Genomic DNA, 70,224 nt, shown 5'->3' with positions numbered 1-70,224 from the left:
TGCTGCTCATTTGCATGCAGTCCAGTTCAAGTCAGATGTGCAGAAACCTAGGTCCACTTTTCTGACCTCTTGTTTCTTATAGCCCTGGCCCAGGGCAGGAGCTGGGATTTGCTGGGACCCTGGGCTGCATGAGGGCAGTAGTCCAGGGAAGCTGCTGCCCCACCTGTCCCATCTTCTCCAGACCCCCATCAAGAGCTTTCTGCCAGAGGCTCCTAAGAGGGGTGGTCCTGGGTCTGGGGGTACTCTCATACCAGGTGGGCATGGAGATAGGTGTGGGCCGAAGCTGTAACCAGCCCATGAAAGATGGACTTTAGTGGGCTCTAGTGTGTGGTCAGGAACAACTGATTGGCAGGGTCAGGGTGTCTCTGACATTGTGACAGTTTGGGTGGGGGTGTGATTTCAGGCAACAGTATGACAGGTAGGCAAGTATACACTGTGACCAGACCTGACAGCTGTAGGTCACTCTGATGGTAGCAGGTAGTGTAGGTGGCAGAAGGGCAGTAGGAGTGTGGGGGCTGGGTAGCTGCTGGGTAGTGTTTGGTTTGGGGAGACTAAGGTTGTTGGAGTTACTGCTCTCTTCCTGATCTCAACATCTGGCCACAGGGAGAAGGGCCCACTGGCTACGGAGCAGGCACATTCCATGGACCACTGACTAACATCCTCTACCCGAGAAATAAACAATCAGTATCCCGTGAGACTCTAATGCTGAAAAACACAGTATCTTTCTGTTATCCACATGCATCTCCAGCGTTGCAAACGGGCTTATGCCTCAGCATCGTTGTCTTGCCCCTGCAGCTTGATTCCCAGTGAGGGGTTAGAGGCAACCATGCAAAGAGTGCTGTGAACAGCATGGTTTTGCCTAGAAGTACCTGTGCCGGGCCTGGCAGAGTCCATCTGGGCTAGCAAGTGTGAGAATCCATCCATCTGGCCGGTCAGTATGTCAGTCCACCTTGTCCCTGGCACTGTGAACTAACCTCCCCTCCTGCTGGTAACAGGCTGAAGTGGGAGGGCCAGAGCATAACCTACCCAAGACTCTGACTTCTTTGCTAGACTCCTATAGGAGAGGCTTTGATCCTCATTTGGCACTTATAATGCAAGATTAGCAGACAGGACCCTAGCCTCTGCCGTGTGTCCTCAGTCACTCTATTAGAGTTAACCAGGCAACTGGAGTCAAAGCTGAACTAACCCCCTAGAGCTGTGTGTGTGTGGGGACCCAGTGAGCCCTTCCCCTCCTTCAGCAAACAGCTTGCTGCTGGGCAGTGATGCCCAACTCTACAGGATACTTGCTCAGCCTGCCTTTGAGATGTGCACAGGCTATAGACTAGCTGGTTAGGGCTGGCCGTGCCTCAGGGAAGTGGGCTGAGGACACAGCCCCTGAACACAGTTAAGTGAGTAGGTGGTGTTGGGTGCTGGCCACTGGCAGTGAGGGAGTGGGGGCTGAGCAGCCCCTGGGACCCCTGTCTCAGGCCTCGGAGGCTGCACTGTCAGCTGGGCCTCTGCCAGCAAAGCTCTTCCTGTAATGGAAGTTGAGGCCTCCTGGGATCAAGGGGAGTCGGTGAAGCCTCCGCTCTCCCTTGCTCTCCCCTCCCCTGCCCTGGGCTCTCTCTCGAGCATCTACCTACTGTGGGGTAAGGGTTAGCATAGTGGGGCTGAGCACACGGAGTAGGGTGAGATCTTCCCATGGCTCTTCTGTGTCCAGGTTCCTGAGATGCTAGCCAGGCCCAAGCTGTGTGGTTGGCTCTATCCATACGTGTACTGACCAATCTGAGGCCCTTCCTCCAATGTTTCCAGGCAGGTGTCCCTCCCCTTTCCTCAGTCTAGCAAAGGTACAGCTGTTCCCCGCATGGTCAGTGTCTGGGTGGACAAGATGGAATTTGGAGGCATGCCTGCCACTGTGTGACCTGAGTAAATCCTGTATTCTTGGGGTCTCAGATTCTCCATCTTGAATATACCGGCTCATCAAGGTGATCCAAAGGAATGCAGATCAGGGTCCCTCAGCTCCCACCCAGGTGGCCTGTGATGACCCTAGATGAATGAACAGCTGAGCAGAGGTTCTGAGTTGGGGGGCAGCTCAGGAGTTAAGCTTCACTTGTCTTTCCTTCAGGGAGGGAACTGGGGCCTCACTCTGCTCTGCCTGGGCTGTCACCACTGTAGCCTCAGTACTTGCCCAGTGCTGTTCCAAAGGAAGGTACCACTGAGCCCAGGGATCTTCCCCCACATTGGCAACAAGTTGCAGGGCACATGCCTCGCTAGGCTCTTGGGTGTGTGTTGCCATTGATGAGCTGAGATGGTATCTGATGGACAGTGGCCCTATTGTTAGTCTCTGGCACTTTCAGTCTGGTAGACGAGGGGACTAGGAAATGGCAAAGGGCTCTATACCTAGCTCCTTGGAAGAACCAGGATGCTCAGGGTCAGGGAGATCTCTGTTTCCTGTAACAGCTTATATTTGTCATAGGGGTGGCAGGGAACTGCCCAATGCAGGAAGCCATGGTCTTGTTTGTTATTTGGGATATTGGTGACTCTGGCAATGTCCCGAGTTGGGTGAAAACAAATTGTATTTTTTAAGTATTGGGAGACTGGCTTCCCTTACTTATGATGACATTGAACTCTTAACCTTGCTGCTTCCACCTTTCAAGTCCCAGGAATACAGATTTATATGGTACTGGAATACACAGGGAATACACAGTTGCTTGGCAAACACTCTACTAACTGAACTACATCCCCAGGCGTATATTCAATTTTAAGTGCACAAACTCACCCCACTGGGATAACCAACATCCTAGCCAAGATGGGGAAGGTTCCTGCCAACCTGGCTTCTTGACATACCCTTGGCTTATTCAGGGGCCCCAGCCCATCCACCTCCACCAAAGATGTGGCTAGCTGCCCGGCCATCTGCTACACTGAGCTAGCTGTGTATGGCTGGAGGGGTGGTGGGCAGAGGCCTGCTGGCACCCACCTCTGTGGACTTGGACAGGCACATTTGGTGGGCACCCAGTACCATATGGCTCTCAGCCTGAGGCTGATCCAAGGGGCTAGAGGCTAAGGCACCTGCTGTGCACAGATCTGGGTGGTGCCTGGGTAACAGCTCATTACACCTCTCAAGGACTGTTGTTGGGCATCACAACAGACTGCCTAGCAGGTGACCCCAGTAGGCTGTGCTTATGGCCAAGCATGCTGCATGAAGATCAGCCAGAAGGCTAGGATGGAGGACCACAGGGGCAGGAGGTCCTGCCCCTGAGTGATATTCCCAGCTACTATCACTCAGGACTCTGGCTTCTTTAAGGATTGCTGTGGGGAGTGGGCTCTGCCTCTGACCAGGGCTTCTGTCTAGCCTGGGAATACAGCTGCAGAGAGTGAGCCAGCAGTGGAAGACGGTCTGTCTCAGGAGATGGGGCTCAGGGTTCTGGGGGAACACTGTGGATTTGGTGTGGGGTCTTAGTTCCATTCCCACTTTTGACTGAGGAGAGATCTTGCTCCAGGCCACCGGGCTCAGCCCCGAGTCCTGCCTTTCTCATCTTCTGAATCTAATGGACCCATTTTCTCTTGAGCTTTGAAGCTGTAATTTTCCTGCCAAAATGTTTTTAAAAGCTGCATGCACTGAGACGTTTTCAACATTACAGGTACAGTACTCTTAGCACATGCAGTTTACATTACTGCGCCCATGCTTGTAGCATTTCTGAGAGGGCTGGCCCAGATACTGGATGGTGGGGTGGCTCTGGGTGTTCTACTCATTTGTGACAATGCACGTGACACCACTGGATGACAGTGGAGCATCTGGGCTGGTGTTCATCTCTGTCACAGTGAGGGTGACAGGTTACATGGCAGTGAGTGGATGACATTCATGCTGTCTCACCGTGTCAGTGTAGGAGACTGGTTCTCTTCTGGGTGTGGGGTACCTTCCTGCCAGTCCTGCCTTGGAGATTATACCTTCCTGGCCTCCTGGAATGGGGCATCTCCCGCCACCCCCCAGTGGTGCCAGCTGCTTTGCATAGCAGTGTCCTTTCTATGCCCTTCGGGGTCCCATGGGGGTGCTCCAGCAGCTTACTTTCCTGCTGACATGAGCCGTCTGCTGTCCTCGGAAGGCAGAGGCGGCTGGTGCAGACAGCTTGGGTCTTAGTGACATTTATCATTGCTGTATTAGCAACTCCCCCTCCCCCATTTTAGGACCTGCTATGATAAGCATGAGTGTTTAGCTTTGCTATGACCCTCGCAGATGTGACTCATTTGGGGGCCATGGCTCCTCTGCGGAGGTCAGCCCTGTGGGTGGGTGTCTCTTGAGGCTTCTTGCTGCTTTTGACACCCAGCTCTTCCAGAGGAGGCGTGGAGGGAGGGTGGGGAGTCCTCACTTCAGACATGGTTCTTCTGATCTAGTCCAAGGTAGCAAGCAGGATATTACTTCTGCCTAGCAGTGAGAGGGTCTCGAAGGTCCTTCCATAACCTGAGTTACCTTACTGGGTCCTAGAAAACCTCATGATGCTTGGGAATGGCTGGAGACCATGGGACTAGCACATGAAGATAGGTGAGGCCCTGCTTGCCATGGGAGAAGCCTCCCAGATCCAGCAGCCTTGAGTGTTTATAGAATGACTGTATGCCTTGTCATTGGGTGATTCTGTGAGCAACCTCAAGACCAAATCTCCATAGGGGGACTTCTCTCCACAGGCTGAATGGGGTTGCCCAGCCCATCCAACTGCCTTACTTGGTCAACCCCGTAGACAGCACTACCTCTCAGCCACTGCAGCGTTGTAAATGAGGCATCCCTTGTGGCTAAGTACAGCTCACCCAGGGCATATGAACCCTGGCAGGTTCCCTGAACCTTCTCCAGGATCCAGAGCTTCCTGAATGGGCAACATTTCCAGGTTCCTTGCTTCTTGATAACTCTACAGTAATGTCTCCAAGAGTTACCTAGAACTCAGAACCTTAGGTCAGAGCCTATATCATGGGCTGTCATGTCCTGTCCAACTCTCTGTTGGGCTGCCAGGCCTTTTCCTAGAGCCTAGGCATTGGTCCATCACTAGCTTCCTGGAATACATCTTTCCTTCCTCCTCATTTGACAGAGCCCAAGGCTTCATATGAGGGTGGGGCCATAGTTTTCCTCTCCCATGGCAGCCCTGGGACAGACCAGATGTCCCTGTCACCATGCTGTGATGGATCCTAAGTCAATCACTGCATGCCTTCCTTCCCTGCTTCCTCTTGATTTTTATAAAAAGGAGTGATGAGAGCCTGGGGTAGTGGCATGTACCTTTAATCCCAGCACTCAGGAGGCAGAAGCAATTGGATCTCTGAGTTAAAGGATCTCTGAGTTAAAAGTTCTACACAGCAAGTTCCAAGACAGTCAGGATTACACAGAGAAACCCTGTTTCAAAAAACTAAAAATGAAGGAAAAAAAAGTGATGAAACTCAGGGAGGCTCAGGAAGGTGGGGGGAGGCTGGGCGGTAGGTAGCAGGTGCGCGGTGAGATCCTTTGGTTGGTATCACAGAGCTACTGCAATGTGATTATGAGCAGCAGTGTGCCAAGCCAGGGCTTCTCTGCTCAGGGTTATGGGTAGCCCAGGACACCAGAAGCCAGGGGCAAGGGGGCCATACAGGTGGGTGGGCCACTCAGTTGCCATGGCCTACATAGGGTGTGGGGAAGGAAGGTGCAGGATCAGAGGGCCAAAGGAGAGTCAGATCTTCTGCTCAGGCACAGGGCTGGGAGATGCTTCCTGCAGGAGTCTGAAGGCATAGTCTCACTGGGACGTGTATAAGGAGATGGACTCTGCCACGGACCACTGTCAAAGGGGGCAGCGGGAAGGACTTGAGGAGTGGTGCCCTGCTGTAGGAATTAAGCTGTCTCTGGTAGTTCCCAGGCTTGACAGTGTTGGCCTGAGCTTGTGGTCAGAGCCTTGCCCTAGGGGTTAAGAGCCCTGCCAGTCAACCTCACCCTCTTTTTCTCTCTTTCCCCATTGCTGTGGTCCTAGCTGGGTGGCTGTGGTGTCCTGGGTGTTGGCATCTGGTTGGCTGCCACACAGGGAAACTTTGCCACCCTGTCATCCTCATTCCCATCCCTGTCTGCTGCCAATCTACTCATCGTCACCGGTACCTTCGTCATGGCCATCGGCTTCGTGGGCTGCATTGGGGCCCTCAAGGAGAACAAGTGCCTACTGCTCACCGTGAGTTTGCTGGGCCCCGTGGCTCTCTACCCCACCAGCTCTACCTCTGAGGCCGTCTCTGTGGGTCTTTCAGGCCAGGTGGGGCTGGAGGCGTTGCTGAGTGGGGAGGGCACTGGGGATACAGATCTACAAGAATGCTTGTACAATATGCACGAGGCTCTGGGTTTAAGTCTCAGCACCACACATACGAAAAAGCATACCAGAGCTTGGAGAGACTTTTGGCAGGACACAGACCCAAGAATGTAGGCATCCCACGGGTGGCCTTTACCAAACTGTTCGATACTCATCCCTGTGGTGGCTCTACCCCAGCTCCTTGTCCTGGGCCTGCCCCTGGCCCCACCCTCTGGAAATCCTGTAGCACCACTTGGCCTTGGGAATATTATTTATGGGAAGGAAGCTATTTCCTCCTCCACAGTTTATGGAGTTAATCACAGGTAATTAGGAAAGGTCCTGGAGGACCTTACAATTAGCAAGCCTGGCAGCAGCCTCAGGCTGCATGGCAGGTGGACTACTGGTCCACTTCAAGAGGTTTTAAATGGTCCCTTTCCTCTCCCTGGGACAGGAGTTTGCTCAGGGCTCAATCCCTTGTAGAGACACACTGACCCCTTCTCTTAGCACCTTTAGGGGTATGGCAGAATGTTTTTCGGCCTCTGATAGGTGATATTTGGTATCTTAAATTTCCAAATTGTGGCTGGGAACGGAGCTCAGCTGTAGAGTACTTGTCTAACATATATCCCAGTGAGTGCGTGTCTGTGTGTGTGTGTGTGTGTGTATAGAGTCTCAAATAGAAATGTCAGGCCAGGAGCCTGGGGAACAGGGACATACGGATACATTGGGATGCTTAAGTCAGGCATAGAGGTGGAATCCAGGCCAGCAGTCCATTTAGGCCTGGGCATGGTCTGGCCTGGCTCTTGAGTTCCATGGTGTGGAAGGAGTTCTGGGGCTCTCCAGGAGCAGGGCTGTGAGTAAGGGACATGTTCTCTACAGTTCTTTGTGCTGCTGCTGCTAGTGTTCCTGCTGGAAGCCACCATTGCTGTGCTCTTCTTTGCCTACAGTGACAAGGTATGTTGCTGCAAATGGAAAGTGCATGGGGTACTGGGAGCCCCAGGGCTCTGGTTGTATGGGTGGGACAACAGCACTCTTAATTCCTAGGATACGTGGCCAGGGCCCTCTACTGAATATAGGCTCCTAAGTGTGCACTGTCCCAACAACCTGATCCACACTGCTGCTATGTGACACGTGTCATTTCCCATCCTATCTGCCTGGTCACGTGGTTGGGTTTGCTGACATATTTTAGGGTCCTGACTTACAGCTGGTGCTATGTTCCAGCTCCAGTGTGCTCAGCTTCCCCATAGGACCTCCTCTCTGTAACGTACCCCTGGACCAGAGGAAGCTCCTTGTACAGGCTGGAGGTGCCCTTCAGTGCCCTAGTTCCTTTACTGAATTTCTAGGAATGGTGCCCATGCCCTCAGCTGTAGAGCAGATACATCTGCTTGTACTACCAAATACACTAAAGTCCTCCCCTAGCCTTCCAGGGGAAGCCTATAGAGATGAGACGGCAAAGGCTTGCACCAGGGTCCTTGAAGCTTCTGGGAATACATGTGCCTGGATTGTGTCCTGAGTGTGATAGGGTAGGGGGTAATCCCAGGAAACAAGCAAGAGGTTCAGGTAGAGGGGGAATGGGGTATTGATGAGGGATACTTCCTGTCTTGGACTGACGTGGAGGGTATTAACTGGTGGTCTGTTAACAGATTGACAGTTATGCCCAGCAAGACCTGAAGAAGGGCCTGCATCTGTATGGCACACAGGGCAATGTGGGCCTCACCAATGCCTGGAGCATCATTCAGACTGATGTGAGGCTTGGGCGGCCTTCTTGGTATGGTGGGACAGGCTGGCAGGGTGGGTATTGTGGCTACCTCTCCACCCAATCCTTTGCTTCCTTCCTGCTTCTAGTTCCGATGCTGTGGAGTTTCCAATTACACTGATTGGTTTGAGGTATACAATGCCACTCGTGTGCCTGACTCCTGCTGTCTGGAGTTCAGTGACAGCTGTGGGTTACACGAACCTGGTACCTGGTGGAAGTCGGTAAGAGCCTTTCCTTCCTCTGGTGGGTGGTTGCAGGGGTGGGGTCCCCCCCCCAGCTGACCCTGACTCTCTTGCAGCCCTGTTATGAGACAGTGAAGTCCTGGCTCCAGGAGAACCTGATAGCTGTGGGCATCTTTGGACTGTGCACGGCACTGGTGCAGGTGAGCTGTGCAGGGCAGTGCCTGGGACTCTTGACCACAATGGCAGAGGGCTTGCTCAGGAGCCTGGGACCTGGGCAGGCAGGTTGCAATGCAGATTGTAAGGAGCCAGTGTCTCAGACAGAGGAAGTTCACTAGGGGAGGTAACCTTTGGTATCTTAAGACCAAGTGTTGCCCCTGTCCAGTACTCCTTGTGCAGAGTCTGTTGTCACCCAGTGGGTCAACACAGCCAGGCAGCCATATTGGTTGGTAATGACAGGGCTTCCCAGTGCAGGAGAGTGGCACTTGACACCCTGCTGCCTTCAGGCCCTGCTCTTTCCTTTTAGTTTATAGCCATCTATAGAACTGCTGAGGATTGGCAGCATGGTGCTCCAGGCTAAGTGGAACAGACCTGCAATCCATTAGGCAGAGATCCTCAGTTGGCTACAACTAGGTCAAGTAGGTAGAGTAGGATAGGCAGCGGGCGTAGACCCGGTGTGGAGAGGGTTGCAACCTGATGGACAGAATGCACCTTACCCTGGGGATGGACTTGCAAGAGTGGGATAATCCCGGGGTGCCCCAGGAAGCCCATTCTGAGCATAGTCAGCATTGAGCATAGAAGACCCAGGCTTCTGCCTGGGGGCAAAGGCCTGTGACCTCTTGTCTCCACAGATTCTGGGCCTCACCTTCGCTATGACCATGTACTGCCAGGTGGTAAAGGCGGACACCTACTGTGCATAGGTCTCACAGCCTCTGCTTCTCTGCCAAAGGACCCGCCCACGGGAGATGTCCAAACCCACTTCCCATGCAGCACTTGGTGCTCCGCTGAATGCAAGGGGAAGAGCTTGAGGCCAGAGCACCCAGGATCCATCCTTGCACCTGAGGGGGACTCTGCTTGGGTAGCAGCAGAGACACTAGATTATGGGGTTGGTGCCAAATGGCACCCAGGGCTAAGGGCCCAGGGAAATTTGACACTTTTTTATATCCATATATACCTTCCAGTGTTCACACAGGATGGGGTCCCCAGCCTTGCATGGATGCCAGGTTGGGGGGCAGGCTCAGTCTGCTCAAGGCCCACAATGATCTTGGTGCTCCAGGCAGGGCCAGGTCCCATGATCCACATTCCATGACAGTGTCGTGGTTCCAGATGCATCTTAATAAAGTGTGTGAGCAGTCCCTGGGTCTAGCTGGACACACAAAGGTTGTACAGCCACAGCCTTCAACTGAGGAAGTTCTTTCATTTTCCAAGGGTCAGCAGAGCTCAGGGGAGCACTGCTACCCTGTTTTAGTTGGGGGAAGGGGTTACCTCTGTTCACTCCTGTTTCTCCTGGGCTACCTGAGTTACTCTTGTATTTCTGTCCTAGTACCTCTCTCTGCCTCTGGGTTAGTCTGGATAGACTGCAGATTGTAACACTAGGAGACACAGAGCCCTTGCCACTGGCCAGAGTTAGAGTCGTGTAGAGCATCAAGACATTAAAGGTGAGGGCCTTGGACTATAGGGATGGTACTCTGGGGGTTCAGGTTAAAATGAGCTCCCAGGACCCTCAGAAGCTGTGAGGCATCTGACTTTCAGTCCCTACATCCTATCTGAGGGATCTACTCTGTGACACAGTTCTCATTAGGAGTCATCCTTGTGACTCACACACCTGAGTGTGATGTGCACTAGAGAAGAAGATTTGACTCTATAAATATCTGTAGAGCTGCTGCTACCCTTCCCGTTTTCTGGCTCTGGGCTGAGTCCTTGTGTCCCACTGCCCCCCTCTAGTAGAAGCCATAGGACCCTAAAGAATCTCAGAGTCACTGTGGAATCAGCTGTTCCCCGTAAGCTGCTAATTAGCAAAAAGTCCTGTTCCTTATAGATGGCCAAACTGAGGAGAAATTGTACTCAGAGCACAGTGGGGCACTGACCCGCAAAGCCTTGGCCCTTGTGAGCTTCACTCAAGTCCCAGGCTGCCCTTTCTCCCCGTGCTCACCAGCTCACTGTAGCCACTACCTGCCTTTGCCCTTCACTGACTGAATTTCTATCTACTAGTCTGTCAGCTCTTGGACAGCACCTCTGCATCCCTCAACTATGTGACTCAAACCCAGAACCTGAAGTTACTGCTCAGTGGGATGTCCCTGCATGGCTCTTGGGGTCAATCTCCAGCACCAATGAGGGGAAAAAACCAAGAGTCTGAGCTGGCTGCTCACTCCTCTGTGGCCCCAGAGAACTCACCCAAGTCCCATCTACTTCCATCATTTGACTCTCCACCAGGACCCTTGCCTGTGGCACTCTGACCTATTCTGCTTGTCCCCTTGATCACTCCATCTGCTCACAGATGGCTGCTCCTAGGAAAGCTCCATGCCCCTCACTTGTTGCATTCAGGGACTATTCCCATCCACTAAACCCTCAGAGTCAAGGCTAGAAGGACTCAGGCTGTCACTGGGCAGCCAGTGTGGGACCAGGCTCTTCATGGCCCCACAGTGTCAGCCAGTGTTCCAGCATCTACTACCTCATAACACGCACACAGCACATGAGCACACTGATGACCACTTCTTCTAGAATGGGAGGTCAAGATGCCTCTCTGTCCCTCACACTGGCCTTCTTGTCCTGGCCTGGCTGCACCCCTTTTCTGGGTCTGTAGAACTGTATTTTCTCTAAGTCAGCAGGGTCAGTGTAGCCCCCAAGACCTTTACAGGTATCAGATGGTAGAGTCTGTCCATCTCAAGGATCCTCTGACCCAGCACCCCAAGTTCTCAGCCTTGGCCACATTGACCTCACTGAATGGCCAGGGACAGCTCTATTCAGTAGGTTAAGGTCATAGGTGGTTCAACTGATGGCTAGGTAGGACTACCCACTCCAAAGCCACTCCAAGTGGGAGAGATTAGGCCTTTTATGAGTCAGGCATGGCCCTGTTGTTTTAGCATCCTCCCCATTCCTAATTCTGAGAATCTTGAACTACAAATCTCACAGGGCAGAGTCCTGGTTAGAGTTCTGACCTCTATGGCTTGGGCCTTGGTTAGTGGATTAGAAAGATCCACCCAATGGCCTGCAGGACCAGGAATCATTACCTTGAGATCATATCCAGCAGGGGATGAGGGAACTTGGAATGAAGGAGTAAAGAAATAAGTAGGTCTTATTATTCTTCACCTGTTGGTGCCTTACAAGTCTTGGACATCTCCCCAACATTGGATCAGCCTGTTGCTGTTCATTAAGATAGATAAACCTCTTCTGATCTCATGATATCTGTCCCACTCAGCCCACAGGTCCTATTGCTGCCCCATGCATGGGCTGACGCTATCTTGTCATCTGGTGGACACAGTATGGGCTATGGCCCAGGACATTTCACAGAAGTAAATACAGTTTCCAAAATGGTCCCAGACCTGGTCACATCAATCCCAGTAGGGATAAGTGAAGAAACTGCTCCAAGCACCAGGCACCTTGAATGTATCCCGTGTCTATGGCAGGCAGGTAATTATTATATGGAGGAGGGCCCTCTGCACTGCCTTTGTCGGGCTTTAGGGTGATGCTAAGAAGGGCTGTCTAGAAGTTTGTGATTGTTCACATCTTCCAAGCCCACATCCCACACAGGCCTGCAAAGCACTCAAGAGACCTGAGCCCAGAGCCGGGCTGGCCTAGGGGATGGGAGTTGTGTTTTCACCTGGCCCACTGCAGGCAGCAGTGCGCAGTGAGTAGAAAGGAGCCCAGGACCTTTCTTCTGGTTATCCTGGCTCAGGAGACACCCACGCACGTGGACCCACAGCAGCTGTCTTGTGGTCAACAGAGAAGAGGCCTATATTTCACCAGTCACTCCATGGCTTAGAAAAGTCCAGTCACTTGGGGGTTGCTTTCCAGCCTACAGCAGGTCATAGAAGTAATCCAGGCCTTGGCCCAGCTCCCAGATGGAGACCCCGACGCCCAGCTCCCTGGCTAGGTCCAGCCGCACCTGCAGAGACTGGGGGCAGACAGAGATGTGGGCACCTGCTCCACCCACTTCCTCACTACCCCCACGATATACCCGAAATTACCCTAGACAAGGAGGTCAGTGTGTGGCCTGGAATCAAGCCCACAGGACAGACCATGAATGCAAGTATTGATATCACTGATGTCATCCAGCCAAACTCACTCCCACCACAACATTAGAGTTGACAGCCCAAGCACATGGCACATACCTTCAGAGTTGGGTAGAAGACAACATGCCTCCCGCCGCGATTCCTGCAGGAGAAATGGGACCATGAGCCCCGCCTTCTGCTAGGTCCAGGGCTACAGTCTCCTTCCACCGGGGTTAAAGTCACATCTTGGCCCCTCACTGTTCCCCATCCCCTGTTGCCCCCTCTTCAGTGTCCTCCCCACAAGGCTTCCTGCCTACAACTTGGTGGGCTACAAGTCACTCACTTCTTGTACTCAAAGAAGTGCTCCGCGGCCTGGCTGTCCCATACCACTCGGGGTCTGTGATCCTTCAGCGTCTGTATGTACCTAGAGAGATGAGGTTATGGGTGTGAGAGCTGGCCGCATACCCCAGAGCACCCCTCAGCCCAGCTCCTATGTGGCTATGGATATTACAGGAGTGAGCAGTGCATAGTCCCTAAAGGCCCACAGTGGGCCAGCAGTGCTTTGTATTATGTTCAGCCAGTAAGCTTGAGTGGTCAAACCTCAAAATCCCACTGTACACAAGTCCTGACTGGGAAACAGCACCTTTTGTGAGCCTCCTTGGGGAAGAAAGCCAATGGACAGACCACCCAGTGCTCTGCTCAGACCCTGCACTGCCCAGAGCCCAGATAATAAACTATTCGGTATCTAAACTTCAACTGCTCCACCAAGCTGTGGGCCAAGGATGAAAGGACAGGGCTCTTGCCAGGACAGTGGCAGAAACATTGGCTTTGATAGGCTGGGTGTCCCAGGCTTTCCTTTTCCTAGCTGGACACGGCTGCCTCATTTCTAGAGCTGCAGTAGAGCTGCCCTTCCTGAAGAAAGGCTTGTTCTCAACTGCCTCGGCCAAGACTGCAGTTTCCAACAATGCGAGGAGAACCCATAGCATACAGCCAATCACATGCTGCACATTTGAGACCAGAACGGTGTCCCTCCCAGATAAAGGTCATAATGGCCATCAGTATGTTAATAGATGGCCTGAGAGACTGTCCCTGTTTGCTGCTAGGAGTCTGCAGGGGCAGGTCTCCCTGATCCAGCAGCACAATCAAGACCTGCTGTGGGAGGGTGGGTACAGGCAGCTGTACCCTGAAGTGGGACGGGCTTCACGGTTATTAGTCGGGGCTCCGAGAGAAGGCACAGTGGGTAGCAGAGGCCCCAGCACCCTGATGGATGAGGTGTGGGAACCTCCAGCAGAGGACTTCTAGGTATGAATTGCATTTGTCTTAGGCTCCTGACAAAAGGAGGGTACAATGCTGAGCCCTAGCAGCCCCCAAGGTGTCTTGGAGACTTGAACAGCTGCCATCTTGTCCAGCAGTGCTCCAGAGAGCATCAGGCTCTGGAGAATGGCCCTGGCCACATGGAACATGAAGCGGGAGCTACTGTGCAGGTATTAGGACCTGCAAAACACTTAAATAAGTCAGGAAAGGGAACAAGGCTGGGTAAGTAGGGAACAAATAGTTATAAATAGACAGTCTGGCTCACAGCCACCTCTCAGCCCAAACTGAACACTTTGCAAGCTTGTGGTCACAGTCCCACCTTCCCATGCGTAGGAAAACACTGTTATTCCTTCTCCCAAGCAATACCCCAACTCTGAGTCGGGCTGGTTCCTCAGTGGCCACATGTAGACCACAGCAAATGAAGGCAGGGGAACTGGGGAGGTGCGGCAGTGGCACCCAGTCTTCAGAGCTGATGCAAAACACTGAGACACCTCCGTGCACATGGCAGTACCGGCCCAGAGTGTTGCAGTTTTCCTACATAGTGCACTATGGTTCTGTGCGCACTTATTTTTGGAGTCAGTCTCATTATGTAGCCCAAGCTAGACTCAAGCTCACTGTTCTCCTCTGAGTGCTAACATCACAGGCCTGTGTCACCACACATGGCTTTATGGACACATCTGTTCAGCTGGTCCTCTATGCAGCACTGTGTCTTTTCAGTCCTCACTGGTCCCATCCGAGACGTATCCATCCAGGTGACCATTCAGGACCACCCAGGAAACATTACTCCCTGAAGAGGGTCATCAAATACTACTGGGCAACCTGACTCAAATGCCACTAAAGGTACTAACAGTTTCTGGCTTTCCACCCAATATCAGCTGAGATGCTCTTTGAAAGAACCTGAGATGTGAAAGGCTTGAGGCAGAGGCCATAGGGCTGGGGGCCTTAGGGCCTGTGACCACATACACCATGATTCATTTTGGCTTTTGTGGTCACACCTATAAGACCTGCTGCCTCTCAGTCAATACTCTAAAGAACTGGGTCATCCTTCTCAGTGTGTGTGCATGTGTGCGCACACATGCTTAACTCTATGGAAGCAAGTGTGACCAGAATAGGAGGACCCTATGCTTCCTTTAACATGAGCCCTAGGAACTACTCCTCTAAGCAGACTCTGAGGACAAAGAATTGAGAGTCAGGGGAAGGTGTGGGGAAGAGTCAAGTGTGGCTGCCTTGGGAACCATGTATATCTGCAGCAGCCAAGGGCTTCCTGTGCATGCCTCTGCTCTAGGCCCCCTCATGATACCTTGTTATAGACGTCAGTCTGGAGATGTCTGTAGGACGGGCAGAGATGCCTGAGCTGGGTGCAGGACACTTCAACTCCCGAGCACCACAGAAAGCAAGGCCTGGCCTTGGAGCCCTCTAGGGCTTATGTGGCTCCTGTGGAACATCATGTGCAGGGCAAGGTCCACCCGAGGGCCAGGTGGCCATGCACAACAGCAAGGGTCACCGTACCTTTTTGAGGTGAGGCATAAGTAAGCAGATGACAGGAAACATGCAGCGATGGGGTGAGCGGCCTTATGAGAGGAGGGGAAATAGAGAAAAGGTAAACAAGCCCAGAGGATGGCATGGAGCACTGGTCACGGGCTTCACTCAAACCACAGGAAGGTACAGTAAGTCCTTAGGACAGAAGAGGTTGCAATGTCTGTAGTCAGGAAGATCATCTGAGTCTAGGGGTTTGGGCCGGCTCGGAGACACAATACCCACTGCAAGGAAGAATTAAGGACTAGGCATTTCCCTAGGCTAGGAAAAGCCTTAACCACATAGTGAATGGTTCCATTTTCATGTCACACATCAGGCACATGACACTAAGGGACATGACCCAGGGTAGAGGTCGACAGGAACTAGGGAGATCTAGGCATGACTTGTAAGGGGTAAAGGCTTCTTTGGGGGGTAATGAAATGTCGGAGTTGGAAAGTGTTATATAACTGGGAATACACTACTTACACACTCTGAAATGTGGGGTGATTAGTGTCCATGACACTACTTTTTGGAGGAAAGTCAGCAATGCTGACAGCCACGTGTGAACCCACCTAGACACTTTCCAGAGGAGCTTAGAGCACCAGTGACAGAGGGTGTACTACCTGTTTCCAGTGATAAGAAGGCTTTCAGGCCTTCTTGGCCCAGAGCCTAATTAGTCCACCATGATTTATAGGCAGGGACAGAGGACAAAACTGCTGAGAGACTGGAAAAGAACTCCCACTCTTGGACCAAATCTGTAGTGGGATCCTCAACCTCTATGATGGGGCCTAGAGTAACAACTCAGAACAAGGTGACAACCCCACACAGCTGACATCGTGGCCCTGGTCCTTTATCTCTGACATCCCACTAAACCCAGAGTTCACGAGGAACTGACTGCAGCCAGACACACTGCCAGATCAGTACAAAAGCTATGTTGGGACAGGCTAGAGAGAGCTCAGCAGTTAAGAATATTTACTCTGTGAGGACCCAAGATTGGTTCCTAGTACTCACAGTATCTCACAGCTATCCATAATCCTAGTTCCAGGAGCTTTGGATCTCTTTTCTTACCTCTGTGGGCATTAGACATGCAGACAGAACATTTATACACATAAGGATAAATAAATAGGGGACTGGAAAGATGGCTCAGTAGTTATGAGCAAAGACCTGGGTTCAATTCTCAGCATATACACACATATACTCACAACTAGACAGTTGTGAGTTGCCATATGTGTCCAGTTCTAGGAGATCTAGTGCTCTCTTCTGGCCTCTGTAGGCCAGGTGTACATGTGGTACCTAGACATACATGTAGGCAAAACATCCACACACATAAAATAATTTAAAAAAATATATATTATATATAAATAAGTAAATCTTTTAAGGCTAGGTTGGAATCACCCCTACATGGTCTGGCATTTCCACTACCCTAATCTGCCCAAGATCCAATCCTGCAAGTTCAGTCAAAAGGGAGCCCCATCATCTCCTAGGGTATCTCTCACATGACATCTGAGCTGCAGGCCAACTCCAGAAAGGCCTTGAGTGACTGAGGCCAGTGTCATAGGCTGACCATGCAGAGCTGACAGGTGAGAGAAAACCTTTTTCTTGGATCTGCTCAAGAGGTCTCCTAAAAACCAGGGCAGTCAAACAGAAGAATGAATCCTATCATTTGCAGAAAAATGGATATAATCAGATAATCATATTAGTGAATTAAGTCAATCTCAGACAAGTATTAGATGTTCTCTTATTTGTGAAAGTGGAAGTCAAACACTGTCTAGGGGACATGAGAGACGGAAAGCAGGCAGAAGCAGTGAGGAAAAGGAGGGTGAGAACAAGAAGGGGAAAGATTGATATACAATATATACATTAATGTTTTTAAAATTTACTTGAGCGGGGCGGTGGTGGTGCATGCCTGTAATTCCAGCACTCTGGGAGGCAGAGGCAGGTGGATTTCTGAGTTCGAGACCAGCCTGGTCTACAGAGTGAGCTCCAGGACAGCCAGGGCTACACAGAGAAACCCTGTCTCAAAAAAAACCAAATCCAAAAAAAAATTTTTTTACTTGAAAAACATAGAGCCTGGAAGCCAGGAGTAGTGGCATATGCCTTTAATCCCAGTACTCGAGGTAGAAGCAGGTGAACCTTTGAGTTCAAGACCAGCCTGATCTACAGTGAGTTCCCAGAAAGCCAGGGCTATACAGAGAAACCATGTTTCAAAAAAACCCAAACAAACACAAAACAAAGCAAAAACCAGGGCTGGAACTGCGGCTCAGCAGATAAGGATGCAGTGTACTGCTCTTGCAAAGGACCCAGATTCGGTTCCCGAATCTGTGTACATGGGGTAAGTCACACCTACATGCTGTAACTCAGTTCCAGGAGGATCTGGTATCTCTGACACCTGTGTTTATATACTGCCCCCAAATACATATAGTCAAAAATAAAAACAAATTAAAAATTAATTTAAGAAACAAAACAGGCCTGTTGAGAGGGCTCAGTGAGGAAAGGAGCTGGCCACAAGCCTGATGACCTGAGTTTGATCCCAGAACCTAGACAGTGAAAGGAGAACTTTTGCACGTTGTTTCCTGACCTCCACAACAGCGCCGTGGCATGTGTGTGCTTCCCTACCCCAAAAACTAATAAAAGTTAAACAAAGCCAGGCAGTGGTGACGCACACCTTTAATCCCAGCACTTGGGAGGCAGAGGCCAGGCAGATATCTAAGTTCAAGGCCAGCCTGGTCTACAGAGTGAGTTCCAGGACAGCCAGGGCTACACAGAGAAACCCTGTCTCGAAAACAACAACAACAAAAAAGCAGGGCTATATAAGCAGAATTGATGAGAATGTTCTGGACATGCTGACATGCACTGAGCCAGCCGGGGCTGAGTAAGGAGGACTCAGAGGAAGTGGCCCAGGTTCTCCCTTGGGCCATCTGGAGTGAGAGATGTATATACAGGACGGCAGGAATGAGGACCATGCCGCTGGGCCTCATCTTCATCTGGCTTCTATCGTTGCCACAGTTAGAAGCTTCTCGCCACAGGATACCAAGTTACCAGATATACTGATAATGGAACTTGCCTTGGCATTACAGGGTAGAGGACCAGGGTAGACAAGCTCATTAGCACCAAGGCTGGCTCTCCATTTGACAGACTGTTTGGACCATGATAGCTTCCAAATTATCACAGGATAATTATGGCATCATCATGGTGGGAGCATCAACAGCCCATGTCGGAAGGATCCCACACACTTTCTGGCCAGCTGGCCTTGATCCTTCACCTCACCAAGTAAACTGTGGCTCATCACTAGGAAGATTCTATGGCCTAGCGGCAGGGTGGAGTCAGAGGACACAGCCCAAGTGAGTTTGGCTTTCATGGGGCAGCTGTCCAGTAAGTGTATGAGAGCCCATGTATGTGCAGTTACTTAGCTATCATACTTAATCGGCTTAATTATGCTGAGTCAGCCAGCCCAGGGGCCCAGGACGGCATCCGGAACCTGTTTCTGCTACTGTGAGGTGCCATAACTCTAAAGATAGGCAAGGAGCAGGGCATCCCAGAGCTTTACTAAAAGCCGTGGCCATACTAAGAAAGGGCACTACTCTGCAGATCCTATCGTAGGCACAGATGGTCTACCCGGCTGGTAGAGGGAAACAGATCACAGCCACTGGCTTGAGTGAGCCGGCCAATCATCCCTATCACAGGGCCTTGGCTCCATATTCGGCTGAGCAGATGGTTAAGTGGTGACCATGTCTGTCTTGGAAAGGACGAGGACTCTGTTCTAGAGGCTAAGATGGGGTGGCAGATCATCCTGAGACCATGCTTAGATTTTTATAAATATGGCAATTGAAAGGCTGGAGAGAAGACTCAGTGGTTAAGAGTCCTGGCTGCTCTTCCAGAATACTTGAGTTCAATTACCAGCACCCACATGGCAGTTCACAATTGTCTGTAACTCCAGTTTCAGAAGATCTGGTACCCTCCCACAAGAATACATGCAGATAAAATACTAATGCACATAAAAATAAGTAAATCTTTAAAAGGGGGAAGGCTGAACCCTAAGGAGCTTAAGAAGCTCACCTGCATCTCACACCAGGTCATTATCTGCCCCATGCGGCCATCAATAGAGGTACCTGTGGGCTGCATCCTGCTAAGCTATGTTCTCCAGGAGCAGTTAGACCCAGGTCAGTAAGTCCCCTAACAACTTCCTCTACATCCTGTGCCTGGCCTTAGGGCAGGGGGGGATTTCAGTTGGCCTTGTCAGCAGGGGGCAGGTCTGTTGTCCCCTAATTGGATTCAAAAGAGACTGTGTGACTCATGGCCCTGGGTCATCAACCCGGAAGAAATTCTGCTTTTAGGGGGAAAAAGTGATTGAAACCTTTCTATGAGAGGCCTGTTTATGAGAACCCTGTCTATAAGACGCCCTGTCTATGAGAGGCCTGTTTATGAGAACCCTGTCTATAAGACGCCCTGTCTATGAGACGCCCTGTCTATGAGAGGCCCTGTCTATGAGAGGCCCTGTCTACAAGAGGCCCTGTCTATAAGAGGCCCTGTCTACGAGAGGCCCTGTCTATGAGAGGCCCTGTCTATGAGAGCCCTGTCTAAGAGAGGCCCTTTGATCCTGTATACAGGTCTAAGGAACTTGGTGAGTGAGCAGCAGGCAGGATTGAGCCCTAGAAGGAAGGAAGAATAATGTTGACAATGTCAAATGGTTGCTGTTGCTGGTTGGGTACAAGGCAGGTGAGGCCTGGCATCCTCAGAAGCAAAGCTGAGAGCTCAGTGGGGTTCAGCTTTCAGAGTGCGGGGATTAACACTAGGTAAAGGCAGCAGGTGCAGATGAGAGACTTGCCTGACCTACTCTGCTGCTTCCTGTGTCTACCTATGGTCAAAGCTAACCAAAGGTAGCCCTGGCACATGAGAAAGCACTGCAGCTAGAACTGGTGCTTCCTCATGAGAGCCATCTTTGAAAACAGGACCATGCGCAGGTCTGTGGGCTGAATACACTCACTGGGATCCAGGTATGAAGACACCTTGTACACAGTATACCTGGCTACCCCAACCCAGTGCCAGTCTGGGGCTCAAATTGTATATAAGAGGCTCTTCTTTGGAGCCTTCTAGCTCTGTACAGGGCTCTGAATCTAGCCCCAGGCCTGCCAGGGGTAGGGCACTAGTGAGACCCTCCTCTTCCCAATGCTCAGGGAGGAGATGGCTGATGGCAGAGCCACCCCTAAACCTCCCATGAGAACAACAAAACCTTAGGTCAGACAATCAGGGCTTCATAGGATTAAAAGTCTCTCACAGCTCGAGGTGGCTCTCTACTGGCTTCTGAGCAGATGCACAGCCTCCTCTGGGGTTTCTCATGCCTCTGGTATGGGCCCCATGGAGCACTGTCCCATTCTATGGAAACAAAAACTACTGACAAGCCTCAGCTATCGGACCTGTTCTAGCAGAGGGGCTCCTGCCTGAGGTCTGTATTTGGTCAGTGAAAGCCACTTAAAGCCAGGGTGCCCAAAATAACAACTTGGGGACGGACCTTGAAGGGAAGGGAATCCTCTGCCCACATCACTGGTTGTAGGATGATACTTAGAATTTTGAGAGAATGAACTAAATAGAAGGCATAAGACCAGGAAGCTGGAGCTAGCTCACTGAGATAAGAGGATTATCATGAGACTGAGGCCATCCAGGGCTACAGAGTATGACTATCTCCAAAACAAAAGAAAACAAAAGTAGTAAGAATGAGATAAGGAAGAACCACAGTACTGGAATTATCCTGTCTTGCCACCTGCTTTGCACATATCACATTTGGGGAGACAAACAGGATGAAGGGATGAGAGCTCTTCACTTTAGAAAGACATGGTCTGAGAGGAGACCCTATGAATAATGTCACCTGGCAGCATACAGTGTGTAGGGTAGGCTGGGAGCACCCATTTGCTTTACCCAAGGCATAGGCCCAATTGCAGTTGACAGTGGTATCAGTAAGAAACAGAAACCTGGTGCCAGCTGCAGGAGGTGCAGACAAAGAGCAAGGAAAGGCCCTGAGATGCAAGTGTCAGTACTTCCAGAAAGCAGGAAGATTAGCCCCAGGTTCAGGCACTGGAGGAGAAGACCCTGCAGGACACCCCCAAATAGGAGACCTATCTTACCTTGTGCTCTTAGAGCTAGCTGAATTCTAAGTCAAGACTGGACCCTACACAGCTGAGGCTTGCTCATACGGTGTACAGGGAGAAGGGCTAATGGGTGAAGGAAGGAGCAAGCACAGGAAGCTTGTCTGCAGGAGGTCGGCTGTCACTGGAGTTGAGGTGGGGTCTGGAAGAGCGCTCTGGGGATCTGAAAGCCTAGCAGCCATCGAGTAGCAGGAGCTGTGCTCACTCAGGGAAACTTCAGCAGTCCTGAGCCAGAGATCTGCCGAGAAAAGGCTTCAGCAGTCACCACGCATCAAACTGCCAGCAGGCAGCAGTGCCTGTGGGACATTCTTGGTGTGCCCTCCTGGGTCTCTCTCTCCTTGCAGGCCAGCCCCACAGGCCAGGACTGAGGGGAGAAGCACATGCTCCTTGATACGCACGCTTGAGGCGGGGCCAATGCTGGCTGGCTCTCCAGCCATGTGGCTATGCATGGAAGTCTGGCTGGTTATTTAGTCCAGTCCTGGGGAAGTAGTGTCCCTGCTGAATGGGCATCTATACTGCAGCCCTGACAAGGTGAGGCTGGGCAGGCAGCAGCTTTCTGCATGGATAGGCTGGCAAAAGTGACGAGCTTGCCAGGCCTAGCCCCAGGGAAGTGACTTTCTCCATCTAATTGTTTCCCTTGGGTGGGCCCATGACCAGTCTGGAACACGCATGCCCACATCTTGCCTCACAGGAACCATTAGCGAGATAAGGATTGAGAGGTACAGCCTTCCTTCCCTAGTTGGGCAAATCCTGAAAGGCCAGGAGACTAAGCCTGTGTGGATATGTGTGGAGCAGAAGTAGCCTTCACCTGTGTGGCAGCCCCATGTCTAGTTCCTGCTGCACACATCTTCAGGCACAGGACAGCTATGAGAGGCTGGCAGGCTCCTCAACAGTCTTCTGGAAAACAGTGGGCAGCCAGCCTCCAAAGCCTTAATAGCTTCCCACCCTGTCTGTCCCATGTTGGGTCCTGCTCAGTCAGTAAACCTGCCCTCCTTTGGCTGTTGTTAGACTAAGGCTCATGACAGAGCAAGCCAGCAGCACTGTGGCTAGAACAGCTATTAACTCAAGTCTGTGAGGAACCCCAGACGCTGGAACAAGCTGTGTGGATACTGAAGAGTGCAGATGTACAGGAAGACAGAATTCACATCCATGGCTTTGGAGCATGGTCCACCCTAATGCCCCACCGTGGAAGGACACCAATGGAAGAATTGAATAAGGTAATCTCAGCTCTGATGAATGTACCTCCACAGACTACAAACAACCAGGGCCACAGAGATGAGTCCCAACCTTTCCACTCACTACAAGCTCAGTTAAGGGCCAAAGAAGTCAGTTCTGACTTAGTCTTGGGGCCAAGGTGGAGAGAACCTCAAAGCATAGATTGAACAGAACATCAGCATTTAGTACCAGGTGGGCAGCTTGGCCTCTACTCAACTTGCCCTGGGTGATGCATGCATGGCACCCTCCATAGAATGCGCCTGCCTAGGGGTCAGAAAGAAATGGGCTGCACCCAGTGGGCCCTCAACACCTAAATCTCTGTTTTTGGATACTATTCTCCATGGAAAACAACTAGGAAAGTGGGTAGCTTAAATGCTTCATTTTTTTTTTTTTAAAACAGGGTCTCAGTATGTATTCCTGGCTGGCCTGGAACCTAACACATAGACCACAAAAATCCACCTGTCTCAGCCGGGCCGTGGTGGCGCACACCTGTAATCCCAGCATTCTGGGAGGCAGAGGCAGGCAGATCTCTGAGTTCGAGGCCAGTCTGGTCTACAGAGTGAGTTCCAGGACAGCTAGGGCTATGCAGAGAAACCCTGTCTCGAAAAAAAAAAAACCAAAAAAAAAAAAAAAAAAAAAAATCCACCTGTCTCAGCCTTGCAAGTACTGTAATTAAAGGTATCTATCATCATGCCTAGTTAGGTTTCTAAGCAACTAACCCAGAATAAAGACCCCAGATTTGTAAGAATGTTAAAATATCTATCACTTAATAGTGAACTTCACAGGCTAGGGAGATAGTTAAGAGCACTGACTGCTCTTCCAGAGGTCCTGAGTTCAATTCCTCCAAGCAACCACATAGCCATCTGTAATGGGATCTGTAATGGTATGTCTGAAGACAGCTATATTGTACTCATATAAATAATATAAATAAATACACCTTAAAAAAAATAGTGAGGTGGCAGTGGTGGTGCATGCCTTTAATCCCAGCACTTGGGAGGCAGAGGCAGGCAGATTTCTGAGTTTGAGGCCAGCCTGGTCTACAGAGTGAGTTCCAAAACAGCCAGGACTACACAGAGAAACCCTGTCTCGAAAAAAAGAAATAGTGAATTTCACTACATCTAACACCCTCAGAGGAGGCTCCACAACAGCCCCCACTCCCTCACTGAGGAAGAGTCACCTGTGGAGGCCAGCCAGAACTGACCCAGATGTCAGAACTTGCATCAGGAGACTGAGCAGCATCGTAACTGAATCCACAGAGGTAAATCACGGACTAGAAAACCTGTAGATGTGAGGTGAGGAGAACCTGGGTGGGGTTGATGGCCAGGAGGAATGGGGAAGAAACCAGTCTCTCCTTGGAGACAGCAAAAGAAAGCAGCTAAAATCCAAAGAAAATCACATCTCAGGAGCCCAGGGCCCCTCATCAGGCCAGCACATACCACACAGCTGAGGGAACAGTGGACGAGAGCTGAGGAAGCCACTGAATGCCTTCCCAAATGTGGTAAGCCGTGAGCGCACAGCCCACGGAGAGCGCGATGAACACTGAGCACAGGTGACATGGAGTGAAGTCATTGAACCGCTGAAACCCAACAGCTAGCACTGAAGCTTGGTGGCAGTCAGGAGATTAGCACAGGATGGAAGGAGAAGCAATACTTTAGAACACAGAGATGCTATTAAAACCAGACTCACACTATTAAAACCAGAGCCAAGACACTGCAGGAGACCCTCAGTGGAAGAAATGATGGGACCAAAAAAGAAGAGGCAGTCCTGGCCAAGTCCACATGACACAGGTGCTGCCCAGAGGAACTATGTAAGCCATGCCAAATCCAGCCAGCCATGTCCAGCCCTCTCCCCAATAGCAGACAACTGCACCGTGGATGCAGACCTTGGCTAAGGCACCAACACTATGGGTGAGGTGCTAACCCTGCACCCTGCATGGGCCTGGGGTGTGTCCAGCAGAACACTGCAGATGCTGGGCAGTGGTGGCCACACGTCTTTAATCCCAGCACTTGGGAGGCAGAAGCATGGGGATTTCTGAGTTTGAGGCCAGCCTGGTCTACAGAGCGAGTTCCAGGACAGCCAGGACTACACAGAGAAACCCTGTCTCGAAAAACCAAAAGAAAAAAAAAAAAAAGAAACAGAAGACTGCAGCTTTCTACCCAACCCACATCTCAGACTCCACAGTCTGCAAAGCCCAAAGGGGCTTCATCTCAGACCCATTTTTTTCCTCCTTTCCCCGGGACTGAAACACACAACTCTGACTGGCCACACCTGGAATGTGACCAGGAGGGCCCTGGGCTCACCTGGCTCCAATGACAGGCTCACGGGCATCCTTGGAGGCTGCATAATCCATGCCATAGAAGTTCAATCCCAGGAGGATCTTGCTTCGCCACTGTGACTTGGGGTCTAGGACCTGGACACAGGCTCGAATCCATGACAATGGAGCATTAGGGCCAGGCCTGCGAGTTCAATGGGAAATGTGAAGGGGCTTAATTAGATCTGGCTCACTATAAAAGGGGCTTAAAAAGAGAGGATGGGGGTTAAGGGAGTGTGGCACGGCGGTGTGGGGGAAGGGGGTGCCCAGGCAGGCCCTTGTCCAGGCACCTCTTCCCCCTGAGGGACCACACACACACAGGCATGGTATAGAATAGTTTATTCAGGGTAGAGGTTGGAAGTTAGTGGTATAGTGGAAGTAGAGAAAGGCAGAGAGAGAGAGGAGAGAAGTGGAGGCCGGCCATGACCACGTGGAGGGAGGGGAGGAGAGCCCAAGGGGCAGAGAGGTAAGAGTGGGATGGAAGAGAGCGAAGAGAGAGGGAGAGGAGGGGCAAGTAGCCCCTTTTATAGTGGGCCAGATCTATGGGGTGGGGCATACCTGGCTATTGCCAGATAGGTGTGGGGTGGAGCTTAGAATACCAACAAATGGAGCCACTCTGAGAGTCCTGTGTCTGACTCCAGCCTTGGGATCCAACACCTCTGCCTCCTTTTTTTTTTTTAAGCTTCCTTCACTTTAGCACCATTTATTGTACTAAAAAGGTCAGTTTTTTCCAGACACCTCTGCCTCCTTGAGAGCCCACACACATGCTTATAACCCCAAACAAGACACATACATGTATAATTAAAAATTACAAGATAAATCTTAGAAAAAAGAGACACTGAACAAATCACAAACATTTTTTAAAAGGGGCAGAACCAGAAACATTATTTAAGTACTGTAGGCAAAGTAGCCTTAGCACCTATTGAGGGGACCCCCAGGTGCCTTGCAAGGGGCAAAGTACTTACTTGTAACTCCCCCATCCCTAGAGAAGTAAGAACAGGTCTAAAACACTGAGGAAGGAAGGGCCAGCAGACACACAGTGGGGACCAATGCCCAAGGAAAACAGAAGTGGCAAACAGACTATGCCCATGTCACTGGTGACAAAGGTCCACCCAGTCAGGAACTTCTCAAAGAGTCAGCTCTTCTGAGAATGGGGCAGGGACACCATTAGCTTCTATCTGGCAGCATCTGGTACACAGAAGTGCCTGTCCATCCATGCTGGGCCACAGAGCCCATTGGCAGGTATCTGCCTGTGCCTTCCTGAAGACCCACTGTACATAAGCCCCTGCCGGCCCATACTCACTGCTGTGAGGTGGAGTAGTCGTATGTCATGAGGCTGAAGCCATCTAGTATGGGGGCCAGTTGTTCAAACTCCTTGTGTGTAAACATGCCCAGCTGGTCCGTCCTGTGACAAGGCAAGCAGACCTACTTTGAGTTACTGTGTATGGACAGCTGGCCTTCCTCAGTAAGAGTCAGAACAAGCATGCTGTTGGGTTCCCAGCCTGTACCCCTTCTCCTCCCCCTAAGACAGGGAGGGGTTCTCAACCTTCCTAATGCTGTGGCCCTTTAATACAGTTCCACATGTTGTGGTGACCTTCAACAATAAAATTATTTAGGTTGTTACTTCATAACTGTAATTTTGCTACTGTTATGAATTGTAAATATCTGTGTTTTCTGATGGTCTTAGGTGACCCCATGAAAAGGTTGGTTGTTTGACACCTCCCCACGGGGTCACAACCCAAAGCTGATCACTGCTGCTCTAAGAGGACCCCAGAATACTTTCCCTCAGGGATGGGGGTAGTGTGCTATTTGGCTGGGGTCATACACACTCTAGGTGCTAGGATGAGGGCTTAAGTCAAACGAAGATGTCCCTCTTTCCTTCCCCCTGGAAGGTTCTGGGAGAAAGAGGGGTGAGAGGTGCACACCTGACCTGGCCCTCAGCCCTGTTCCAGAACCACTCCATAGTGGGAACAGACAGAAGAGGACAGACTCATAGACATGGCTGAACCATTTCCCCGTGTCCCCAGGGCCTGGGCCTCTGAAATAGATTTTCTCAGCCACATAATATAACAGTTCTTCCTATTTCTGCTCCCAATGGGGCCAAAACATTCAATCTAGAAATGTGGCTCTGTGGTGTCCTTAGAGTGAGAAGGGTCCACTAATATAGGCTCATTCATTTGGATAGTTAGTCAATAGTTAGTTCAATTGTTTGGGAAGAATTAGAAGGTATGGTCTTGTTGGAGGAGGTTTGTCACTAGGAGTGGTCTTTGCATTTTCAAAAGTCAATACCAGGTCCAGTCCCTGCTCCCTGCTCTGCCTATGGGTAAGGATATAAAGATCTCAGCTACTATTCCAACTCCATGACTGTCTGCTTCTCTCCATGATGATCATGGCCTAACCTAAAACTATAAGCAAGCTCCCAATTAAAGGCTTTCTTTTGCCAGACAGTGGTGGTGCACGGCTTTAATCCCAGCACTTGGGAGGCAGAGGCAGGCGGATTTTTGAGTTTGAGGCCAGCCTGGTCTACAGAGTGAGTTCCAGGACAGCCAGGGCTATACAAAAAGCTTTCTTTTATGAGTTATCTTGGTCATGTTCTCGTTCTCTCTCTCTCTCTCTCTCTCTCTCTCTCTCTCTCTCTCTCTCTCTCTCTCTGTCTCTCTCAAGATATTTTTATTTTATGTATGAGTATACTGTAGCTGTCTTTAGATACACCAGAAGATGGCACCAGATCCCATTTCAGATGGTTGTGAGCCACCACATGGTTGCTGGGAATTGAACTCAGGTCCTCTGGAAGAGCAGTCAATGCTCTTTAACTGCTGAGGCATCTCTCCTCCAGCCCCCAAGGTCATGCTATCTCTTTACAGCAATAAAATAGTAACTAAGACAGGCTCCCATGGCAAAGGCTTGCCTGTCTCTAGGTGGGATGCTCATCTAAGAATCTACCAACGTTTATAGGTTCCTAGTATGTCAGGCCCTGCTGTTTCTAGATCTGATTGCTCAAGAAGAAAGGCAGGAGCTGCAGCTAGAGGCTGGCAGAGGAGCAGCCTTTCTTAGTCCTACCTTGTGTTATGGATTCAGCAGAGGTGCAGGAGGAAGGCTCAGAAAGGTTCAGAAAGGGGTGGCTGAAGTCTTTGGGCAAGAGACTCCTGGGGCCTAGAAAGTTTCAAGTACAGTAGCTACACCCGGCAAAGCCCCACACAAGGACCTGTGACCCCACTCAAGGCTGGGGAAGAACACTTTTCCCTGAAGACTGACCTCAGTGTTACTCCACGCCCAGACACTCACAGTGAAGAAAAGCAGGCTTCTCCTAATGGCAGGATAAATCTGCATAGATGGTTGTACCTTGCACAGGGAGGGGGCATAGATCCTGTCTGAAGTTCCCAGAAAAAACCTCTTCTGCTAAATCACACCGGTCAGGGTAAGCAACCCCTGACCCCAGGCCAGAAGCTCAGAGGGAACTGTAGACAGGACTAGTCAAAGTAGACGGTATCTGCTGTCTGTGAGGTAACAGCGCTGCCCACTGCCTGGGGTCCTAACACCTCGAATGGTACTCCCTACTAGTTGTGCTTCTTGGACAAGCTGATCTATCAATTAGACTTATCCAGAGGAACGAGCAGGCAGGCCAGAGGGCATTCTGTGAGTTCATGGTAGGTTACAAAGATCTGATCACATGATTCTGCCCAGACACAGCTGGCCCCAGTACAGTTGTTTGCTATTATCTGACCTTCGGGTTCACAGACCCCTGCAGTCACCTTTAGCTCTTCCAGGCAGGCTCCATAGCACTTGCCCTCAGTGTGTTACTGGAACATGGAGCCGGGCAGGCATGGATGGGGAGATAATGAGAGCTGAGGGCAGAGGCTGGAGCACCTGAAGACCGGGGGTGGGGATGGGATGGGGGGGTAGGTCAGAGGTTCTGACACCATAGGAGAGGAAGCAAGGTGAGAGAGAGACAGAATATGGGGACAAGTATGGGTGGGAATTTGGGGAAGACCATGGGACCCTGTGGGGACTACTTTCCTGAAGCATGCACTATTCCTAGAGGTTCCCACATGCAGCTCTCTCTGATGTAACACAACCCCACAGGCTGGGCCTTTAAGAACAGCCCACATGTCAGATGGCCTTATTTTTAAGTGGTCAGGATAAGACAAGATGAAGACAAACAGGAACGCAGCCAACACTTTCCTGAAATGGGACAACCTTCTAGAGTGGTAGCCACCAACAGGAAAGACGGGACACCACTGGGCCTCTTACTACCCTCCCTACTCCCATCTTCCCGGCTATGTCCTTGGGGGTTTCTCTGGAAATGTTATTTGCCCTTCTGTCTTTGAGGAAGAAAGCTATGCAGAAGCTGTTGCTAGAGTCATCCCTCCCCAGCCTGCCCTGCTCCTGCCCCAAACCCCTGGGGAGCCTGGCCACTGAGCTGTTTCTCTTTGTTCCACAGCACCAGGACAAAATGAGTCCATGCTTGAGAGACATAAAAACAACTTGCCAATAGGCCACACATGGCATGACTTCCAATAAACAGAAATGACTGCTCATGCTGAAAACCTCATGTTCTGAATTAATTTCTGAGGGAGGAAAACAATCTAACAAAACACATCACTCAGTGCCTGGGTCTTGGACAGGCCCCATGCAGCTGGGACCTTTCCTTGGCAAAGAAGGAAAGTATCCAGCCCCAGCAGTGAGACACTTTCAAGTGCCCACTAAGGGCTAAAATGGGCAATCCATATAGTCCAGGCTACCCCTTCTTTCCAATGATGAGAACCTCTTTTCCAGAACTGTAATGTCACTGGGCTGAGGCCCTCCAGCCCTGTGGCCCTTTATACAGACACCCTGTAGCTAGGGAAAATGCCCAGATGGTGCCAGGGCACACTGTGCAGCTGTAGCCTACAGAAAATACTTATGAATACTGTGAGAGTTATGGGCCCCCTAGCCTCACCCCATTGTCACCTGCAACCTAGCCTCACTCCATTGTCACCTACAACCTCAGGGAGGTCAGTGAGGCTGTGAACTCTCAACCAGGCCCGAGGGCCATCTTATCTCAGCAATGCAGCACCCTTTCCTACCCTTAGAGTCCAACACACAAACTTTAGCTCCCTATCCCTCAGCCCGAAGGGTGTGTGCCTCCCTCCTCCAGTCCACAATTAACACTGTCTATAGTGGACAGCACCATAGTATTGGAATTACAGCCAGACAGAAGGTACCCAGACTTAAAGACAACCCTCCCTGGGGCTGTCCCATGGCTTTCCTCTCAAGCTTTATGCCATTGCCCCTGTGACTCTCGCCTCCTCTGACTCCTCTCTTCCATGCCCCTGGGTGATGAGCCAGGTCTCTACTTCTTCCAGGACAGCAGAATGGGTTGCCGGTTTACCCTACAGGTAACAGTCCCTGCTGCCCATCTTGCCAGATCTTGTTGTTCCTGTGATCTCTGTCATCAACCCAAGAGGTCTCTAAGAGCTGAAGAGGCCAAGGAAATGGGAAAGGCAGGCTAGAGAGTGACCTGACTTTTAACTTGCCACGCCCCTCACTGCCATTCTGGATAGTATGTTACTGGCCTTTGAGAAACCCAAGAAAGAGGCTGGCTAGAAAAACCTGCTATCTCCTATGTCCCTAAGATGGTATGTTGCTAGCCCCAGTAGGTCTGGGGATCTAATTAAACTACATCTTCAAGGCTGCCACTCTGCCCTGCTTTTTAAATTGCTGAGTGCATGCAAGTAACCTTGGAAGAAGTGCTCAAGGTCAGCATGGCTGAATAGCTGCCCAGTTCTAGGGAAGACCTCAGGGGTCTGCAGCGCTGGGCAGTCCTTTCCGTAGCAGCTCTCACGTAACCTGCCTTTGGTGACAAAGGACGGAAGTGAATTTTCATTTGATGACTAGAAGCCACCCCCACTCCCCACCCCCACACACCAGAGCTGTCATCCTAGAGCAGCCTTGATGAGGGAAATGACAACATGGCTGTGTCTTGCTGAAGATGCTCTCTTGCAGAGGTGGCTCTCTACTAAGGGTTAGGGGAGGACCAACGAGGACAGGAAGCACCCCATGCCCTGGAGTAGTGCCAGCAGAGCCCCACTACACTCAAGGCAGAAGGGTCCTTCCCAGTGCCACAGGGCCCCACCCAGCTAAGGGCCCTGCTCCCCTCAGACTCTTGCCACTCTTGGTCCTTCTTCCAGCCACTGCAGATGCATCCCCACCCCCACTCTGGGTACCCTCCAGAATCCCCCTCCTCATGGCCACATAAGGTGAACTATGTGCCTCAGTCACTGTCAAGTGAGTGATGGAGCTGGCCTTGGCTTCTAAGACCCACTTTGGGCAAAGGACTGGGAGTTTGGGTGGAGATGCTTGGACAGAGAGATTGTCCGCAAAACATGGCACCCCAACCCTGTCCAGAATCCGAGAGCAGCTTCCACAGACTCAAAACCTGCCACAGGCTTCTGAACTGTCCACTCCAAGTTTCTGCCTAGCTATGGCACCCCAGCCGACATTATATATCAAGAGATCCAGAAATGAGCACCTGGCAGGGGCAGCTGAAACCACAATTCTGGAGACCCTTCTAGAAGGCTGTGACTCCCTTGCTGTCTCTTCTACCTAGACCTGCAAGACTGTTCAGCTGAGGAAGAAAATGTACAGGACAGAGCCTCACTACACATGCAGGCCCCACACATTAAAATGTAACCTAGTCTACGTGGTGAATTCCAGATCAGTCAGGGATACAATGAGACATTGTCAAAAAACAAAAACAAAAAAATCACCACTACTACCACCACCAACACAAACTGACTTGAGCTAATTCAGCACCTATAAGGTTCTTGAGCAGCTGTCACAGATACTCGCTGCGGGAGACTACCCGTGTCACCTAGCACTCTGGAGCTCTCCTGAGCAGAGTGGCAGACAGATCTCATGTTTTCTACTTTCCAGGTTCCTACCCAGAGGCACCAGACCTTACTGCAGTCCGGGGCAGGACTCCTGGGCTAGGCCTGAAATCAATGTGGAGAGCCAGCTGCTGGGCTCAACAGTCCCTACTGATGGGCTGAAAGCTGAGGAAGTTTATTGAGAAAGCTCAGACAGCAGGCAGACACCCACACCATACGCAGGAGCCTTGGCACACTCAAGGTTGGGATGGGAAAACTACCTTGAGCTGGTGGGTCTTAAGCTTTGAACTGCCTCAATACTAGCACCTGTAGTGACAGGTGACGACTCTAAGTGACACAGAGTAGGTCTTCAGCAACTAATGTCACTGTCAGCTGCCTAATCACCTTGCAGGTGCTACATTAACTTGCGGTGTCTGTTTGTTTTTTGAGACAACATTTCAGTGTAACTCTGGTTGGCCTGGAACTCATTATGTGGACCAGGCTGGCTCCACACTCACAGAGATCCACTTGCCTCAGCCCCGTAAGTGCTGGATTAAAGATATATACACCACACTTGGCTTTTCATCTTTATATGAGACAATGGTCTCATCATGTAGCCCCGACTGGACCAGAAGTTGCTATGTAGATCAAGCTAGCCTTGAATTCATAGAAAAATAATTTCTTTTGTAAGCATCCATCAACTTGCTAATGATACCCTAAGTCCTGGAGATATATCCAACTGTATCCAGCTACTATCATTTCAAATAGCTGAAGGCTAAGAAATGACTAAAGAGAAGGGTACTTTCTTCTAGTGTGTAGGCCAGGGAGCTTAGCATCCCTGAGGGTTTAAAGGCCAAATATATAGCACTGCCCTTGGAAGCTTAAATACCAGGATGATTCCTAGGACTACTACCTGCCTTCCATACCTGCTCCTGTCTGCTGTGCTCTGGTCTATCCTCGGGTGACCCTGAGTCTCCTATTTCACAGTATTGTTATTTCTAAGTCAAACACTGGTGATTTCTAAGAGAGGCTCTAGGCAGGGCAGACATGGAAATCCAGATGCCTTGGCTCCAGTTGTACCTAGTCAATACACCTTGTCCCAAAAGTTCCAAAACAGCTGCCGCACACGGCTGGGAAGCCGGAGTCTGGAACAAAGGCCAGGTCCCTTTAGAGGCTCCAGTTGGCAGCAGCTTTTCTAGCTATAGTGTAATATTAAGGCATATTAAGTATTGATAGCCTAAGAACTGAACTAGGTGCCTCAGAGCCCCAGAGACATTAGATAATGAGTGTAAACTTGTGGAGTCTCATGTTGATCAATCCTTCAGTAGATGTTCATATTGAGGGACAAGACAGGTTAGAACTGTAGGTCAGCTCCCCCTCCCCTACAATCTGTTTTTGTTTGTTTTTGGTATTTTTAGTGAAGAGCTCATGTTGATGAGAGAGGGATGGGCCCTTGGCTAACTGTTTTCTACCCTTAGAGTGCACTTACCCTGGGGTGACAGCAGGCGGGATAACCAGAATGACCAGCAGCCTGGCCTGGTGCAGCGCCTCAGCCAAGTGAGTAAGCATGTGAATGAGGCCTCTGGAAGAAGCAAGAAGCAAGGTTAGCCCAGAGCACTGTGGGCTCCCTGGAACTCACTGCATCAAGAACATACCAGATGGAGCCCCAGCCTAGGCCCTGCTGCAGAACTGCAAGCCCTTCATAGGGCTTTCTGTATGAACCCATAAGGGAGCTGAGGGAAAGGAGACTCTGTACCCTAGTTGAGCCTGCCTTTTCTCATACTTGGGGAACCCCAGAAAAGTGGTGTTTTCAGGGCACTGAAGGGCCAAACACTGACCCAGAGAATCCTAGTCACCTTCAAGCTGTGGAATACCATAAACACTCTGAGCAACACACCAGGTAGGGAAGGAGGATGGGGCAGAATACTTGGAGTGGATACTAAGAGCAGGGGGCAATAGAGCGGGAAACCAGACAAGGTGAAGGCAGCTGGGGTTACACCTCCAAGGACAAATGTCAGCTTCTCTTCCCACATGGCCTGGGAGCCCTCTCCTTATCCCTGCAGTGGACTGCCCCAACATGTTCTACCCCAGCTGCTTCCCTGAAGGTGGCCATCTTAAAGGAGTTGGCCCAAGGCAACTGCTGTGAGGTCAGGTTTGTTATGATGTGCTCACTCAAGGAGGTTCTACTACTGCTTTGTTTGTAAACGAAGTCTTCCCTCCCTCTGTACAGCTAGATCTTCAGGAACAGCTCCATCTGCAGACGGGTTTTTTTTTTTAAAAAAAAAAAAAGATTTATTTATTTATTATATGTAAGTACACTGTAGCTGTCTTCAGACACTCAAGAAGAGTACATCAGATCTCATTATGGATGGTTTTGAGCCACATTTGAACTCAGGACCTTCAGAAGAGCAGTCAGTGCTCTTAACTGCTGAGCCATCTCTCCAAGCCCCTGCAGACAGATTTTTAAGTCCTACATTTGCACAGCCAAAGCTGAGTACCCTACAAGAACTGAACTAGGTGCCTCAGAGACATTAGATAATGAGTCTAAACTTGTGGAGTCCCATGTTGATGAATTCCTCAGTAGATGTCTATGTTGAGAGACAAGACAGGTCAGAACTGTAGGCCACAAGACTTGCCCCTAGTACATCTCTACAGATAGTCTAAAGTCCTCTCAGCGGCCGACTATGGACAGTAATGACTTCACTCTCTCTGATGTGACCCAAATTGAGCTATAACTTTTCAACCTGAGTATCAGTGATTCCAGTGTGACAACTCTAGCGATGAGGGGCTAAAGGGTAATAAGTCCCAGCTGTCTGTCCTTCTTTGGTCTGGTATACACTCTGTAGGTTGCAGGGGGCAATATATCTCTTCTGCAGGTGGAGCAGGAGAATGCTGCCCATGCATTGAAGTAATGTGGAAAGCCAACCCCACCAATGGCAGTACCTTCTGCCTGGCTGCAGGACAGCAGCAGGATGATCTTTTCCCAGGGCATATGAGATCCAAGGACTAAGAGGGGCCCGAGATCATTCCAGGGGCTTTCAGAAGACAAGCACGAGTCTACCTCATCCCTTTCAAGGGCCCACACTACAGTTACTCTAGATAAAGGGACCCTATAAGAGTACCCAGACAGAGTTCTAGTGGGACTGGCAGTAGACTTAGCCCATAAAAGACTTAGCCAGCAAAAAGATTCTGCAGGCAGCATGTCTGAGCCTGTGCCACATGGCCAATGCATGTGATCAGAAGCCACTGAGCTAAGCATTCGGACTGGTACACTGGTATGAGGCAGCAATGGGGGCAGAGAATACAGGCACTTGGTTAGCAGTCTCTCTTCCACTGAGGGACCAGCATCTTCCAGGGACAAGGTTACACAGAGCTAACAAACCCAAAAATCTGTTTCCAGAGGCTATCACTTCCCCTGCCACTGCTGCCATCTACATTTTGGAGAGGTTACTACAAGACCTGTGGTGTTTGCTGGGATGAGTCCTGTAAATGGAATTTATCCTAAATAGGGCTTAGCTTAAGCCAGACTGCTGCCCATAGCACCACATACTTTAGGGGCTCAAACTTACTTCATGGGGATCAGAGGGTTGGCACCTTCCCTGAAGAAGAGCCTTTGATGGGGAGCCTCAGCAGACCAGGATACTAGGCAGGACCTGCTCTCATAGGAACCTAAGCTAGGTGGCCCTAAAGGCTGCCTGCATAGCCTCTCCTGCCATGACTAGCAGCTTTTGCCTAAGGACAGATAATTGTGATATATGGCAATCTGAAGAAAAGTCCTCAGAGATGAGTTGAAATCAGTCCCTCGACACATCCACTATGCTCTGGGAAAGCTGGACAACAGGCTGTCTCCTGAGACCAAGGCCCTATCATCACCTTGGACTAAGGGCAAACACATATGTGCCAAACATGTGACTTAGCTCTTAAATCCAAGATAGATACTTACAACAATGAGAGGCAGGAAGTGGCAAACCAGAGCAGTACTCTCTTTAAATATTTCTATTGTTTCCTACGACAACCAGGCTCCTCCTGGAGCAGTGTCCAAAGGAATCATAAACTAGATCGATTTGGGGGCTCAGGAGCCTGGCCACTATCTATGCCTCAGCCCCATTCCTGCTCTGCAAAGAGCTCTGCACTGTCCCCTGAGCACAAAGGTTCATGGAGGCTGCTTCTCCCTCCACATCTCCTCCTGCAGACTCTGAGACTCCCAGCCCTGGACCTCCCATCTGATATTAATGATCCATTGGGAGCCTAGACACAATGCAGCTGTGTCTCGCTGCCTACTTAATGTGCTGAAACACAAATAAATTATAGCAAATCTCTGATTAATAGATCTGTAGTCTCCAGAATTAAAAGAAAGGATGGCTGGCAGCGGAGTCAGCTTTGGTGGGGCCCTCTGCCCAGCAAGGACACAAAGCTGGGTCTGGAGATGTAACATGGCTAAGAGCCTGGAGCACCTAACTCTCAGGCCACAGCTGTGGTCCCTTCAGGGGTATTACAGGCAGAAGATTCCCTACTAACTCAGGAACACACTTCTCCCCGTGGGGTGGCCTCTAATTGGGGACTTTCAAGGGCAAGGCCCAGGCACACCTGGCACTAGGTACTGGGCTCTCAGAATGATCATCCTTTCACCAAATGACTTCCTCATTCCCACCCCTACAGTGGGTGCTTCATCTCACCAGAACCGCCTTTGAAGGCTGCAAGAGATTCATGTGGGGATGCTGCCTCCAAGTGGACAGACTTGAGACCTACAGTCTCTGCAAATAGCAAAGCCTCAGAGAGTAACACGGGAAGGAGGACCTCTGAGATAGCAAAGGACAGGAGAATGGCTCAGCCAATTCTGAGCTGCAGCTTAAAAAGCACAAACAGAACTTTCTTTTGCAAGAAAAGAAGATGGAGCTGATTCCAGAGCCTCTACTGCTCAAACATCTGCTATGAACTGTGTAAACTTCTACTGAGGGTGAATCCAGACAGCACCAGTCCTGTGCAGGGCCAAATGTTCTTGTATCATCTTCTAAAGGGTAGAACTCCTCATTTGGCAGACTAACTAAGGTAGCTGTTTCAGGAGCCAAGTAACCTGAGCTAAGGATCAAGGAGGGGCCGTTCCTCAGTACAGTAGCCAGCCTCAGGTTGTGTTGGAGCTGCTGGCACTTTGCACAATTCTCTCCTTCCTGGTCTCACTGACAAAGGGTAATAGGATCCTGTGAGTTTAAGATGCGTTGGTGGCTGGCTGGTACAGTGGCAGCAAGGAGACATAAAGGCCTTCTGAGGCCTCCTCCTAGTAGACTGCTCCTCTGTACTTGGACATTCCTTCCCCAGTAAACATTGTGACCATCACACCCCAGGTGTTGGCCGCACGCAATCAGCCTCTTTTAAATGTCCCAGGAAGTCTCCTTTGTGCTCAGTGAGGAAATCTCTACTTGGGTTCAAGTTGAACATCTACAGCACAGACCCGGCCACCCTTCTCTCATTCAGTCCTCTTGGGTGAGGATCCCCCATCTCTTTTAGCCATCCTAGAGGGGCCTCCAGACTAGCACTGTGATGTGGTCAGGACAAGCTGCCTGCCCTATGGCTATTCGTGGCTTCTCTGGGTAGGCCTCCACTTTTTATAGGGTCCCATCCCCAACCCAGAGCCCAGAGGCTGGGGAAGGAAGGCCTTTCCAGGCAGAGTCTCTTTCCCTTGGTTCTTCCTCTGGCTTCTCCAAACATAGGGGCCAGAAAGAGAACTAAGCAGCTGCCCACATCCCCACTCACACATGTTTCTGGCTCAGCAACTGGCTCCAGACCTCCACCACAAAACCGTCAAAATGCTGGTTCTGAAAGAAATGGGCAGGTGAGGAGAAATGGGAATCTAGGAGGATTGGGTAAGACAGAAGAGATGCCACTGGCTCGGCCCACATGGCAAAGTAGCCCAGTGACTTATGAGGCAAGACCCAAGTGTGCACTACTCACTCACTAGTTCCTCTGAAGCAGGAAGCATGGGGAGGGACTGGCACAGCAGCCAGAAGGGCAGAGATGCTCAGCTGCCCACTTCTCCACCCCTGCAGTAGCCCAGGCCAGCAGGGATGGTCTCACCTCAGCAAATTATGGAGTTTCAGCCAAAGGAAGTTTTCTGGCCCCAGAGATAAAAACTTTCCCACCTCTGGAACTCCCAAAGCTACCAGCATGAGGTAGTATAGCCTGAGTGGGGTTTATGCTATCCCCCTGGAAGACATGGGTTGCATAAGATACCCAAGAAAAGTCAAGCAAGAGGAGCCAGGTCATACTACCTAGAATGTCAGCACTTGGGAGGTAGAGGCTGGTGGGTCAGAAGTTCAAGTCTAGCCTCAGCTACATAGAGGCTAGACTTCAAATTCAAAAGTCAGTCTGGACTTTATCAGATTCTATCCCAAAAAAATTAAATAAAAAAGGCCACCGAGATAGCTTAGGATGTAAAGGAGCCTTCTGCCAAGCCTGAAAACCTGAGTTTGATTCCTGGAATTCACATGGTAGGAAAGCAAGCTGTCCTCCGCTCTCTACACATGTGTTGCGTCATTTCCCCTCTATACACATGCACACAAAAATAATATGTTAAAGAAAAAAGAAAGCCAGGTGGTGGTAGCGCATGCCTGTAATCCTAGCACTCTGGGAGGCAGGGGCAGGCAAATTTCTGAGTTCAAGGCCAGCCTGGTCTACAAAGTGAGTTCCAGGACAGCCAGGATTACACAGAGAAACCCTGTCTCGAAAAAACAAAAAACAAACAAACAAAAAAAAAAAAAGAAAAAAGAAGAGAAGAGAAGCCAGGCAGTAGTGGTGCACACCTTTAGTCCCAGCACTCTGGGGGCAAAGGCAGGTGGATCTCTATGAGTTTGAAGCCACCCTGGTCTACAGAGCGAGTTCTAGGACAGCCAAGGCTACACAGAGAAACCTGTCTTGAAATACAAAGAAATGAAGGCTGCAGGTGGGGCTCTTTGGCAGCCTCCGCCAGAGACAGAAGCAAAGGAAGACAAGGGGGAAGCTGGAGCAGTCTGTACAGCCTGTTTGGGAGCAGGGGCTCCAAGTTTTGTCTGAGCCCTGAGGTCCTGGGGAGCACACAGGTCTCACCTTTGCCACCTGTACCACAGTCTTGCTGAGCTCTTCTATCTCATCCTCACTGTCTAAGACGTTTCGGAAATCATCGTAAGTCCAGTCTTCAAACAGAAGCCGAGGCACTGGTGGCAGGAGAGAACACACAGAAAGATCATGGCCAAGAAACATTGAATTGCCCTCTGATGCTTGTTGTCTGCAAAAGTGTTCCCTTGGCTGCTAGAACAGTCAGACCAGTGATAAGCAGGGAGGCCACCGAGGCAATCGTGGATCTATCCGGTGAAGACATCCTATACCTACGCAGCCTGGCAGGAGGAAGGAAGGAATACGGAGACGCTAACTTATCAAATACCCCTAGGGCCCAGCTTTTGGGAAACTGGCTGGGCTAGACCCCCAGCTCATCTGGATCTTTGCTGCTACAACCCTGTCTATCTCAATCTGACCTGATGGCTTCTAATCCTGTACCACAGGGGTGGAATGATAGGTCCTACGCTGTCATTGCTTCTGAGGCTCCAGTTGCTCTTAGCTTCCCCTAAGCCTGAGCTCCATAGGCTTCCTCTGTTACCCTCAGCTTCCTGCTGTTCTTTGGGAAAATTTTCCTCCTCAGAGGCACAGGCAGGGTGCGGACAACACCACCCTCAGGCCCAGGCTAGGGTCTGGCACCAGGTGCTTGCTAAACAGGAAGAAAGAAGGAAAGGGGAGCAGTATCCAGGAAAACCACCAGCCAAGGAGGGAGGTGTTGGTGGCCAAGCTCAGCTGGCCGCGCAGAGCATTCAGGGGAGAGATATATCCTCAAGTAACACAGCCTAGATCGGAAGGAACATGGAAGGACCTTAGGTAGCTGTCTGCCCACAGGGAAGTTGTGCTATTTACAAGGTATGACTGAGCCTGCTCTCTGACCATGCCGGGCCTGAGGGACTCACCTACGCGCACGCCTTTGGCATGCTTCTTTACAGCTCGAATCCACCCTGTCAGATATGAAAGGGACAGTCAGTAGAGGATATATGTCTAGTCCAAAGATTCAGACCATTCCTCACTCCCCTCCTGGCTCAGGGCGACCTTGCAGTCGCTCCTATCCTCCCTCCACTCCATTCCACTCTCTTTTCCTGCCCTGGTCCCTTCTCCCATCAGCTTTCCCAGGTCTTCACAGCATCAGGAAAAACCACTCCTGGTCTCAGATCTCTAACCCAGCCAACCCTGTTAATTCTGTCAGAGGCCAAATGTGGTTCAGCTGTGTAGGTTGGTTATCTAGACCCTTCCAACAGTGTGTGTCATCAGTGAAGTGTCCTGATCCAGCCTGTCTTCTTCTTTGGACACCAAATGCAGAGCACTAGGGAAGAGAGAAAAGGGGGAGCCAACTATTCACTGCTCAGCTGCACAAGTCACTCAGAGCCTGCCTTCCTTACACTCACAGGCAGCCCTGAAGAGAAGGAATGTTGGACAGCTCCTGGCACTGGAAACAGAAAAGAAAGAAGGCACAAATTCCCAGTGCCCTTCAATCTGTCATCTCCAGGACAGTATCTCACCCTTTGTAGCTTGACCAGCCTTGCAGACCTCACAGTGGTGACTGCCCCAGGGACTATCTTTACCTGGCAGGCCATTCCTCACACTCTGCACACCTGGCTCCAGCCGTGTGGTCTATCAAATTCACACTTAGTTACATACCTAATCTCACATCTCACTCCTACAATCATATCCAGAGTCACACATAGACAGGCCTTGAACTTCTAATTCTACTGCTTCAGCCTCCTGAGTAGCAGAGATTACAGGCCTATTAACAGAGTCACAATTGATATATTTATATACACTCACACTGATACTCATTAGTCATAATACATAACCTAGCTAGCTGTGGTAACACACACCTTTAATGCCAGCACTTGGGAGGCAGAGGCAGATGGATCTCTGTGAGTTCAAAGCCAGCCTGGAGTTTCAGAACTACACAGTTAGACCATGTCTCAAATAAAACAAAACAAGAAAGTACATATCCAGAGTCACATACTTTCAGACAGACAGACAGACACACACACACACACACACACACCACTCTTATATACACACAGACACATTCACACTATCATATTCAGCCCTGTTAAAAAGGAAGTGGAAAAACCTTGGTCCACATCATGGAGGCCTGTGATCTCAAACATCTCACGACCACGTCTCTTCAGCTGCAACCAGACTGGTGAGATCTGTGTGAACTTGCTCCCAAAGACTTTGGCAACATCATAGCCATGGCTGTTCCACTGGCAGAGGAAGGAAAGGGCAGACAGAGAGCACGTAAATACATACCCGCACTGCTGTGATGCTGTCACTTGATGCTTTGGACACGCCCAGGCCAGTCCTCAGTATCACAGTGCTGTACCTGAACTGCCATCCGTCTCCTGCCTGGCCTTCCCTCTTCACTCTGAAAAACTACTGGGATCTGGGCTGATGTCCCTTCACCAGGGCTCTACAAGCCGCCACCATGAACTAGACAGTACTAGAGCCCTCCTTTACATCAGGAAGCATTGATGGGGGTCACCTGAAGCCATAAGGAGCAAGCCCCGAGAAAGACCTGGTCCCCTCCCCTCTGACATCCTACAGTTTTATAGTAGCAGCAGCAGCCATGGAGAGCAAAGCAACAGCCACGAGGACAGTCCTGTTCTGCACCACAAAACTCTTGACTTACTGGAGTGACGTAGCCTAAGACCTCGCCAGCAAAGTTCCTCTCCCGAGCCTTTGATGAGCAGTAGCTACGATGTTCAAGAACCACATCCTCAGCTTTGATGTCTGTCACCACCAGACCCCGATCTTGGACAGGTTTATCTGAAAACTGAGTCTGAAACAAAAGGGAGAGGAACAGGCTGTCTGACCTCTCTTAGCACGGAACGTGGCATTAGAAGCAACAGTGATAGGGCTGGAGAGATGGCTCAGTAGTTAAGAGCACTGACTGCTCTTCCAGAGGTCCTGAGTTCAATTCCCAGCAACCACATGGTTACACCCATCTGTAATGAGATCAGATGCCCTCTTCTGGTGTGTCTGAAGGCAGCAACAGTGTACTCACATAAAATAATTAAATAAATCTTTTTTTTTTTTTAATAAACAATAGTGACAGCAGCAAGTCTATTTCATTCAGCCAACCACAGACTGTGTCTCTGGATTAACATGGCACTGCTGATCTACCCTCACAGGTAGAGGATTAAGGCCACAGTAGGTGACTTATTTCAGAAGGGTTCTAGCACCCAGTAAGCACATTAGCATTTTCCAAGGGCTACTCAGTCCTTAATTTGGGCTGAAGATCTGGCAGAAGTGGCTCCTTCTACATATGAAATTTGGTATTTAGTACTCAAACCACTGGCTACTCATCAAGGTACCCCAGGTCCTACACTGAGGACATATAAGCTCATGCTATCCCACCGGCCATGCCCTGAGTCCCCCAACGAGGAAGCTAGTATGTCTGTCTCCCCCTGACCTCTGCTCCTAGATGACCTCCATCAGGTTCTCACGTTGCCAGTTCTGTCCACTTTTTGGGGGCCCAGATCAGTCTTCTCTACTAGCGTTTGATTCCCTGGTCTTTCTGCAAAAGACACTGCCTTATGGTTTCTATTGCAGCAATGAAATATCAGAACCAAAAGCAACTTGGGGAGGAAAAGAGTTTATTTGGCTTATACTTCCAAATCACTCTTCATCACTGAAGGAAGTCAGGTCAGAAACTCAAACAGGGCAGGAACCTGGAGGCAGGAGCTGATGCAGAGGCCATGGGGGAGGGGGTGCTGTTACTGGCTTGCTCATCACAGTTTGCTTAGCCTGCTTTGTTTCTTCTTCTTTAAAACTAACTAATTAATCAATTATTTTTAGGTATATGAATACACTGTAACTGTTTTCAGACACATCAGAAGATGACATTGGATCCCATTACAGATGGTTGTGAGCCACCATGTGGGTGCTGGGAATTGAACTCAGGACCTCTAGAAGAGCAGTCAGTGCTCTTAACCTTCTCCAGCCTTCAGCCTGCTTTCTTATAGAACCCAGAACCACCAGCCTAAGGATGGAACCACCCACAATAATTAAGAAAATGCTCTATAGGCTTGCTCACAACCCATTTATAGAGGCCTTTTGTTTTGTTTTGTTTTTCAAGACAAGCCGGGGGTGGAGGGGGGGGTGCATGCCTTTAATCCTAGCACTTGGGAGGCAGAAGCAGGCGGATTTCTCAATTCGAGGCCAGCCTGGTCTACAGAGTAAGTTCCAGGACAGCCAGGGCTACACAGAGAAACCCTGTCTCGAAAAAAACAAAAACAAAAACAAACAAACAAAAAATACAAGACTAGGTTTCTCTGTGTACCCTTGACTGTCCTGGAACTCACTTTGTAGACCAGGCTGACCTCATACTCATAAAGGTTCTTCTACTTCTTCCTCCAAGTGCTGGCATTAAAAGTATGTACCGCCGGGCAGTGGTGGCGCACGCCTGTAATCCCAGCACTCTAGGAGGCAGAGGCAGGTGAAATTCTGAGTTTGAGGCCAGCCTGGTCTACAGAGTGAGTTCCAGGACAGCCAGGGCTACACAGAGAAACCCTATCTCCCAAAAACCAAAATCCAAAACAAACAAACAAACAAAACAAAACAAAAAAAACCCCCAAAAAGTATGTACCACCACCACCCAGGTGTGGAGGCACTTTCTTAATTGAGGTTCCCTCTTGTCAGATGACTTTAGCTTGTGTCAAAGTGTTAGTATTCTGTCTAAGCTCCACCCCACACTTACCTGGCAATAGCCAGGTATGCCCCACCCCATAGACCTGGACCACTATAAAAGGGGCTACTTGCCCTTCCTCTCTCTCTCATCTCTCCCTCTCATTGCTCAGCCCCTCTTGGGCTTTCCTCTCCTCCCCCCTCTCTCCACATGGTTATGCCCAGCCTCCACTCCTCACTCCTCTTTCTCTCTCTCTCTCCTCTCTCTCTCTCTCTCTCTCTCTCTGTCTCTCTCTCTCTCTGCCTCTCTAACTCCTATCCTCTGCCCTGAATAAACTCTATTCTATACCATGTCTATGTGGGTATGGTCCTTCAGGGGGAAGAGGTGCCTGGGCATGGGCCCGCCTAGGCACTCCCTTCCCCTACACCACCGGTGCCACATTCCCTAAACCCTTCTCTCTCTTTTTATGATCCCTTCATTGGTGCTGAAACCCGGGAACAAACCCATCAAACAGCACAAGGGCCACAAGTTGCACTGTAAAGGTGAGAGAGTTCAAAAACCATGGGATAGGAAAGGTCCTGAGTTCAAATCCCAGCAACTACATGGTGGCTCACAACCATCTGTAATGGGATCGGATACCCTCTTCTGGTGTGTCTGATGACAGCTACAGTGTACTCATAAACATTAAACAAACAAACAAACAAACAAAGCTGTGTAAGGAGCCAAGGCCCCCTATGATCTAATTCACAAAGACCCTAGCCAGAAAGGACAGGTTAGGTTTTAGCCACTGTGGTCACCTCAAGTTCCCTACCTTTTCCAGCAGCGTCTTAGAGGCAGCTTTTTTGGCATCTGACTTTGACAGGGTGGTGTGAACAGAACCACACATCAGAGCAAGCCAGAGGACATGAAGAAGTGGCCACATGGCAGGCATGTCACAGCAGGAACCAACCTCTGGATCTAGGCCGCTGCAGAAAGAAAGAAGTACATGAAGGCAGACAATTAGCACCGAGATGTGGCGTGAACCAGACAAGTATATTTATGCTAATAGGGCTTGAGTCCTTAGGGCCTTAGCCAGCCTTCAGCCTGGTTACTGAAGTCAAATCTCTCTAATTTCTAGGCTTCTCTGCCCAGACCACCAGGTCCCCTCAAACACCTACAGACTGTCCAAAGATATCCTTCTAACCACAAACAGCCAGCTATCTAGGAAAGTTGGCTCCCACATGCCCCTCAAAACAAAAGAAACCTCAGCAACAATGGGGCTGAAGTGTAAAATAATGAAGACACGAAAGGTACTCAAACATACTGTGGGAGCCACGGAAGGTACTCTATGGGCAACTGCTTATGTAGTCCCAAGGTAGAGAAGCCTTTGTCAAGTATATCAGTAAGGAGAGAGAATAAAATAGAGAATACACCAAAGTTTAATATTTAAAAATGTTTAACTTTTTGAGGCTGGAGAGTTAGCTCATAGGTTAAGAGTATTACCTTCTCTTCCAGAGAACCCAGGTTCAATTCCTAGCACCCACATGTCAGCTCATAACTGTTAACATCAGTCCCAAGAGACCTGACACCCTCACACAGACATGCATGCAGTCAAAACACCAATGCACATGAAATAAAAATAAATAAAAATTTTAAAATGTATAACTTTCAAAGCTGAGTACTGTGCTAAGTGCTCATAATTGCTACTGGAGAGACTGGAACAAAAAGTTCACTTGATCCCAAGGATCTTATAGCTGAGGCAACATAGCAAGACTGCCTCAAAATTTAAAAATATGTAAAGTAAAATTTTTATTTAGGAAATAAAAAGCAAATTTAAAGACAAGTTAGTCAGAAAAGCTTCACTTGGGACACATTTGACAAGTTCCTATCCACAACTATTCATAATATTCAAAGAAATATTACAAATTAAAAAAAAAGCCAGGTGTGGTGGCACACGTCTGTGACCCAGAACTTGTGTGGTTAGAGGCAAGAGGATCAGGAGTTCCAAGGCCGGGTATGGATATGGAAGCCAGCCTGACACTCGAACAGGAAACAAGATCCTACTATAAAAACAAGAACAGGTTTCAAATACGGAGATGCTTAGAGCTCCAGAAATGAAAGAAGAAAACAAGCTGCTAAGACTAGGATGGTGTCTCCACTCAGTATGTGAAGGGTTAACTGGGAAAACATCTAACTCCAAGTGGGAATTCCAGCTGGGAAAGGGATTTTGAATGACAATGTGTCCATAAACATTACAATGTCCACCACACACTTCCTTCCTATTGAAGTTCCACTTCAAGGACTTACCACACACAGGGACCGAGCCAAGGGACTAGGCACTGCCCTGGAACACAGACAAGCATGGAGGCCTATGATTGTCTGCGACCAAAAAACACCACACAATTGCATTTCCACAGAACAGTCAGTTTATATTTGTTTGAGACTGGATCATGCTCGGAACATCTCAGCTGGCCTCCAACTCAAGATCCTCTTGCTGCAGCCTCCTAAGCCTAACAGTCTTGTTTTTATGTGCATATGCTTACACAGAAAAGTATGTAAGGAGCAAAACCAGAAACAGATAGGGAACTACTAGTAATTTCTTTACTCTATTTTCTGCACTGAATTTTCATTAGTTGCATAATTCTCTTTTAGATCTTAGGAAATTCTGGATAGACACGGTTGGGCTGGGCTGTCCTTCCCTCAATGGGATTTCAAGATAAGGTATCCATCTAGTCTCATGTCCCTGGTAACACATAGTCTACTAGGTCAAATGAGGGGGCTACAAAAGCCCAGGAGCATTCTGTGGAGACTGACCCAGCCCACTGCCCAACAGATGAGCAAGAGAACTTTCCCCTGTGGTCAAGTACACCCAGGGATGACAGAACCTAAGCTGAAAGCCTCCAGAAAGCCCAGCCAGGCAGGGTATGTATGAGCCATTAGCAATAGCTCAGAGGCAGGTCACCCTGATATCCTGGTGCCTGTTCCCAAGGCCTCCTGACTGCTTGTTTCCCTCCTGCCTCCTTTTGCTGTCCCTGACACTTCCCTGACACTGCTCCTGGTGTGACCTGAGGAAAGCTGGGATTGTGGCAATACGCCTCTAAGCTTTGACACTCCAGAACACCAACACACATGTATGAAGCTATGACTAACATGTGGGCTTTGAGTAAGACAAACCAGGAAGATTCCACTAGAAGATAGGCAGATCACAAGAAAGCCTAGACTTGAGGCTCTGAGGACCTAGGAAAACTGTAGAGTATATAAAATAATGCTGGATAGTTAAAGCCTCCAGCAAAGGCAGGGATTGTTCTAAAAGCTGGCTGATTGGAGGAGTAAGATCCATGACTCTCTCACCTTAGTCTCCCACTGCACCAGCTTCTCTCTTATGACAAAGTGAGAATTAAGAGAAGATAACTTCCTGTATCTCCCTTTACCCAAGCTCACCACTTTGTCCTCACAATTGTGATGCTTAGATTCTATGGCCCATAGCCCCAGAGGATGGGAAATCCTAAACACAGTATAAGGTTGAGACCAGTGGCCCAGAAAAACCCACAGCTTGCTGGTCAGTGGGACTATGACTATTCCAGCTCACAAGGATGTTGTTAGCCTCAGCTCCTACATAAGCAAGGCTTCCGTCCCTTGGGTGAAAAACTGGGTCACAGAAGAAAGACTTGATGTATGTAGTCCAGGATTAAGAGTATGTCCAGGTGCCTGTGACCTTGAGTCTCTACTAACTTATCCGTTGCCTAGACTTGCAGCTGCTCATTGTTCATAGTCTTAGAGCCCCTCTGCCAAACACCTCCTTATCCTGACCTGCGACTTTATACAGGAAGAGAGAGTGAAAGCAGCCCAGCCTGGTGGCCTAGTGGAGCTCGAAGCATAAAGTTTAAAGTCTGTCTGTACTACTGAGTTCTAGGCCAGCCTGGGCTACTTATCAAGATGTGTTCTCAAAATAAAAGGGGTTGGGGAAGGGGCTGGGAATGTAGTTCAGTGATCTAGCATTTTTCTAGAATGCACAAGGCCCTGGGCACCACCCCAAATACCCACTGGCCAAAGAGAGGTAGATGTGCTGAGGAGATGGCTCAGCAACTAAGAGTTCATACCACTCTTGTAAAGGACCAGAGATAGGTTGCCAGCACACGTTAGGTACTCACAATCACCTATAAGCCCAGTTCCAGGGGATCCGATGCTCCATGCTTATTTCTATAAACATCTGCATTTAGATGTTCATACAGAGACACAAGCATGTATGTGTGCTTTGAAAAATAAACCCTTTTTTAAAAGGTGGGGTCCTAGCCAGGCATGGTGGCATAAGCCTTTAATCCCAGCACTTGGGAGGCAGAGGCAGGAGCATCTCTATGAGTTCCAGGCCAATTTGGTCTATAAAGCAAGTTCCAGGACAGCCAGGGCAATTACACAGAGAAACCCTGTCTCAAAAAAACGGAAACAACACCCCATACACACAGACCCTGCAAAATAAAAAACAAAAAGGTGGGGGCCTCTCTGGACACACGGAGGAAGACAGGTCCATTGAGTTGTGTCTGGAAGCAGAGACGAACCAAAATCAATACAATGCCACCACATTCCTAAGCTGCTCAGAAATGTGGATCTCCAAGGCTGGGTGGTGGTGGCATACACTCTTAATCCCAGCACTCGGCAGGCAAATCTCCATGAGCTTGGTCTACAGATCAAGTTCCCTGACAGCCGAGGCTATACAGAGAAACCCTGTCTAAAAGAAGGGGTAGGGTGACCTAATTTTCTAGACTACTAGGGTGTGCATGGGTAACGCACATGATGATATGAAGGGTGTCCAAGCTACTGCTCCTTCCATGGCTCCCATCGCCCTCTGCTCTAACAACCATTAGGGCAAATTCACCGTCATGTTCTTCACATAACAGACTCCTAGGGTCTCGCAGCATTCTTACATCAAAATGTGTTTTGTCTCCAAGCATTAATGACTGTCCTCTGGGCAGAACACCCTGTACTCAGGGTGGAACATTATAAATTTGGCCTACTTGAACCTTGGCTCCAGCTTATACTAAGCTAATAATGGAGAACATGCTATACTTCTTGTAACTCTGGGGCTACAAATTATTCCCCACTGGAAGGATTGTCTTAGTGAGGCTGACAAAGTCATAGCAGCTTTCAAATGTTTCTCAAGCAGACTCAAAGCAAGAAGTGTCAGGTGCTTTTTATAAAGAAATGTAATAATGTATGTAAATTGTGTGTACATACCTGTCATGCATGTGTATAGTTAAAAAAGCTAATCAGAGTTTACTCTGTGGTGCACTGTCCATTTCAGTTCTCTTAAGAACTAACTTTAGGGGGCTAGAGAGATGGGTCATCCTTGGTTAAGAGCACTGGCTACTTTCCTAGAGGACCTGGGTTCAACTCCCAGCACTTACATGGCAGTTCACCGCCCTCTTCTGGGTTCTGTGAACACATACACACATGTAGGCAAAACCACATACACATAAAAATAAAGTTGGTGAAAACATTAAAGAGGGACACTGGAGAGATCGCTCAGTGATTAAGAGCACTGGCCATTCTTCCAGAGGACCGGAGTTCAAGGTCATTATGTGTGTAACATACTGTCTACAACTCTAGTTCCAGGAGATGACACCCCCACACAGACATACATTTGAGTAAAACACCAGTGAACATAAAAAACAAACAATTTTTTAAAATTAAAAGAACAAGTTTTAGACAGGGCATAGTGGGCCACATCTGTGATCCTGGCAGTGGGAAGATGGAAGTAGGGAGATTTAAGAGTTCAAGGTCATTTCTATGCTATGTAGTTGTACATTTCTAGCTATGTAGTTGAATTCAAGGCCACACTGGGCTACAGGAGATCCTATCTCAAAACAACAGTAACAGAGATGGCCTTTGGCCCTCAGACTAAGCTCCTGCTTTGGTATTGCAGGATCTGAGGGATGCCGATTGATGTGCCCTGGTACCTTTTACTATCACTGCCTATCATTGGTTTTGTAGGAGCAGGGAATTAAGCCCATGGCTCCCCATATACCAAGAAAACCCTGGGCCACACTTTCAGCCCTCAGTTCTCCTAATAATTCACTGCTCTTACAGTAAGAGCATCTGTCTTATGTATGATGGTCATCCTACATTTTCACTTTCGAGAACAAATTTTGGAGTGAACTGTTTATATGAGGAGGTGGGTGAGTGTATGGTTGGAAATGAAGGTGACGTAAGAAGCAGGATGATCACAACCCCAGGTGACATTTATTGACAATATGTTGCATGCCAAACCTGGTGAATTACCCACACATTCTCTCTACAGCTCGAGACTCGGGCAGGCATCAATGTTATTCCCAATCACAGATGAGGAGACCCACACAGGGGGCAGTCCACTAAGCCATGGGGGCATGTGGCCATCACCCCATCCCCACTGTACAATGCAATGCAAACAGGACTGCAATAAGATGGCTCAAGTTCCAGTTCTGTCACCAGCACACTGTCTCTGGGACTCCCTGGGCTCCAGGCTAGAGACCTGTGGAGAGTCCTTTGGGACTTTTCCATCAGAGTGTTTAAGATTTGAGGCTGCGCTGAGGGTAAGGCCTAGCCTCGTGTATCCAGCAAACGTGAAGAAACCCACACAACTTGCTGTATAGCCTCCTACCTCAGTCTGGGCCCGCCAGCCACCATTCTGCCACATAGAGCTCATTCTCTCCACCCGACAGCCACTCTGGCCTTGCTAACTCGTTTGCACACTCATGTCATCTTCCATTTGTGGCTCCACAAGCTATGCACGCTAACTCACACATCTGAAATCTCTGACTTCGTTATCTTACATCCTGGTTCTTGTCCTTTATATATCAGTCATCCATCCAGCTACAGGGCACACACTTAACGCTCCCATTCATTACTGTGCTGCTGTTCACACATGCTTCTAGCTCCTTCTTTTGCCCCACCTCCAACCTCTTCTTTGGAGACAGGGTCTTGCTAGGTAGCCCTGGCTGTCCTGAAACTTACTCTATAGACCAGGCTGGCCTAGAACTCACAGAAATCCATCTGCCAGCCTTTGCCTCCTGGGTCATGTGCCATGGCCACCGGCTCTCTTGGTTTGATGCAATGGCTTGTGCTCTCTCACATTCTCATATTACTGTTTGCTCTAAAGCTCCCTCGCATTGATACAGTCGCGCTCACACTCCAACTAAAGAACAATGTCACCCGCTCTTCCATACCTGCTCGCTCGCTCTCATCCCAGCACTCCCTCTCTCACCCTGGCTCGCACTCATCCCCATTCACTTTCTCACCCCTAATAAATTCACTGTTCCCACACCTACTCTCACCCACCCATTCGGGCCCTCACACCCGCTCGCTCTCTCACCTACGCCCTTACTCTCACACTGACACACTTGCTTTCTCACCTCTACTCATTCTCACACCAGCTCGCCCTCACATCTGCTCATTCCACACGAGCTCCCACTCACCCTCACATCTGCTTATTCTCCCACTAGCTCATTTCTCACACTGACACAAGCGCTCTCCCCCTCAAACCCTCTCATTCTCACACACTTCCTCGCCCTCACATTCATAGCTCCCACATTCGCTCTCATCTGCGCGCTCTCCTTCCCGCTCACACTCTGCCCGTTCTGTCCGGGGAGAGCCTCGCTGCCCGACGTTCCCGCATCATGACGCGGAAGACGAAGCAGTCCCATTGCCGCCACGGCCGGGCTCACCTTCATGTCAGGAGACCGGCCAGAACCATCAAGCACGGCCGGAAGGCGATTCAACGAACCGGAAGTCCCGCCCACAGGCCGGTACACGCTCAGGCTGCGCCACGCCAGCTTCCTAGATGCCTTGCGCACGGCACGCTGGGATAGGGCGGGACCGAGATGGTTGGAGGGCGGAGTTAGAGGCGGAGCCTCGTAGCTACAGGCAAGGAGCCAAAGGGCAGAGAGTGGGTCGTGACTGGTCAGTTGAATGAGGACAGAGCCCGGTGTGCCGAAAGCGGGGTCGTGATCGTGGGTGCTGTTTCCGCTCTGCAGCTCCTGCTTGCTCAAGGGTCTGGCGTACAGCAGAATCGTGGAGTCAAATCCCGAAATCCTACCAGAGAACCTGGTGGTGGTTTTGAGCATCCCCTGCTCCGGGGGTTGACGGCTGGCTGCCTTAGCACCCGTACTGAAGTCTGCATTACGTCCACATATGCGACCACCAAGGCCTTTAGGGTCTTGGGAACCTATCCCTGTCAAGTATGGGTGGCGTGGGTCACTATGCGCATAGTCAGTTCAGTGGTCTCCCAAATGTGTCATGACAGACTGTGCGCCAAGCCTCTGAACCTCTCCCCACTATCCCCGTTGCCACACTTCTGTCACCATCCATAGGTCAGCAGTGCCCACTACACTGTCTTCAGTAGGGACACTGCTCCAGGCAATGTAACGTCCTTCTCCAGATGGCCTTGCACAGCGAACATTCTACCTGTCCAAATCCCAGAGCTGTCTCTGTCCTCGTTTTGGTCTTGCAAATTGTAGGAGCTAGAATCCACAGAGGCAGACGACATGCTCCCCACCCCCACCTCAGCTTTAGCAAGAGGAGCCCAGACACTTCTTCGAGTGGGTTGAAAGCACACACGTGACCAGCATTTTTATTTTTCATCAAGCTGACTAGGCCCCACCCCCACCCCTTGCTGTTTCCAGCAGTTTCCTGCAGAAACCACATTTGGCCTGTCCACACCCAGTTAAACCCTCCGGCCCACTCCACTAGGGTCTGTTCCAGGACTCACTGTTCGGCTGTTTCCCCATTCCTGCCGCTGCAGAGGTTTCTCACTGAGCTGAGCTTTGTGTTCTTCCTTCCTAATCACGTTTCCTCCTTTCTCTTCCCCATAGTTTCTGCCGGCTGTCCCCCAGGTCTTTCTATAGGGGCGGGGCTGGGCGTGTATGCTACGGCATGTTGTGCATCTGCACTTTGCTTCCCTGGCGTCCAGCTCCGCACCCTACTATGAACAAATGCCCAGAATAGTGATCCCAAGTGGGCAGAACTCTGGAGAGGTGGATGTCCTGAGAATTGTTCAGTCCTAGCAATACTAAAGAGACCACCATTCTTTTAAACCAGCAAAGGCATTTGGATCTAACTGACGTAAGGGGTCTAAGGATTCCATTCCCAGTCTGTATTGAAGACTCTAAGAACAGAAAGGAGAGAAAAACAGAACTCAAGACCAACCCCTTTTCAGGGTTCCATTAGATAGATGCTCAGGAGCCTGTTGAGTTGTCCCCACAAAGTCTACCCTGCCCCCCAACTGCACAGCTAGACCAAGGTGCCCCAGATCCCTGGTGTGTGTGTGTAGGTGAACACTGGTTTCTCTCCCCTCCATGGTGTCAGGAGTGAACCCAGGACCAAACACCTACTGGCAAACACTCTACCAATGAGCTACGTTCCCAGCCCCAAACTGATTTCAAGTGGCTACCCACCTTTTAGTCGCACAGAAATACAGAAAGATTGATAGAAAAGCCCAAGAGAATCAGAACCAAAGCATTAACACTTCTGTATTAGTGAATCCATGCCACTTTTATTGTTTCCGGAGTATTTAAGGTAACTTTAGATTTACTGCATTTATTTTTTGTTTGAAAAAGATGGTTTAAATTTTTATTTATTTACTTATTTAGCTATCTATTATGTGGTGCGTGCGTGTGTGTGTGTGTGTGGGGGGGGGTCTGTGTGTGTGGGTCTCTGTGTGTAGCAAGGAGCAGTAGGAGGCATGTAGTGGTCAAAGGACAACTTCTGGGAATTGGCTCTCTCCTTGCCCCATGTGGCTTCTGGGGATCCAGCTCAGACTGTCATGTTTCTAATCAAGTGCCTTTACCAGTGAGTCAGCTACTTGGCCCAAGGAATTAATTTTTAAAAAAAATTCAAATTCTTGAGATTCCTGAGATATTGTTGCTCATTTAAGCAAAGTACTAAGGGAGGGAGGACATTTTAGAAATGTAGGCCAGATGTGATGGTGCATGCCTCACTTAGGAGGCAGAGACAGGAGGGAGAGAGCCAAAAGTGCAAGGCAAACCTAGGTTATATAGCAACACACACACACACACACACACACACACACACACACACACACAGAGAGAGAGAGAGAGAGAGAGTTTGAAAATGCTTATTTAATTGTGTTTAAAGTGGAGTAAAATATTATGTAAAGGCATCTAAAAGTGACTGTAAAAAGGTGGGCAAGATGGCTCATAACTGAAATCTGATATTCAATGAATTCTAAGAAGCCTGGGCTATTGAGACCCTGCCTATAAGTAAACAAGCTAACTGAATCTTAGTTCTTTTAACTTTAGTGTAAATCTGAGTATATCTCCCCTGGCCAGAGCACTAGACCAGGCCTTGGTCAGTTTCTCAGTCTTTGTTACCACAGCAATGTGGGATGTCCTGATCAAGATCCAAGCTCTGACCCTGAATTGCGGGCCCCAGGCTGGTGTGCTGAGGCTGTTTGTCTTGAGCCACCATCTGTCTGCAGTTGGCATTGGAAAGTAGGCAAGAGTAGGGCAGCTGCTGTTCGCCCAGTGGGCTTTCTGTTACCAATGGGATCTCGGCTCTTGTTTTGGGAACACACCACCCTCATGCACATGGCTGGCTAAGGATCTTCAACCTAAGCCTGCTCCAAGGGGACAACCTAAGAGGTGTGTCCTCAGCAGTGTCCCAGTGAGGTGAAGGTAGAGTCCTGGTCTTGAAAGTGGCTCTGTGCCACTCGCTTGCCAAATCAGCACCAAGTTCCTGCCTGACAGTGAAGACCCATGTCTCTACTGTGTTCTTTTTATAAAATTAATTTCTTTATTTTAATTTATTTGCATTTCAAGTGTTATCCCCTTATCCGGTTTCCCCCTTCCGGGAAACCCCCTATCCCACCCCCGCCCCATCCCCAAATTCTATGAGGGTGTCTTCCTATGGGGTTGCAAACCTCTTCAGCTCCTTCAGTCTTTTCTCTAACTAACTCTTCCATTGGGGGGACCCTCGCACTCAGTGCAATGGTTGGCTGCGAGCATCCGACTCTGTATTTGTAAGGCTTTGTGGCAGGACCTCTCAGGAGACAGCTGTGCCTGGGTCATCTAGAAGGTATCTGTTTCATACCATACCTGGATCTAGAGACATCCCTATACAAAGAGTAGAAGTCCAGAAGGATGGATACATCCCAGCAGTCTGTGCTGCAGATCCCTCTCCCAGTGTGGACAGAGACACCCTCCCAGCACTCTGTGCTGCAGATCCCTCTCCCAGTGTGGACAGAGACATCCTCTCTCAGTGCTGAAATAAGCAATTCCAGGAAAGAAAGAAGGAGGAAGCTTCTGGAAAATGCTCCAGGGCCAACACAGCAAATTGTTTATGTCCCACAAGGCTGACCTGGCTGACCTTGGCTATGACGTTGTCTGGTCAACAGCTGAGCAGCCAACTGGGATGCATGTGGCCCTATATCTACAGTGTTTCAACTTTGAAAAGAGCTGCTACCTCAGCGTACCTGCAGGGGATTGTTTATGCTTCTTAGTATTCTGAAACTAGCCTAAAACCCCAAACTAAAGAGAAGTGGAGACTGGGTAGCAACAGAAGACAAAGGAGCAGTACTTCTTATTGGATGACTATGTTGAATGGTGGCCCCTCCTCAAAACACTGTGCAAGTCCTAACTCTTACGACTTTTCAGTGTGACCTCATTTGTCAATAAGAACTATGCACATATAATTAAATTAAGAATCTTGGATTAAGGATTAGGGTAGACCCTAAATCCAGTGATGTGAGGAGAGGATGTCCTTATAAGAGGATGAGAGGGAGATTTGAGACTGACAGGAAGGAGACCTGAGGGTGAGGACAGAAGGGAGTGGCACAGCTCCGAGGCCAGGGATGCCCAGCAGCCACCTGCAGCTACCTCCAGGCCTCCAGGGGAACCCCATCTGTAGCTAGCTTTATTTTGGACTTCTGGCCTCCAGAACTGCAACGCTCCTGTTGTTTGTAAGCATTCTTAGTTCCTCTTCTATTGCTGTGATAAAACACCACAACCAAGACACATAGTCCATAATGGCAGAGTGAAAGAAGAGCAGAGAGATTGTATCTTGATCCACAACCCCAAGGTTTTCAGCAAGAACAAGCACTGGAACCCACACAAGAGTTTGTAACCTCAATGCCACCCCCCCAGTGACACACCTCCTCTAACAAGACCATACCTTCTAATTCTTCTCAAACAATCTAGCAACTTAAGACCAAGTATTCAACCGTATAAGCCTGAGGGTAGCCTTCTCATTCAAACCACCACATTCCACTCCCTGTCCCCATCAACATGGCCATGTATAGCAAAAAGCAAAATGCATTTAGCCCAACTCCAAAGTCCCCATCGTCTTTCTCAGTCTCAACACCCTTTAAATGTCCAAAGTCCAAGTATCTTCAGAAACAGATGGAAATCTTTTAATTGAAACTCCATGTAAAACCAAAAAAAGCAAATTATGTACTTTTGACTTACCATGGTACAGAATATACATTACCATTCCAAAAGGGAGGAATTGGGGCCTAATGAGAAAAAAAAAAAAACAAAAAAAACAAACAAACAAAAAAAAAAAAAAACTGGAGCAAAAGCAAGACCGAAACCTAGCAAGGCAAACTCTTTTACTATATCTGTATGCTCAGTATCAAAGGGCTTATTAGATGGCTCTTTTCCAGCCTCTCTTTCCAGCCAGTTCCACCCACTGTGTGTAGCTCCACTTGGCACACATCCCACAGCTCAGGCACTTCTAACACCTTGGATTTGCAACACAATTCAGGCTTCAGTTTCACAGCTTCACACAATGGCCCTTCAGAGCCTCCATGCAGGACTCCCCTGCCTTCCACCAGGCCTCAGTGGCTCTTCTGAACGGTAACGGATGACCCCACAACCCCTTTACTCATATATCCTTCACGACCCTAAAGCCTGAGTCACTTAGAAGACACTGCCAAGGTTGACAAGCGACTTGGAGTGAACTCTGGACCCCTTGAATGGCATTTGCAAAGGCTTTGATTTATTGCTTCTTTTTTAGCAGTATATGGTTCCTTGGGTCCCTTTCCTCTCGCTGTTGCAGGGTTAGCTGACTGGAGTCATACCCTGAGAGCACCATGTCCTCTCTTCCATTTTGGGTCAGGCGTTGCTCTGATTTCATCACCCCTTTCAGCACAAACCTTGGTTTCAACATTGAATTTCCTGGTACTATTTTTCTTCTCAAATTGTATATTTTGTATTCCTTTTTACCCAACTTGCTCCGTTTTCATGATAGATCTGCATAAGAGGGATTACTAGTAACCATGCAACAGACTTGATATTAAGCTGTCTTGAAATCTCTTCCAAAGAAATTGTTCACTAATATCAGTTTAGCTTCAGGCAACGTATTAGGACAGTGGCAAAAGAGAGATCTATCTATCTCTCTCTATATATATATTGGCCAAAATATCCCAAGAATGTCTTTATCCTCTGAATGTTGTTATCCTCTGAAACCCCTCCATCTGAGCCTTCACAGTTTCCATAGCTCTTAGCACTGTTGTCTTCCAAGCCTAAAAGGGGGGCCCTTTAAGATCTGCTTACAGTATTCAACTGCTATTCTAATCCAAAGTTGAAAAGTCTTCTAATTTTCCACAAAAACAAACAAAGAAACAACCCTACACGGTCAGGTCTGTTACAGCAATACCCAATTCCTAGTACTGACTTCTGTCTTAACTTACTTTTCTATTTTTTCGATAAAACACCACAACCAAGGCAGCTTAGAAAAGGGAAGTTTTTATTTGGTTTACAGTTTCAGAGGGTTAGAGTCCCGATGGTGGAGTGAAGGAACAGTTGAAAGTTCACATCTTGATTCATAACCACAATACAGAGAGAAAGAGAACACAGGGAATCCTGTCTTTTCAGACCTCAAAGCTCACTCCCAGTGACATGCCTTCTCTAAGGAAGTCATACCTCCTAAGCCTTCCCAAAGGGTTCTATCAACTGGGGACCAAATATTCAAGCACATAAGCCCATGGAGACCTTCTCATTCAAACTATACATCCAATTTGGTGTCAATATCTCAACAGTTATAGGAAAATCATTCAGTGGTGTTGAAAGGCACAAAGCACTATTCCTAGTGTCTTGGGATTTTTCTTGTTGTTGTGGTTGTTGTTGTTATTATTTGTATGTGAACTTGACACAAGCTAGAGTTATCTGAGAAAGAATCACAATTAAGAAAATACCTCAGGTAAGCCCATGAGACATTTTCCTAATTAGTGATTGATGTGGGAGGGTCAGCCCATTGTGAGTGGCGCCACCCCTGCTCTGGGAAGGTGGGTCTGGTGTATGTATGAAATCAGACTGAGCAAGCATGGGAACAACCCAGAAGGCAGCATCCTTCCAGGCCCTTTGCTTCTGTTTTTTTTTTTTTTTTTTTTTTTTTCCTCTAAGCTCTTGCTTGACTCCCTTTCATGATTACCTATAAATTATATGATGAAATGTACCCTTTACTCTCAAGTTGCTTTTGAGGCCAGCCTTGGCTACACAGTGAGATAGTGAGTTTAGGGTAATCTGAGATACAAAATAAGACCTTGATTAAGAAACAAGCAAGCAAGCAAACAAACAAACAAACAGAACAAAACAAGCAACCTGGGGGCTGGAGAACTGGCTCAGTGGTTGGTTGCCTTCTCTTCCAGAGGACCTGGGGATCCACTGCCCTCTTCTGACCTCCAAGAACACTGTGTACATATGGTACATAGACTTACATGCAGACAAAACACCTATACACATAAATAAAAATAAGTAGTATATTTTGTAAAAAGCAGAGGAGGGTTGGTTTAGATGGCTCCATAGGTAAAGGCACTTGCTAGCAAGCCTAAGGACCCTTGTTCAAGCCCCAGTGCCACATGGTAGAAGGAGGGAACTGACATCTGAAAGTTGTCCACTGACCTCCACACATGTACTGTGGCTTCCCCACAAACTTGCCCCACTTCATAAAATAAAGTATTAGTTAATTAAATGTTAAAAACAAGCAAGCCACTCTTTTTTTTTTTTTTTTTTTTTTTTTAATCAAGACAGGGTTTCTCTGTGTAGCCCTGGCTCTCCTGGAACTCACTCTGTAGACCAGGCTGGCCCTGAACTCAGAAATCCGCCTGCCTCTGCCTCCCAAGTGCTGGGATAAAAAGCATGCACCACCACTGCCCAGCCAAGTAAGCCAATCTTAAACACCAGGTTTTTAGGAGGAGTCAGGAGAGAGGTTAGGCACTCAAATCATGTCTCTTAATATGCACATATCACCTCTATTATGGCCTGTGTTGAGCTCCCATCTTAGTACTGCAGAATGAGTAGACAGGAGTATGGCAGGTATAACTGTTTCAAATGAAGCCTCTAGGAAAGATGGTTCCTCATCATATATGATAGGACTAAGATTTATTCACTTTTGAGTGTTTCCCTGCATGTATGCATGTGTACAATGTGCATGCTTGGTACCCATGGAAGCCAGAAGAGGGTACCAGATCCTCTGCAACTGGAGTTATGAAGAGTTGTAAGTTGCCATGTGGGTGTTGGGAAGCGAACTCTTTGCAAAAGTAGTACATGCTCTTAACCACTGACCTATCTTACTAGCCATGGTAGAATTCTTTTCCTTTTTTATCTGGTAGAATTTTTATAAGAAGAGGGAACACAAATGAACAGAACAAAATCATGTGAGGGCACGTGGAAAAGATGCTACGAACAAGTCAAAAAGAGAAGCCATGGGAGGAACCAGTTGTTGATCTTTGAATTCTCACAGTGTAAAAGAACTCTGGCCGGTGCAAGATCTAGTGCTTGCTATATCCAATTTAACCCATTGTACCACTAGTTATGGAAAGTACAAGAAATTAATCCCATTCTTCATGTTCTGTTATTACCTGGCAATGCCTAGATGCAAAGAAGATGAGGAAATGTAGTTTCCTTTCTTAGGGTTAGGCTCTGGAGTTCACTTATTGCAAAGAGGACAATCTAGTGTCAGAAATCAGCTATAATCTCCACCATTGGCATGTGCAAGTCTCCCCAGGGCTCTGGTGCTACTTCCTGCTCAGCAGGTCCTCTTTGTGTAATGGCTGTGGGGTGATGCAACAAGCAAATACCTCAGAAACTCAACTCTGCAGAGAGACCTCAGGAGTAGCTCTTCTGTGGCTCTGAGGGAACGTTTTCTTATAAAAAAATATTTATTTTAATGTGTGTGCACACACTTTCCTGAGTGTGCCTGTGCCTGTCTGTCTGTCTGTCTGTCTGTCTATGTGTATGTGCATGCAGGTGCTCTCAGAGGCCAGAAGAGGGTGTCAGATCCCCCAGAGCTACTGTGAGCCTACCAACATGAGTGCTGGAAACCTAACTTGGGTTTTTTGTAAGAGAGGCCACTCACCCTCAACTGCTGAGTCATCTCTCCATCTCTTCTGTCCCATCTTTCCTTTTTAAAATTATTTTACGTGTATGGGTATTTTGCCTCTGGCTAATGTCTGTGCATCATATGTGTGCCTGGTGTCCATAGAGGCCAGTAGAGGACACTGGATTCCCTGGAACTAGATGGTTATAAGCCACCTTGCGAGTGCCAAGGATGTTTCTGGATCCTTGGAACTCTTAACTGCTGAGCCATTTCTCCAGCCCTCCTGTTGTGTCTAGAGAGGATCTCAAGCTAGTCAGACCAGCTTGGAATCTGTGACAGTCCTCCTGCCTTAACTGCCGAGGTTGCAGACCTAAACTACCATGCCCATCAGGGCGCTGTTTTGTGTGCATAGTTCTAAGGATCACCCTGGAACCTGTGCACAATATGCAAGCAATCGGCTCTATCCTCCTCCGCTGAGAACGACTGGTGAAACTAGAAGCCAGAGACAAGTGATGTGTGTTGGAGAACACAGAACCCTCTGCTAGCCCTAGCCCTGCAGTGTGGACCAGTGGGCAGTCCATAAGGGAACAACAACGTGCTTCTTATTTAAGTCACTATATCTGAAGTTTCCTTGTTAATCAGCCTGGCCTCGGTTCTCATGCATTTGAGAAAACAAAAGGCTTTTAGCCAGGTCAACAGCTATGGGGGTGGGCCTGAGCTGATGGGATTTGCTGCTGAAGAAGAAAATGTTTCCCTTGGAGTTCCCAGCAAGGAAACTACTGCTGATCTAGAGAGAATTTTAACAGTGAAACCTAACATCCCTGCCGATAGTGGGGCAGCCTGGGACATGACTACAGGAAGAACTGTCCTTCCCCAGGAAAAGGCATCGATTTGTCTGTCTCATGGCTGAATTTTACATACTTCTGTTTGTTTTGTCTTTTCTGTAAACTGTAAGACTGAGGGACTGGGGATATAGCTCAGCCAGTAAGGTGCTTGCCTGGAGGACCTATCCCTGACACAGGTATCTATGTAAAATATAGGTCATGCTGGCTTGCTTGTAAACTCAGTACTGAGGAGGTAGAGACAGGAGGATGACTGGGGCTTACTGGCCTGCCTGGCTAGCCTAATTAGTGAGTTCCAGGCCATCATCAGAACCTGTTTAGAAGAAGATGTATGGCATTCCCGAGGATGACACCCAAAGTTTTTGATTGTTTTCCACATGCATGTGCATGTAGACACACACACACATACACAAAACACACACACACACACACACACACCACATGAAACATGGACACATAAACAGGCATACACGCTCATGATACAAAATTGTAAGAGTACTCTAGGAAAGGTGGGGAGAAATTCAGAAGGATTTGTTGTTTTCAGTTTAGGTTTGGCTGACATGTAGTCAGTTCTATGTCCTTTATCAAGTTTTTATTTCTTGCTATCTATCTATCTATCTATCTATCTATCTATCTATCTATCTATGTGTGAATATATATATGGGTTTTCAAGACAGGGTTTTTCTGTATAGCCCTGACTATCCTGGAACTCACTCTTTAGACCAGGCTGGCCTCGAACTCAGAAATCCGCTTGCCTCTGCCTCCCAGAGTGCTGGGATTAAAGATATTTTGTATATTTTTATGCACACCTGTGTATGTATGTGTGTGTGTCTGTTTTGTTGTATGTGTGTGCATGTTCGTGTGTCTGTGTGTTTCTGTTGGTGTATGTGTGTGCATGTTCATGTGTGTGTGTGTCTGAGTGTCTCTGTTGGTGTGTGTGTGTGTGTGTGTGTGTAGGTCAGAGAAAACCTGAGCATTGCCTCAGAAACTCAAGTTACCTCCTTTGAGGAAGGGTCCCATTAGACCATAGCTCACTAATTAGGCTAGACTTGTTTGCCCAGTGACCCCAAGGCATCGTCCTATCTTCACCTCTGTCTGGCTAGTTTTATGTCAACTTGACACAAGAGAAAGGACCACCAATTGAGAAAATGCCTCTACAAGATTGGACTGTAGACAAGTCTATAGGGCATTTTCAAAGTTAGTGATTGACGTAGAAAGCCCCTCCACCCATCATTGTGGGTGGTGTTGCCCTGGATTGTTGATCTTGGATTCTTTAAGAAAGCAGATGGAGCAAGCCAGGAAGCAGCACTCCTCTATGGCATCTGCATTAGCTCCTCCCTCCAGGTTCTTGATCTGCTTGAGTACCTCTCCTGACTCTCTTCTGTGATGAACTGTGATATGGAAGTGTACAGCAAATAAACCCTTTCCTCCCCAAGTTGCATTGGGTCATAGTGTTTTATCACAGGAATAGACACCCTATCTAAGGCAGCCTCTTCAGTACAGGGATTAGGGATGCCACCATGCCCAGCTTCTTCATATAGCTTCTAGAGATTGAAATCCAGGTGCTCCCTCAACAAATGTTTCCACCCAAACACAGCTTATCCCAGCTCCGTGTTTGTTTTCTGAGACAGGGTTTGAGGTAACTCAGTCTGGCCTTGAACTTTCTGCTTAACTGAAGCTAGCCTTCAAAGTCCTGATCGTCCTGCCTCCCTCTCCCTACTGTTGGATTGCATATATTTGACACCATGCATGGTAAATGTTGACTTTATTTTCTCCAGTGGTGGAAATTGAACTCAGGGCCTCATACATGTTAGGCAGTGTTCTGTTTTTATTCTGTTGCTATGATAAAATACCGACCAAAAATAATGTGAGGAGATAAGGGGTTATTTGACTTACATGTTCAGGTCACAGCCCGTCACCAAGAGGTGTAGCCAGAACTCAAGGCACAAACCTGGAGGCAGGAGCCATGAAGGAAAGCAGTTTACTGCCTTGCTCACAGTCTCCTGCTTAGCTAGCTTTCTTATTTAGTCCTGGATCGCTTGCCTAGGGATAGTGCCACCCACAGTGGGCTAAGCACATCGCCATCAATTAATATTCAACAGTCCTCATTCAGACATGCTCACAGGCTGATCTGATCCAGACACTTCCTCAGTGCCTCCCTACAACTACAAAAAACAAAAACAAAAAAACCCAAACCAAACCTGAAGATGGAAGCAAAACCCAACATACATTACATATAAAAGAAATAAAGGAGCTGGAAACATGACTTGAAGGTTAAAAGAACTGGCTGTGTTGGGCAGTGGTGACGCACGCCTTTAATCCCAGCACTTGGGAGGCAGAAGCAGGTGGATTTCTAAGTTCGAGACCAGACTGATCTACAGAGTGAGTTCTAGGACAGCCAGGGCTACACAGAGAAACCCTGCCTTGAAAAAAAAAGTTCTCAGTATCCACATCTGTTTCTTTCCTCTGTAGGCCCCAGGTATCCACATGGTTCATACACATTCATCTAGGTAAGCACTTACACCCATAATCTAAAAGCAAATCTTTCTACAAAATAGACAGCAACAACAGTAAAGGTTGTGCTAGATAATTTTATTACAAATTAATACAAATTAGAGTCATCAGAATGGAGGGAACCTCAATGGAGAACATGCCTCCATAAGACTGGACTGTATGTAGGCCAGCCTGGAAGAGCATTTTCTTAATAAGTGATTGCTATGAGAAGACCCAGCACATTATGGGTGAGGACACCTCGGGGCTGATGCTCCTAGGTTCTATAAGAAAGCAGGTTGACTTGAGTTTAGTGTTGCTTGTCTTTTATCCTAGCACTTGGCAGTTGAAAGGCAGAGGAAGGCAGATCTCTGTGAGGTTGAGGTCAGGGCTAGATAGAGAAACCCTGTCTCAAAAAATAAAATAAGCCAGGCGGTGGTGGCACACGCCTGTAATCCCAGCACTCTGGGAGGCAGAGGCAGGCAGATTTCTGAGTTCGAGGCCAGCCTGGTCTACAGAGTAAGTTCCAGGACAGTCAGGGGTATACAGAGAAACCCTGTCTTGAAAAAACCAAATCCAAAAAAAAAACAAAAAACATTAAAACAAAACCAAAAATAATGGGAGGGAAGGAGGGAGAAAAAAAGGGAGGGAGGGAGGGAGGGAGGGAGGGAGGGAGGGAAGGATTGGGGGAGGGAAGAAAGGATGGGTGAAGGGAGGGAGGGAGAGAGAGAAACTCAGGAGGTAGAGGCAGGTGGATCTCTAAGTTCTAAGCCTTCTAAGCCAGCCTGGGCAACTTAGTGAAACACTTGAAATGAAAAGCTAAAGAGATTCTGGTCATGGTAGCGCATGCCTTTAGTCCTAGCACTTGGGAGGCAGAGGCAAGTGGATCTCTGTGAGTTCAAGGCCAGCATGGTCTACAGATTGAGATTCAGAATAGCCAGGGTTACACAGAAAAACCCTGCCTTGATAAATCGAGAGAGAGCTGAACAAGCTAAAGCCAAGTTTGAGTTTCCTGTCTTAATGGGCTGTGACTACAGATGTAAAAACCACGATCCCTTTCTTCCCCAAATTGCTGTGGGTTTTTTTTTTTTTTTATTTGTTGTTGTTGTTGTGGTGGTGGTGTTTCATCACAGTAATAGTAATCCTAACTAAAAGAGGGAAAGAGGGCTTTGAGTTCAAAGAGGTCTTACTGAAGGCAGGCTGAGAGCCTCTATGCATGTGGTTAGATAAGATATTACAAACCCAAAGGGAGAGTTGCTAGTGACATGCAGGGGCAGGGCCATGGAGGAGAAGGGCAGGACTGGGTCCAGACAGACTGACGGACAGACTGGAATTTGAATGAGCAGTGACAAGTTGTCAGATATCTTGCTAAGCCAAAGCCCCAGGGGACAATAAGGGGTGTTTCTGCTGATCCATCCCTTGAGCCACGTACTACCCGGGAGCGTCAGATGACAGTTTATTGGGTCCTATCTCTATCACCATTGTGGCCTCGGGAGTGTTAGGTTGTCTCTTCTTTTAAGTGATATAGGTAAGGGTCTGGTATATCCTTTTTGGTCTGGTGTATTCAATACATTCAAAAGGCCTGGTCTCTCTCTCTCTCTCTCTCTCTCTCTTTGGTTTTTGAGACAGGATTTTTCTGTGTAGCCCTGGCCTACATCTCAGAGATTCATCTGCCTCAACTTCCTGAGTGCTGGGATTATAGGCGCTCACACACGCGCGCGCACACACACCCTTCACCGTCCCCCTGCACCCCCCAGCCCCCCAAAGGCTAAGCTTTTCTGAGAGTGTTCCAATATACTTTGATAAGCTAAAAGGTGGTAACCTTGCAACTTCTTAGGAATGTCATTTATCAGTCTGTGCCTTTTGGGTGGTGCTGAAAAGGTGGTGGTGCCTATGTGCACGAATGAGATACCGTCTTCCTGCCTCTGGAGCCACACTCAGAATAGAGCCAAACACTGCTTGTAAAATGGAGTCACCCAAGGCAAGGCACAGCCTGAAAGCCACATAATATGTAGTAACTTAGAGCAGGGCACATCCTGATCTCTACACTGAGTAAGCACTTTGCCACTAAACTACATCACCAGCCTTTTAAAAGATTATTTTGAAGGCCAGTATCAGCTACACAGCAAGTTTGAGGTCAGCCCGAGCCACATGGGACCCTGTCTAAACTAAAATTAATTTTGAGACAGAGTCTCATTAACTTGCCTGTCTTATCCCTCTAATCCTTTTTCCTTGGCATTCAAAATAGCTGGGATTACAAAGTATGAACTAACAGGCTCAGTGAAATTTATTTTACTTTTCTGTGGTCCTGGGGATCATATGAGTGGTCTTATATATTCATGAAAAATGTTCTACCACTGAGCCACACCCATAACCATTTAGAGTTTTTGGTTTTTTTTTTTTTTTTTTTTTTTGGATTTGCTTTTTTCAAGACAGGGTTTCTCTGTGTAGTCCTGGCTGTCCTGGAACTCACTCTGTAGACCAGGCTGGCCTCGAACTCAGAAATCCGCCTGCCTCTGCCTCCCAGAGTGCTGGGATTACAGGCGTGCGCCACCACTGCCCGGCTCATTTAGAGTTTTTGAATCCCTCCACATATGCACATCATTGGTGGCCAGGGGTTACTCTGCTGCTTTCTGAATCTGTCCTTCCTTAGTGCTTGTCCCTCCCTCCTCTTCCTCTTCCTCCTCTTCTACTTCTTCGTCCTCCTCTTCTTCCTCCTCCTGTTTTAAAGACACGTTTTCTTTGTGTAGCTCTGATTGTCCTAGATCTAGCTCTGTAGACCAGGTTAGCCTCAGATTCCACCTGTCTCTGTCTCCCAAGTGCTGGGAGTAAAGGTGCATGTCTCCTCATCACTTCTGATGAACAGGCAATCATCTAATCACAGAGAGAGCCACTGGGTCTGAGGACTTCTACATTCCTGTCCTTCGATATGCTCAGAATCTAGCCAAACCTGTACTAAGCAGAGAACCCCAAGATTCCGTGTAAAGTTCATTATCTGTAACCTACTGAAGAAACTACAGGAAGGAAACTGGGCCATTTGTAAAATTGACAGGAGGCAGGCAAGAGCAGAGCTAGGGGCACGTAGGACATGAGACAGGGCAGGGTTGTCTTGCCTGGGATGCTCTGCTGTCCTCTCTATGAAACTGCAGTTGGAGCTTACAGCGTCCTTCTGATCTGTGGAGGAAGGCAGGGCTCTCAGTACCATCTGTCCTTGGGGGAAAATACTGTGACAGATCTCTAGTTCAGACAACTTAAACGGAATTGTTCTCAAGGCACATCCAACGGCAGCCTCTCCTTCAGTGAGTGGTTTGGAAGACCATGTGCTCAGGTTCAAGCTTTGGTGGGGAACGTGATCTGGTGGATTGTGTATCTGAGATGGCAAAGGCACTGGCTACAGGGGGAGTCTTTCCTGTGTCCACTCATCAGGCCTGATGTGGCACACTTGTGCGACACTTTATTATTATTATTATCATTATTATTATTATTGTTGTTATTTTAGTTTTTTTTTTGAGACAGGGTTTCTCTGTATAGTCCTGGCTGTCCTGGAACTCACTCTGTAGACCAGGCTGGCCTCGAACTCAGAAATCTGCCTGCTTCTACCTCCCAAGTGCTGGGATTAAAGGCCTGCGCCACCACCGCCCGGCACTTTATTATTTATTTATCTTTTTTTTTTCCGTGACAAAAGCAAGCTAAGAAAAGGTTTTGTTGAAGCTCACAGCTGGAGGATGTAGTCTATCAGAATGGGAAGTCGGGACTGTTAGAGCTCAGGCAGCTGGTCACATTGTCACCACAGCCAGGAAACAGATGAATACTGTTGCTCAGTTCCGTTCCTTTTTATTCAGCTCAGGACCCATACTGCCTATATTTATGGTAGGCCTTCCTATCTCAACCAAACTAATCTAGAAACTTCCTGATGGGCATGCTCCGATGATGTTTTTTTCATGATGAGTATAAATCCTATCAAATTTGACAAGCAAGATTAACCATTTTTTGAGATGGCCCAGCAGGTAAAGGTGCTTCCTGGGACTCAGATAGAAGGAAAAAAACTTGACTCTCACAAAGTGTCCTTTGAGTTCCACATTGCACACCCCTCTCAATAAATAATTTTAAATAAAATTATTTAAAATATTAATTATAGGATAGCTGTGGTGAATCTCAGAGTCAGTACAATGGAGGAGTCTGAGAATCTCCTGCAGCCTCGTTCCTGTCTGGGCATAACCATTGGGAGTTCCTATTACCACCCGTCCAGCACTCCTCATTATGGTCTAGAAGCATCGTTTTGATGGGTCAGACAAGCTGGAGGAAGTTTATTTTCTGGTGCTGGCTCTTCTGCCTCTTAAAATGTCAGGCAAATTCAGTAGCCTTGCCAGAGATTTGGCTTATTATGGTCTCAGTTTCTTCCATCAGTCCTGGGACCTTAGTGGACTGCCTGATTCATAGGAGGGTCTTCCTTCTCTTGGCTAGGCTCCACAACTGTGTAAAAGAGCGTGAGAAGGGACAGAGTTCTGCCTGGTGGGTCTGGCTCATGAAAACCACCTTAGGTGGGAAGCTTTCTCTTCACAGAAGAGAGCTAGGGAAGTGCCACCTCCATCTCTACTTCCTGGAGTGTTAGGCCCATTCTGCTCCTCTGCAAAATGGGTCCACCACGCTAGAGAGGAGGGAACAGGAGAGCAGGGGGGCAGAAACAAGAGGCAAAGGGGCCTGGATGGATGCTGAGAGGCAAGGGTGGACAGTCTATCTTCGAGCCTCAGTTTCCCCATTTGTAAGGGAAGTAGGGACCTGGAATTGTGCTTCCTTTTGTCCCAGTTTAGAAACTTAGATGCCTCTGACTCCAGTTCCACACCGGTGGCCTGGGGATGGAGGTCAGTCCTACTGCTAGGGAGCTGGGGCCGGTTTGCACAGGCAAAGGTTGACCGCTGCAGGTGCTAGTGCAGTCCGCTCCTCCCCCTCACCACCCTGTGCAACTGGGTCGATCCGGCACTGGTGTCAGTGTCCCTGTGTAGGTAAAGCCGGGCTCACCCGTGAGAGCGAGATCCTTCACCAGGTGTTGATAACAGGAGGCGCAGCGCCTGCGCGCTCTGCACAGCTCGGGTTCTCCAAGCAGTAATCCTGCTCTATCCGCGCCACGCCCCCGTTCCCCCTCCCGCCCCTACAGCACCGCGAGAATGCGCACGCTCTCTCTCGCACCGCCCGTCGCCGGGCGTGAGGCTCAGCGTGCGCGCCAGCGCGAGCGTCGTGCGTGCTCGCGCGCGCGGCCCAGCAAGCGGCGCTCGGGGGCCCGAGGCGGCTGTGGCTAGGCGGCTCCGCGCTCCAGGGCTCTTCGACTTGACGGCCGCGCCCGTACTGTTTCAGCCCGCCGCCAAGGCCACTCCCGAGACGCCAAGATGCCGGCCGTTTCCAAGGGGGACGGGATGCGGGGCCTAGCGGTCTTCATCTCCGACATCCGCAACTGTGAGTGCCAGACGTCGGGCGGGCCTGAGCGGGGGCGCGGCCGGGGGTCCGCAGGTGCGGCCGGAGGCCTGGGGGTTCGGCCGGAACGGGGAGAGGGGTGTGGGCCAGTGCGCTTGTCGGCGCAGGCCTGGGAAGGAGGGCTGCGGGGTGCAGATCGCGCGGTGGGGCGGGGGTCCCGCGCGGGCGCTTAGGGTGCAGAGCGCGCGTCCTGGGTGCACATCTGGCGGGAGTTGGTTGCCTGCTGCGGGGGCCCAGACTTGGGTGGTGGTAAAGGTGTCCCAAGTCCTGACCCGTCGATGGGTGTAGAGTGGAGGGAGATTCGTGCCGGTGAGTGGGGCAGGGTCCTGGAGGTGCAAATCTGGCAGTGGGGTTGGGGTAGGAGCAGAGATGTTAGGCAGAGATCTGGGGTGCGGACCCTTGATGGAGTGGTTGCATGTATGGGTTTGGACAGCTGGAGATTGCCTGTGGGTGTTCAGACTGAGGTGCGGGGCTTAGGTGTCTAGAGATCTAGGTGTAGCGATGGGAATGCGGGGCGCGGTGGGGAGTCTGTGGGGTTTGTGGCACAGTCGAGGGGTTTCCGGCCCAAGACGCCCCTCCCCAGCATGATGTCATCTTGGTCTTTCTAGTAATGGAGCCTTTAACCCAGCCTTTTCCAAAACAGCGTGGATTTTCTCTTTGGGCGGGGATAGGGACACTATACGTCTCTCGGACCTGATTAGGGCGGCATGTTGGGCGATGATTAGATCTCACCCACTGCGATTAAAGTGACTCATTCCCCCAGGGAACCGGGAGCAGCCGGGTGTGGATGCTGGAAGCTGCGCTTGCTTCTCTGTTGAGCAGTTCTGTAGCCAGAGTCCCTTGGGTGGAAAAAAAAAATCTGCTCAAAGTGAAATGGGTCGGAAGGTTAAAGGTCAGGCAGGGCGGGTGCCCAGGACTTTGGCTTACAACTTCTGAGGGTTATCAGACACCCTCTTACTGAGAGAAGAAAAGCCATTTTCCTGTCAGTTTATTTTTTTCTTGGTATTCAGCAAAATAGCTGACTCCATGATTTTTGTTACTTTAGAGATTAATATGCATCCTGAGGAATTTTGCCCAGTGTGTCATCACACTAACACTTCATGTTATACTGTATTCCCTAAGGCTGTGTGCAGGACCCCAGCTTGCCTGGGTCTGTAGGACTCCGGAAGAGGTAGACTTCTGCCCCTCCCTGCTCTGCAAAGATACAGGCATCCTTGGATGAGGGATTACCAAAATTTTAGACAATAACATTCATAGTCATGATGCACTTTGTTCTTTAATCTTTTTGTAAAAAATTACATTTATAAGTGTGTGTGTGTTGTGTGTGTATATGTGTATTCACCCACAAGCCATGGTGCCCGTGTTCTGGTCAGAGGACATCTCTCTCAGAAGTCCATTTCTCCTTTCCGTCATAATAGGTCTTCAGGTGTGGCAGCAAAAAAAAAAAAAAAAAAAAAAAAAAGAAAGAAAAAAAAAAGGTTTATCCCCCTGAACCATTTCCCCAGTTCTATCCTTCTTTGTGTAGGACATTGAGAGTGCAAGCCAGTTTCTCACCCAACAGGTTACTGCTTGTTAGACATGTCCTGTGTTTGATCAGAGGTGGTACATAGTGAGAACTTGGTAAATAACTTATTGGCTGATTGGTAGAGAAGCCATCCCTAA

General features: G+C 49.1%; 3 protein-coding genes across 7 annotated transcripts in view; 2 read left to right on the top strand and 1 right to left on the bottom strand.

Moving 5' to 3' along the window:
* The window catches only part of Tspan4 (tetraspanin 4), a 19,534-nt gene extending 9,987 nt beyond the window's left edge, over window positions 1-9,547 (top strand). For all 3 annotated transcript variants that reach the window (XM_052195257.1, XM_052195261.1, XM_052195253.1), the window contains 6 exons: window positions 5,958-6,149; window positions 7,137-7,211; window positions 7,901-8,002; window positions 8,103-8,234; window positions 8,312-8,395; window positions 9,044-9,547. In XM_052195257.1, the coding sequence (XP_052051217.1) occupies window positions 5,958-6,149; window positions 7,137-7,211; window positions 7,901-8,002; window positions 8,103-8,234; window positions 8,312-8,395; window positions 9,044-9,112 (654 nt within the window). In that variant the 3' untranslated portion in view covers window positions 9,113-9,547. The remainder of the gene's footprint in view (window positions 1-5,957; window positions 6,150-7,136; window positions 7,212-7,900; window positions 8,003-8,102; window positions 8,235-8,311; window positions 8,396-9,043) is intronic.
* A 1,922-nt stretch (window positions 9,548-11,469) lies between these two features.
* Window positions 11,470-52,269, bottom strand: Chid1 (chitinase domain containing 1). 2 transcript variants are annotated; one of them, XM_052195239.1, is made up of 13 exons: window positions 52,197-52,269; window positions 44,289-44,442; window positions 41,480-41,629; window positions 40,922-41,054; window positions 39,732-39,776; window positions 38,827-38,933; window positions 37,498-37,559; window positions 33,236-33,328; window positions 26,202-26,303; window positions 24,888-25,043; window positions 12,747-12,827; window positions 12,524-12,566; window positions 11,470-12,306 (listed from the first exon to the last, which is right to left on the bottom strand). In XM_052195239.1, exons 2-13 carry the CDS (start codon window positions 44,406-44,408, stop codon window positions 12,208-12,210), a joined length of 1,191 nt encoding a protein of 396 aa, XP_052051199.1. In that variant the 5' UTR covers window positions 44,409-44,442; window positions 52,197-52,269; the 3' UTR covers window positions 11,470-12,207. The 2 variants fall into 2 exon arrangements, with proteins under 2 accessions (XP_052051199.1, XP_052051189.1); XM_052195229.1 differs by lacking the exon at window positions 52,197-52,269 and adding an exon at window positions 51,154-51,271.
* A 16,053-nt stretch (window positions 52,270-68,322) lies between these two features.
* Window positions 68,323-70,224, top strand: part of Ap2a2 (adaptor related protein complex 2 subunit alpha 2) — a 73,215-nt gene continuing 71,313 nt past the window's right edge. For both annotated transcript variants that reach the window (XM_052195215.1, XM_052195205.1), the window contains exon 1: window positions 68,323-68,544. In XM_052195215.1, coding sequence (XP_052051175.1) covers window positions 68,478-68,544 — 67 coding nt within the window. In that variant the 5' untranslated portion in view covers window positions 68,323-68,477. The remainder of the gene's footprint in view (window positions 68,545-70,224) is intronic.

The sequence above is a fragment of the Apodemus sylvaticus genome, chromosome 1 (genome assembly GCF_947179515.1).
Source record: "Apodemus sylvaticus chromosome 1, mApoSyl1.1, whole genome shotgun sequence".
NCBI lineage: Eukaryota > Metazoa > Chordata > Mammalia > Rodentia > Muridae > Apodemus > Apodemus sylvaticus.
The sequence above is the reverse complement of the archived record's forward strand: the minus strand, read 5'-3'. Positions and strand labels throughout refer to the sequence as shown.

Excerpts from the sequence above, each read along its gene's own strand:
- Chid1 (XM_052195239.1), bottom strand. The coding sequence starts at position 44,408 with ATGCCTGCCATGTGGCCACTTCTTCATGTCCTCTGGCTTGCTCTGATG. Across the intron at positions 38,934-39,731 it reads TGCCAAAGGCGTGCGCGTAG|TGCCTCGGCTTCTGTTTGAA; the intron begins GTGAGTCCCTCA and ends TCCTGCCACCAG. Across the intron at positions 37,560-38,826 it reads CTGTGGTACAGGTGGCAAAG|AACCAGCATTTTGACGGTTT; the intron begins GTGAGACCTGTG and ends CATTTCTTTCAG.